The following is a 72,089-nucleotide window of genomic DNA, read 5'->3' as shown; positions in this document are numbered from 1 at the left end:
TTTCTTTTTGGTTTTTTTTTTGGGGGGTGTCAAACCTGGCGGCGCTCAGGGGTTACTCCTGGCTCTGTGCTCAGAAATCGCGCCTGGCAGGCACTAAGAGGTAATACAACCTGTAAGGAACTTACCTTGCACATCGCCAACATGGGTTTAAGTTATGTTATCCTGAGCCTGGCAGGAATGGTGCCTGAGCACAGAACCAGGAGTAAACCCTGAGCATTGTTGGGAGTGACCTAACCCAAACCCCCTCCCCAAATACCACAAATGAAAACCAAATAAAAGTAAAATTAACCCCAGAAGATAATTAAGTGTTCTAGAAAAGCAAAAGTAAAGAACACAAAGGAAGTGAGGACACCCGAGGAAACTTCACTTCTGAAACATCTCTGACTTCCTGTGAGGATTCTGAGAATCCCCATAAAATGTTCTTTTGGTGAGACTTGTCTCATACGCAGGGGCTCATACTCCCTCTCCCATTCGAGAGGAAATCATTAGTGCTACAGCAAGCAATACAAATCACATTCTCTCTCTTCGCCCCTTGAACTCCCAGACCTGCTCTCTTCGTTTTGGCCATCTGCCTAGCTGCCTGGACCCGGAGAACATTCTCCTTTGAATGTTACAGTTTTCAGCTGCCACCATGTGGCTGTCATGGGAATGTATTTTGTATGTGTTTTGTTTTGTTTATTAAGGCACTGTGACTGACTACAAAGTTATGCATAGTTGACGTTTGTTTTTTTTTTTTTTTTTCCTTTTTGGTTTTCTGGGTCAGCGCCCAGAGATTAATCCTGGCTCTATGCTCAGAAATCGCTCCTGGCAGGCTCGGGGGACCATATGGGATGCCGGGATTCACCATCCTTCTGCATGTAAGACAAAAGCCCTACCTCCATGATATCTCTCCGGCCCCGATAGTTGAGTTTCAAACACACGATGTTCCAACATCAATCCTACCACCTTCTTGACTTCAATATCCCCAGGTTCCCTCACACACACATACACACACACACACACACACACACACACAGCTTGCCTCCTGATAGGAAGTTTCATGTTAAGATGTTGTTGTTTGTCTCTCTGTCTTACAATGTCGTTGGCTCTGTGATTTAGATACATACATACATACATACATACATACATACATACATACATATATATATACTGCACCTCTACACCGCCAATGAGTCTGAGGCCCCTGACTCCTGCCCAATACCTCCAGGGTACCTCTTTTTACTCTCACCCTTGGTCTATTTCCTTCCCTGGTGGTTCTGCATTTAAAACAATCTTCAAAGTGCCTCTTGTTGTCCAGTGGCCTGTCGCGACATGCTTTCCTCACTCTTGCCTTTGCATCTCTTTACTCATGCTGCCTGGCATTCAGGTGGAATATCTTGTTCAAGTGACTAATAAAGAAGAAAAACATGAGCTTGCTTCTCGCAGCACCACCAGGTTTTGTTTTTTTTTTTTCTGTGTGTGCTTCTGGGTCACATCCAGCGGTCCTCAGTGGTTAATCCTGGCTCTGCACTCAGAAATCACTCCTATCGGCTTGTGGGACAATATGGGATGCCGGGACTGAACCCCGGTCAGCCACGTGCAAGGCAAATGTCCTACCAATTATTCCCACCAATTCCTCTGTTCCCACCAATTATTTTTTTCTCATCTCCTTTTGGTCACAGGATCATAAAAATAGATGACAATCCTTTATATACTGCAGCATAAAAAATACCTAAGATTTTAATTTCATGGCAATGTTGCACATTTATTTGCAGTTGAGACAATTCAAATTATCTTTCCTTCCTCTTGTCATCTTTTTTTTAAAGCCCCAGGATCCCACAAGCGACAACCACTTCAAGCCCTTTCAAACACCTATTAGGTTTTCAAAGCAATCTCCTCTGGGAGGATTTGGGCCACTAGTGTTCAGGGACTCTTCCTGACTCTACACTGTAAGGACCATATGTGGTGCCAGGGATCAAACAGGAATAGGTGGGATCAAACTGGAGCATCTTAGCCCCTGAAGTACATATACAACACTGCATTGAGTCTTGTAAGGATCCCCACAGGCTGCAGCTCCACTGTAGGGCTGCCATCAGATCTTAGTATATAAAGCACTGCTCAAGAACACTGGAGTTCCTGGGACTACATCAACCTAAAAGGTTTCTGCATGGCAAAAGTAACACAGGCTAAAACTAGGACAGCTAACAGTGGGATAAATTTTTGCATTCAACATATCAGATAAAGGCCGGGCGGTGGCGCTAGAGGTAAGGTGCCTGCCTTGCCTGCGCTAGCCTTGGACGGACCACAGTTCGATCCCCCGGCGTCCCATATGGTCCCCCAAGCCAGGAGCAACTTCTGAGCGCATAGCCAGGAGTAACCCCTGATCATTACCGGGTGTGGCCCCCAAAACAAAAAAAAAACAAAAAACCAACATATCAGATAAAGGGTTGATATCTAGGCTATACGAAGTACTCATAAAGATTAATTCCACAAAATCTAAAAACCTCACTAAAAAATGAAGAGAGATTGAGCCAGAGCCATAACACAGCAGATAGGGCATTTGCCTTGCATGAGGTCAGTTTGATCCCTGGCATCCCATACGGGATCCCATATAGGGCCACCAAGACTGCCAGGAGCAATATCTGAGCACAAAATTAACCTGTGGAGGAGTAACCCTGAGCTCCACTAGGTGTAGCCCAAAATTTGATAAAGAAACTCTCTTCCATTGCTGGTGGGAATGCTGTTTGGTTCAACCCCTATAAGAAACAGTAGGGAGGGTTCTCAGTAACTCAGAATCAAGCTCCCATAAGATCCAGCAATTTCATTTGGAGAATTCATTCTCAGGACAGAAAAACATCCATTCAAAAAGACATATGCACACCACCATTCATCACAGCACTCAATACAATAGCTAAGAGCTGGAATTAACCTACATGTCCAACAATAGACAAGTGGATCTTGAAAATGTAGTACATATATACAATGGAATAAGAAATGATGCAATTGTGCAATTTGCTGCAACATGAAGAGAATTGGATTATGTTAAATGAAGTATGCCAGAAGAAGGATAAATACAGGATATCACTTATATGTGATATATAGATAACTGCATGAAGGCATGCAGTAGTTTAAATGGGGATTGTCTAGAACATTCTTGGCTCCAGAAAATAGTGAGGAGAGGGGGAAAAAAGAGTGGAGGAGAAGAAAGACAGATATAAAATTACAAGAAATAGAAGCTAAGGGGTCTCAGGTGTATTGGTGGTGCTATGGAAGGATAGAACTTAATATCCAAACCATAGAGTCAACGCCAATGAAATCATGAGACCCAAACTTTAATAACCAAACTTAAAAAGGTGCCTGTTATGATGGCAAGCTGTGTCAGGGGGAGGTTGGGGATGGACTCTGGGAACATTGGTAGAGGTTGACATTGGTGGTGGGATTGGTGCCAAGAAATTTTGTCTTCCCAACCGGCAGGAGAGAACATCTGTAAAACAAGGTGCTGGTTCAACCACCTCTGCACCATTAGCTCTGCCTAACACGTTCCTTTCCCCTCAAATACTTGCTATTGGGGTTCGGGGTTCAGGAAATTGAGTATAACATATCATTGTATATATGTCCTTTACCTACTTTGAAAATGGAGCTATTTGGCTCTGTTTTCTGTTTTTAATAATTGAGTTTTGTTTCACTAAAAGAAAATAAAGCACTTTCCATGTATAAAAAATTATGTCTGGGGCCGGCGAGGTGGAGCTTGAGGTAAGGTGTCTGCCTTGCAAGCGCTAGCCAAGGAAGGACCGCGGTTCGATCCCCTGGCGTCCCATATGGTCCCCCCAAGCCAGGGGCAATTTCTGAGCGCTTAGCCAGGAGTAACCCCTGAGCATCAAATGGTGTGGCCCGAAAAACCAAAAAAAAAACCAAAAAAAAAAAAAACCAAACCTGTGTCTAAAACTTAACTATGAATAATTGTGTAAATCATAATGCTTTAAAAAGTAATTAGGCTGGAGCGATAGTACAACAGGGAAGGCATGTGCCTTGCATGTAGCCTACCCATATTTGATCCTCAGCATCCCATATAGTCCCCCCAAGCCTGCCAGGAGTAATTTTTTTGTTTTTGTTTTTGTGTCACACCCAGCGATACTCGGATTACTCCTAGCCCTGAGCTCAGAAATCGCTCCTGGCAGTCTCAGGGACCATATGGGATGCTGAGACTTAAACCGGGCTCTATCTTGTGTTAGCCACATGCAAGGCAAACGCCCGATCGCTGTGCTATTGCTCCAGTCCCCCAGGAGTAATTTCTGAGCACAGAGCCAGGTATAACTCCAGATGGGGCCCCAAAACAAAACAAAATGAAAAAGAAGTTACTATCTAGGCCAGAGCAATATCACAGCAGTAAGGTGTTTGCCTTGCATGTGGCCAGCCCAGGTTCAATCCCCAGCATGGATTAATTTCTGAGCATAGAGCTAAAAGTAACCCCCGAATATGCCAGATGTGGCTTCCCGAAAGTAAATAAATTCAAATTTAAAATAAAACATTGGGGTTCTCTCAGGGGAAAGTGATGTCTTCCCAGAAGCATCTAGAAGATCCAGGACAAATGCTATGATTAGACATCACAGAAGAAAGATCAATACTATTCTAGTGGGACACATCTCCAAGCCTGATGGCTGGGACTTCATTCCAGGTTTGCCAGACCAAGCAGCCCTTCAGGATCTTCCTTTGACCAGATTTATTAAAACGTTTATCCATGGGGGCCAGAGCGGTGGTGCAAGCAGTAGGACATTTGCCTTGCATGCGCTAAGCTAAGAGGAACGTTGGTTTGATCCCCCAGCGTCCCATATGGTCCCCCAAGCCAGGAGCAATTTATTTTTTTATTTTCAGGAGCGATTTCTGATTGCATAGCCAGGAGTAACCCCTGAGCATCACCAGGTGTAGCCAAAAACAAACAAACAAACAAACAAAAAACCCAAAACCAAAAAACTCATTTAGCCATTTCTGCTTCCCTTTCTTTTGTGATTGTTGTGGGGATGACCAGCCTCATACATGCTTGGCACTGAAATTGGCACATATGCTATGGGGGTTCTCCTATACCTGGTTATGGAGTACTTTGTGCACTATTGCTAGACCCAGAGTGCACCTGGCATGTCCACTACACCACTGAGTGTATAAGCTCACCATCTCTCTTGTAGCCACAAAGCTTGCCTCTGGGCCCTCTCTTTAGTCTTTAGGGGGTTGGGGGGGGGATACACACAACTGGTAGTGCTCAGGGCTTACTCCTGGCCCTGCACTCAGGTCATGGCACACTTAGGGGAACTATGAGGTGCCTTATGTAAGGCAAAAGCCCTACCCACTACTAACTCCCTGGTCCATAAACATTCTTAAAAGGATCTTTCTTGTTTCAAACAAAATTCTGCTAGGGGAATGTTGGGAGGGCACGATGCAGAAACAGTACTGAGGTTTAGGCGCTTCCCTTGCATGCAGCCTCCACATGGCTCAATCCCCGGCAACAAGTGACTCAGCATTAAAGTAGCCAAGCACCATGTGTGGTCCAAAATCAAACCAAAACTTACAGGCAAGTCTGAGATAGTTGGCCAACAAATGATTACTGAGTGTTTGCCTCCTTTCATTAGTATTTTCCCATTTGTATTTCTCACCTTTCCCTTTTTCTACTCCACCCCTTCCTCCTCCTTCCAGTGCTATTGATGGAGTTTCAAGAACTGAGGGTTGCACTCACAACTGGTTTGTAGACTGCAGTGTCAACTCAGGTTGTGGTACACACACACTTAGCTACTGGCGCCGACTCTGCTCCTTCTTCACTGTGTTGCTCACGAGAAGTAGTACTTCCAGGCCTTGGCACTTGAACGTCTTTTTAGTTCACACATTTTTGGTATATTTGCTTGGGGGCCCCATCCAACACTGCTCAAGACTTCCTGCTTTGAGCTTCAGATCTCTATTGGTGATGCTCTGCAGACCATGTGATCTTAGGGATCAAACCTGGATCTTTGCATACAAGGTAAGTGCCTTACCCACTGTAGTCTCTCTGCAGCCCTTCACACAACGTTTTAGTTTTGGGACACACCAGGACCACAGTCCTTTCTGTAGTGTTCACACACACCTGTTGCCAGGAATCTTAGCTGCCAAGAGACACTTGTGGTCTCCTGAGCCCCATTAGGAGTGATTCCCTAAGCAGAGCAGGAAAGAAATCCTAAGTTTAGCTGGATATGCTGCTTCCTGCCTTAGAAATGTGGGGTGTACAGAGATCCTTAAGGCAAAGGCCTTGAAGCCAAACCCAATTCACCTTTTGTTAGTAGATAGGATCTTGGAATGAATATATGATGATTTTGGGAACAGGTATACTAATCTAATAAATGCACCTATATACTAAGCTTGGCACAAAACTTAAAATTACTCATCTAACTTCATCTACTGTATCTTGGATTTCTTCTCATCTGAAAACAGATGTTTTCCTGGCTGATATCAGCATTGTAAAACAAAGTACATCTGGTCCCAAAGTATATTAAAGTTATCATTTTGGGGGTTTAGAACTACTTAATGCCCAGGGACTACTCTGGGCTGTGTGCTTTGAGGTTGCACTTGGTAGTGCTCAGGGGGTCATGTAGTGTCAGATCAAACCTAGGTCTCACGCATTCAAGGGCTCTATTGCTAAATGAGCTTTATCTCTGGTCCAATATATTTCATTACCTAAAAATGAGCCCAATTATATAATCTTTTCCACTTAAAAATTATATATTTACTTGTGTTCCATCCTGATAGCCTTTATTACTTTATATTACTTTATATTTATATATATACTTTATATTACTTTATTACTTTATATATTTACTTGTGTTCCATCCTGATAGCCTTTATTACCTCCCTCCTTTCCTTATTGCTGCAGTGACCAGAGATCATAGTCATGCCTGGCTGTGGTGCTCACCAACCATCTTTAATTATGGCTTGCAAGAATTCTGGTAGTACTTCTAGGTGGGTCACTCTGAAATGTATTTTATATATAACTGCCAGCATTATACTTTCTAACTCTGTGCTCAGTGCCCCATGGCACTGCTGGTGACACTGTACACTGTGCCAGGGATTGGTTCAAACCAAGGCCATTGGATGGAAGGCAAACACTTTAATCTGTGTACTCTCTCCAACCCTCAGTAATATTTTTTTGGGGGGAGTCACACCCGGCAGCGCTCAGGGGTTACTCCTGGCTCCACGCTCAGAAATCGCTCCTGGCAGGTTCAGGGGACCATATGGGATGCCGGGATTCGAACCACCGTCCTTCTGCACGCAAGGCAAACGTCCTTCCTCCATGCTATCTCTCAGGCTCCCTATTGCAATATGTTAGCAGCTTGGTGAAGGGATACCATTAATTTCACTTCTGCACAAAATAATATGGACACTAGATACTTGCATTTATATTTTGTGCTGGATAAAACCAATAATTTCGGGGCCGAAGAGATAGCATGGAGGTAGGGCGTTTGCCTTTCATACAGGTCACTGGTTCGAATCCCATCATCCCATATGGTCCCCTGAGCCTGCCAGTAGCGATTTCTGAGCATGGAGCCAGGAGTAACCCCTGAGCGCTGCTGGGTGAAACCCAAAACTCAAAATCAAAACAAACAAACAAAAAAATCATTAGTTTCAAGTCCAGTGGGGAGATAGTCCATCTCAAGGAGTGGCATGCATACTCATGAGTTGCCAAGAACAGTAGCCCTTGAACAAAATGTGTGGGGGGAAATTATTAATCTTTATAAAGAAAATTTATTTATAATGTAAATAAAGCCCCCCAAACAAGTTTCTAGTCCAACATAAATCTTCCATTAATTTAATATTCCAAAACCTATTGGTATGTTAGCATCATAGAGGAACTACCCCTAGGCTAAAATAAAATGTTAGTCTTTGAATCTGGACTTGGGCATGCTTGTTTCTCCAAAATTGCTATTTCCATGACTGCCTTTTTTTTTTTTGTTTTTTTTTGATTTTTGGTTTTTGGATCACACCCGGCAATGCTCAGGGGTTACTCTTGGCTCCAGACTCAGAAATCGCCCCTGGCAGTCTTGGAGGACCATAGGTAATATAATGACCTTTTGCATGAAAGCCTTACCTCCGGGCTATATCTCTGGCCCTGGAGACTGCCTTTATAATGCGAAAGATCAACTGATAAAATGAAGGAAATGAACCTGTCACTTCAAGGAAATAGCTATTTATTTGTGGGGAGCCTAGCTGATGGAACCTAGAACAAAAGTCACCTCAGAAATCCCTGACCTTGTCACCCACGTGACCAGAGGCGCCCATGCCCTGAGAACAAAGGAAATAGACAAATACTAAAGTAATTCAAAGCAGCACAATACATCCAGCCAGAAAGAAAAATATAGAGCAACTTGCCTTTGTGTTAGCAAAAGATTAATATGTTTACAGCTGGTTTTTTATTTATGCTTGCTGAGTAAAATTTATAGAACTCTGGTTGAATCTTGTGCTTTCAGTATAAACATGTGCTCAGGTCTACCTTTTTACCCCTCCCTATTACCTGCCCCCAGCTTATGCTAATGAGTGCTTGCAATTGTAATTGGTGGAAAAACTGTAACACCTCTATGACGTATCCTGCCTTTAAAAGCTGATCTCCCCAACAATAAATCCCTTTTGAACAGCATGTGTTGTCTTGAGGACTTTTCTTACTAACTTCTCAAGTTTTTCTTCACAGATCGGTTCTGCTCGGGCAAACCCACGAATTACTAGCAACCTTCATTTCCACACCCCCGCGGGTCGGGGGTCCCCCACGGAAGGTTGCATTTATTAAAGTGTAAAATTTAATATTTTAAGCAAAATTTTCAATTTTGGAGAAGTTGTAATTTTGGCTTGCCAAGTTTTAGACTCATGAGCTCAATGCTGCTATCAACAAAAATGATGATATATAAAAGTCAACATCTAGAATATCTACATAATTCAATCTATCTTCCAATATGACCATGTATGAGTTTAAATGATCCACAGTGGGAGTTGTCAATTTGTGTTAATAATATAAAAGTTTTAGATGCAAGGTAATTTTGAGGCTCCAAGTTGTTCCATTTTAGTATATTATCACATACCCAGTTATCTCTTTTAAAAAGCTATGAAATACCACCTTCAGGGTGGGCAGATAGCTCAAAACTCTAGTTGGAGTTCAATACTCCAGCACTATATAATATATATAATATATATATATAAACTATATAATATAATATATATAATATATATATAAACTATATAATATATAAAGTACTATCATTGATGACCCTAAAAGCCACAATCTTAACATCCTTCAATGAGGACATCCTATCACAAGAGATTGAACACAAAAAAAATAATTTGAGTTCTAGAAAGTCAGATTATTTGGAGATGGTAACAGAGCCAACTCCAGGCATGCACAGGGCATGTGTGGTCCCTTGAGTTATTCTCCTGGCTCTGCCTGAAATCACATATTTTAAATACTAACACATGCTGTAATTCTTAAACTTATTTGAAGTTCAATTAAATAACATGAATGCTAATTTATTTAAGGAAGGGGTTGGGGAATCACAGCCAGCAGTACTGGGCTGTTTTAATTTTCTAATGATCTAAATTTTGTCAAATATGACAAAGTGCAAATATTTTTTGGGTCACATCCAGCAGCGCTCAGGGGTTACTCCTGGCTCTATGCTCAGATATCGCTCCAGGCAGGCTCGGGGGAACCACGGTAATGGCTCAATAGTAGAGCATATTCCTGCAATGGAAGGCCCTAACACCTTCCATTTCTAGCACCGCCATTTTTTTTTAAAGATAAAAATTATCTGAAATTCCTCAAGCCAACAAATAACCTCATCACATAAGAGACAATTTGATCTACTAATATTGCAAAAAGACATTGAGTTTTGGATGTTAACTGGCTAAGTGGTCAACTATGTTGATGTCTGAAACATCTGGTCAAATGCTATTGAGATTGGGGATATGCAAGTTGTCATACCGTTTCAAGGGCTTATTTGCATTCCATTTTCCAAAATTATTCTAATTGGAAAATTGTGGGGGCAGGAGTAGTGGCGCAAGTGGCAGGGCATTTGCCTTGCATGCCACTAACCTAGGGTTCCATCCCCCGGCATTCTATATGGCCCCCCAAGCCAGGAGCTATTTCTGAGTACTAGCTAGTAGAAACCCGAGCGTCACCAGGTGTGGCCCAAAAACCAGAAGAAAAAAAAAAGATATTTTTTTCAACCCAGGTTTGAAAAAAATTAAGTGGCATTGTGGGCTGGAGAGATAGCACAGCGGTATGGCATTTGCCTTGCATGCATCCACCCGGGAGGGACCTAATCAGATTAGGTCGCCAGGGGTGATTTATGAGTAACCCGAGCACCGCGGGGTGTGGCCCTAAAACCAATCAATCATTAATAAAGTTTTTTTTCATTAATGAAGTTTTAAAAAAGTATATTATATACTAATTGGTATCACAGAATGCTTCGTTCATATTACAAGTTTTAGACCAGATGTACTTACATGTTTCATGAGTCACAACTTTTCTAAAGAGGCTAAAATGTCACCAGTCCATGAGGATTCTTTATAAAGCAACTTTAAGAGCTTCCTAAATTTCCCTATACATGGATGTACGTGGAATCTATTATGGAATCTATTATGCTGAGTGAAATAAGTCAAAGAGAGAAAGACGCAGAATGGTCTCATCTATGGGTTTTAAGAAAAATGAAAGACATTCTTGCAATAATAACTTTCAGACACAAAAAAGAAAAAGAGCTGGAAGTTACAGCTCACCTCAGGAAGCTCACCACAAACAGGGATGAGTTTAGAGGAATAACTATGTTCTGAACTATCCTAATAATGAGAATGTACGCGGGAAATAGAAAGCCTGTCTAGAGTACAGGAGGGAGATTTGGGACATTGGTGATGGGAATGTTGCACTGGTGATGGGTGGTATTCTTTACATGACTGAAACCCAAACACAATCACGTATGTAATAAAGTTGGTTAAAAAAAAAAAAAAGCTTACTTAAAAAGTAAGATTCATTGGGGGCCTGAGTGGTGGCTCAAGCAGTCGGGCATTTGCCTTACTCATGCTAACCTAGAATGGTCCCCGGTTCGATCCCCCAGCTTCCCATATGGTCCCCCAAGCCAAGGAGTGATTTCTGAGCGCATAGCCAGGAGTAACCCCTGAGCATCACCAGGTGTGGTCCAAAAACTAAACAAAAATAAGGTTCATTGAAGATGGGCGTTTATACTTAGAAAACACCCAACAGGTATGACACTATATTTGACAGTATGTACTTATAGCCCTGACCTTATAGGTAAAATTTTTTAGTTTATATTTTTATTAGGGAGTAAGGAAATAACCTAGTGGTAAATCACTTCCCTTGCATATTTGAGGCCATAGCCTCAATCCCCCACACTACAAAAATAAAGAAAATCATTTGATTATCTAGCTAAAAATTCAACTTGAAAACAGTGCTATTATAAACACTATTATAAACATCTGACAAGGGCCAGAGAGATAGCGTGGAGGTAGGGCATTTGCCCTGCATGCAGAAGGACGGTGGTTCAAATCCCGGCATCCCATATGGTCCCCCGAGCCTGCCAGGAGCGATTTCTGAGCGTAGAGCCAGGAGTAAACCCCTGAACGCTGCTAAGAGAACATTTGACAAACAGCCTTTAAATTGATTATAACAATTTGTAATTGTAATTACAAATTGTTATAATCTTTATAGCCTAAAGGATATTAATCTTTTTTTTTTTTTTTTTTTTGGTTTTTGGGCCAGACCCGGTAACGCTCAGGGGTTACTCCTGGCTATGCGCTCAGAAGTCGCTCCTGGCTTGGGGGACCACATGGGACGCCGGGGGATCGAACCGCTGTCCGTCCTAGGCTAGCGCAGGCAAGGCAGGCACCTTACCTCTAGCGCCACCGCCCGGCCCCAAGGATATTAATCTTTAAGCCTAAAGATAATATTGGGGTTATCAAGTTAAATCCAATAGAGTGGCTAAATGAAATACTGGGTTTCTCCTATTAGAGTGAAAAATAATGGTTTATCTCCTACATATCTTTCAGTGTTCTTGAATTGAATGTTAACATTTCTGCACTTAAACAAATTTTTATTTACAGGCAAGTAGAAGAAAACCATCTTTAATGAAAAAAATAAAGTGTATAAAGCAATACATCTCAAGTAAGACTGTTTAACAACATAAACTGGTTCGTTGAAGGAAATAGCCTAAATAATATAGTAAAATTATTAGACTATCAATCATTCTCCCCGCTCCCCCTTATCCAGACTTGGCTGTAAGCATCTTAAAACTAAGTCCTTCTTGTGAATTTAACTGTAAATCTGGAAAGCCTTTCCCAATTATTCCTAATACACTGGCAGAAGGGGGAGAAACTTAAACCGTTCCATTCTGAGGTGTTTCCAAAAAGCAAGTAAAATTTTTTCTTTATGAAAAAGCTTATTTTGAAAGACATATGACTATTAATCATATCTGAGGAATTATAAAACTTCAAATCACAAGATGATATGGTATACAATTTTACCTCAAAGTAGTCCTCAAATTCCAGAATGGTTTAACTCTACATACTAGACGTATTAAACTTTCAAAGTATACTAAAGTTATTGCTTTTTTTTCAACTGGAAAAATGCCTGGTCATCTCTTTTTTAGAGCTCATTAAACAGCTATTCTTACAATTACAATAAGTAACTGCAGAAAAAGTTTAAGCATATAGTAAACAATCACTCTTTTAGATGACAGAATAACAAAGGCATATGCTCATTAAGATGTATGGCTTTTTTGGTGATTGTTATTACCCATAAAGGAAGTCATTACTGTTTGACTACAAAAAGGTCTTTACAAAACTCCACTTCAAAAATTAACATTATTTTATTAAATCAATTTTAAAAATGCTCACTGTATAAAAGTCACCAAGGGTTTTAACAAAGGCAAAATATAACTCTTTTACAATATTTATATATTAGCAGCAAATTTTTGTCTGAGATTAACTCTTTATGTTCCTAAAGAAAGCAAAATAAAAGTATATTAGTATTGGAATGTCAGTTAATCCAATCTCTGTGATTTGGGCCTTCCAGTACAATTGTAATTAATATTAAGAACCAGTTTGACTACAAAGTAGAGAAACAGTGGCAATTAGAATGTTTCACTACTTCACAGTCACACTTTAATAAGCACCATAGAGAGGTGTAGGGTGTGTGTATGTATACTAAATTTTTAGGGGTAATAGCAGTCAACTAGACCACTTAGCACTTTAATATCACTTCCTAAGTATGTGGGGGACATATACATTTTAATCAAATCAGATAGACATTCAATCCCCACTTGCTTATTCATTTAAAAAAAACCTTAATAGAAATTCGGTCCCATAACCTGACAAACTACATGCATACAAATGTGTGTCTCTACACAAAAGTATGTGTATATCAATATACATCTTTAAATTCTAATGAATTTCTAAAATAAAATGAGGCCAACTTTCTGATTTAAATATATAGAGAATACAATTTTTCCAATTGAAAGTTTCTAATATAAGTTTTGTATTAGCAAATCAGAAATGTTATCCATTGAAAATTCTGAGGACAAAGAACCCCTGCTATATTCAACTTAGAAACAAATATTTACCATATTGTAAGTTTCCTTTGGATTGTTTCACTTAGTATTTCAAGACTGTTTCTGTAATTCTAATAACTGGCTCAGATTTATCAGATCTATATCAATTACATGTTACAGGTTTGCTATTGTGAAATTGCACCAAAATTTAAAGATAAATAAAGGAAAAATTCAATGTGTATTGTAACAAAATAAGGTACAAAGATTCCCTTTTCACCACTAATAAAATACAATCCTTTAGTGCTTTTCAAGATGTCTTAATTCCTTTTAACTTTTCAAGGGAATGTTTTTAAAGGATCCACCTTTAATTTTTAATTAAACTAAAACAATAGAGGGAATTACTTTTATTAATATACAAATCAAGTTATCAAAAGATGACTTCATGTAGTCTTCCCCTTAAAGATGGCACTTGCAGGTACAAAGATGTGGAGATTTCTAGTTTTCAGATGTTTACTTGAAATGATTCTTCCACAGCAGTTTGATATTGGGTTTCCTCATCTAGCTCAAGATTCTAAAAACAGTAAACATGTCAATAGGAAAAACATACTCCTCTACTTAATTGCACATCTTAATACATACTATAAATGTGAACAATTTATCATAACATAATTAAATATCAAATTTAATTTTTAAAATTAAGTTCAGTCAGAATACTTTCAGAATAATTAATATAAACAGAAGTTCAAGAGAATATCTGGATGCAGGAAAGATAGCTTAGCGGACTGAGCACATGCTTGTAGGAAACCTGTTTTCATCCTGGCACCAATGGATCCCAAGAAAGGCAGGGAGCGACCCCAACACCAGACCAGGAGACAAACACCAAATATTACAGGTATATACCTCCTACCCATACAGAAAGCCAATACTTGAGTTACAGTGCCTATGGCTAAATCACTGACAGTAGAAATATGCTAAAGGTAAAGGCAACAAAGGCAGTAAAGGGAGTATTTTATATCTTCTCTAAAAACTGAATGCAAAGGTCTGATGATAAATTCATTTAAAATAAATTTTTTGTTATTGTTTTGAGTCCGTAACCAGTAGTGCTGAAGGCTACTCTCAACTTGGAGCTCAACTTAATGTTAATGTGGAGGTGGAAGGGTGCCATTCCCAGCTATGCTTCAGGAAAACGTAGTGCTAGGAACTAAACCTGGACCTCCTGTATGCAAAGAGTGTGGTCCACTACCTGCTCTTTCCTGCCTAAAATGCTTAAAAAACAAAAACTAAAACAACAACTACTACTTAGTGGTTTTAAGAATAGAATGGCAGGGGCCGGAGAGATAGCATGGAGGAAAGGCATTTGCCTTACATGCAGAAGGTCGGTGGTGCGAATCCTGGCACCCCATATGGTCCCCTGAGCCTACCAGGAGCAAATTCTGAGCATAGAGCCAGGAGTAACCCCTGAGCACTGCTGGGTGTGACCCAAAAACAAAACAAAACAAAACAAAGAATAGAATGGCAGGGCCAGAGCAGTGCCTTGCAAGCACTACCCTCAGAAGGACCACAGTTCGATCCCCCAGCGTCCCATATGGTCCCCCAAGTCAGGAGCAATTTCTGAGAGCCTAGTCAGGAGTAAATCCTGAGCGTCACCGGTGTGGTCCAAAAACCAAAAAAAAAGAAACATTTCTTATTCATAATATAAAATCAAGCATTGTGGCTGGGGAGAGGTTAATGTATTTGCCTTTCATCTGGTTGACCTTGCCCCTTTCACCATATAACCTAAGCATTGCCAGGAATACGACTGAACAGAGGGCCAGAAGTATGCCATGAGTATTGTTGGCTGTGGCCCCAAATCCAAAAGCATCGTTCACTTGATCTTAGTTTTACTAGGTCCTTAACTTTTTTGGGGGGAGGCTGGGGGGGATCACACCCGGCAGTGCTCAGGGATTACTCCTGGCTCTACGCTCAGAAATCGCTCCTGGCAGGCTCAGGGGACCATATGGGGTGCCGGGATTTGAACCACCGTCCTTCTGCATCTAAAGCAAACGCCTTACCGTTGTGCTATCCCTCCGGCCCCACTAGGTCCTTAACTTAAGAAATCTTTTTTTAATCACTTATGTCCTAATGGATTAGCTTTAAAATAGGCTTCTTGGCCCTCATTCATCAGTGGTAGGAATGTTGCATGCTTCAAGCTCTATGGAAATGGGCTGTAACAATAGTACAGTACGTAGGGTAAGGGCACTTGTCTTGTATGTGGCCAATCCAAGTCTGATCCCTGGCACCCCATATGGTTCCAAGCCCACTGAGGAGTAACCCCTGAGTAACATTAGGTATAGCCCAAAATCAAAAACAGCCTTCATGGAAAGTAATATAGGAATTTCTCAAAAAAGTAAGAACAGAACTTCCATATGACCCATACATACTTTCTGGCATCTTCCCCAAAACATTAATGTGAAAGGATTCTCAAATGAAGCAGTTGAGTAAAATAGAAAAAAATGAAGTGATCCAAGAGCCCAACCAAAGATAAAGGACTATAAAAAATATGTATGTTTGTGTATATACCTATATACAATAGAATGTGTGTGATATATATACACACACAATGTAATTATAAGGACAAAATACATAATAAAAAAAGTTAATGACACAATTATGCAATTTGCCCCTTACATAGATGGAACTAGAGGGTATAGTGCTGAGTGAAGTCAATCAGAAGAAAAATAAAACACAGAACACGCTCTCATAAGTGGGATATAAAGGTACAAAGGAAGAGAGCAACAGAAAGAGCCTTTGGGAAGTTGGTGAAGGGAAGTTGGTATCCTGGGGATGGATAGTGATATTGAAATAATGCATTCAAGAAACTATCATTAACTATTATAAATCACAATACCACAATGAATATTTTAAAAACAATAAAATAGGCTTCCTGGGTTAGTGAGATCATAGAGGGAGTATCAGGTGCTTGCCTTGCCTGAGGTTGATTCGAACCAATGACCTTCTGCATCAAAGGCAAATGCCTTACCTCCATGCTCTCTCTCCGGTCCCATGTGTTCTCTCTCTCTTAAACAAGTATTTCTCTCTTTCTCTCCCCTCACATCTTTCTAAGTAAATTTCAATAAGAACTTTCTTACTATGGAGCCAGAGCAATAGCACAGCAGGTAGGGCATTTGCCTTGCACACAGCTGATCGGGTGTGATCCCTGGCATCCCACACGTCCCAGAGCAACACCTGGAATGACCTCTAAGCATAAAGGCCTGAGTAAGCAGAGAACTGCTATGTGTTGCCTGTAAACAAAAACCAATTTTCTTACTCTACCCCTGACCCCCCAAAAAGAAGGAAAAATAATTGTGTTTTATTCTGGGGATTAATTTTTGCATTATATTTATTCCCCTTATTTATTTAAAAGTCAACCAAGGCCACTCTACCATTCAATGTGGATTTATTTCATAATTAAGCTCTGTAATTTCAAAATTCCAGTGTGTCAGGGCCACAGAAATAGTATAACAGGTAAAGCATATGCCTTGTATGCAACTGACCTGGGTTACATCTCTATATAATCTACATGGTTTCTTGAACACTGTCTGGAATAATTCCTGAGTGCAGAACCAGGAGTAACCCTAGTGCATTGCTGGGTGTGGCCTTCAAAATACAAGACTCAAAGAGCCTCAAATGTCAATTACACTTCATAGAAGAATCTATTACAGTGGGTTTAAAATGCAACTGACATACAAAAAAAATGTGTGGCAATTTTACTTCAGCAATTATTAATTCCTTTAAGTCTGGAATTTTCACATAAATTACCATTTATTAATCTATAGGTTTGCCTTCCTATATTATTTACTTCTCTTGTAGAAGATATGAACAGTAAATCCAACATTTTCGACTGTTACAAACCAAAGATCACTTGTATTATAAAAATACATTTGCTGGGGCTGTAGTGATAGCACAGCAGGTAGGGCTGTTTGCCTTGCACATAGCTGACCCAGATTAGATCCTTGGCATTTCATGGTACCCCAAGCCTGCCAGGAGTGATTTCTGAGTGAAGATCCAGGAGTAAACCCTGAGTGTCACTGGGTGTGGCAAAAACAAACAAACAAACAACAACAACAAAAATTATACAAGAAAACTACCACACACAAACACACACAAAACACAAAAATGGTTTTGGGTTCTGTGAAATGTCTCAAATAGAGGCTATTTTTCACAAGCCTACCCCCACCAAATTTTTTTTTATTCTATATTTAATTAACATGATACAACAGCTGTCCTCAAATTCAAATCTATACTGAAAAGGTTCCTTTTCCCCCTTTCCCACATAGCTGGCCATGCTCAGATTTTGCTTCTTTTGGTGCTTATAGGATCATGTGGTGATGGGAACTGAACAATATCTCTTCATATAAAGCATGTGCTCAACCCGTTGAGCTCCTTGTCCCGAGGTCACTTTTTGGGGAAGGCCTTTTTTGGGAGGAGATGTAATACTAGGCAGTACATAGGGCTGCTCTGCTTGGAGGTCACCTTCAGTAGTAATCAGGGAACCATATAGTGCCAAAGATCAAACCCAGGTCTTTAAGATTCAAAGCATGTCTCAGCCATTGAAATACAATCTCCCAGGGCCCTGAAAAGTTTAGTTCTTAACTTAAATATTTAAAACTCGATTTGTACATCTTAAGTTCACTTACCACAAATTCTCCATAATCAAATCGATGTCTCTGATTTAGATGACTAACAAAGTTTCTAGTAATCTGGCTAGGATCTCCCCAAGGAAGAGACACACAAATAGGACATGCCTATGGAAAACAGAATTTTTTAATTTTAAAAATAATAAAAGTAACTAAACAACGCTACTATTGAAGGCACTAAAACAACACAGACTTATATTACTGAAAATCAGTCATATGAAAAGCATTTCTAAGGAAAGGCCAAACTTTATGACTAGCTAGGTCACTTTCCAAAAAGATTTAACTAGCATAAATCTAACACAACAAAATAAAGAGGACTTATGTTCTCTACTACACTTAAAATATCAAATTATAATTACTTTCAGTAAACATTAACCCCAGTCTTTACTAGTGCCAACTATAATGACGTATCACTAATAAGTAATCATTTACCTGTCTGGAATCTCATTTGAGTATACAACTGTGATATAATCATCTAATTTTTATTCGTGATTAAATTTAAATTTTATTCTTAAATGCATCTTTATAAAAAATGAACAGATGACATTCATACTGAAAACAAAAGCTGCACTCAAGCCAATTTTTTCTGAATGTAATGTATAAATAAAAAATTTTACATATTGGCTCAGTCCCTGACAGGGCGGCCACCAGGAAGGACCTTCCCAAAGAGTCCCTTGAGGGGGAGGTGGGGGAGGGAGGGAAACAAACAAATAAAATTCTATGTATTAAATAAATGAAATATAGCTAAAAGTCTTTTCTTTTCTTTTCTTTTTTTTTTTTGGTTTTTGGTTTTTGGGCCACACCCGGCGGTGCTCAGGGGTTACTCCTGGCTGTCTGCTCAGAAATAACTCCTGGCAGGCATGGGGGACCATATGGGACACCGGGATTCGAACCAACCACCTTTGGTCCTGGATCGGCTGCTTGCAAGGCAAACGCCGCTGTGCTATCTCTCTGGGCCCCATAAAAAAATTCTTTGACAAGAATGTTTATTTTATTTTTGGGCAGAGGGACTGAGGTGTGTGTGTGGGGGGGGGGGCAGAGGACTGAGCAATACCTGGGAGTACTCAGGGCTAACTCCTGGCTCTATATTCAAAAACCATTCCTGGTGCTGCTAAGAGGGCCAGATGTAGTATCTGGGATTGAGCCAGCAGTGTGCAAACCTTACTCTATTAGGCCAAACATCTGTTCTTCTGGTTCAATTTGTTCATTAACAGTTTAAACAATCCTTTCATAATAAAATGCACAAGATTCCTTTTTTTTTTTGGGGGGGGGGGCGCTTCTATGTCTCACCTGGTGATGCTCAGAGTTTACTCCTGGCTCTGCAATCCACAATTACTCCCAATCCAGAGGACTGAACCCAGGTCAGCCACAGCAAGGCAAATGACTTCCTACTATACTATCTCTCTGTCCTAATACATGAAATTTTAAGTCAGTATTTCTTAACAAAGGGCTATATGCCCCCCCTGCTGTGAGGTCTCAAGATATTTCAAGGAATCACAGATAAAACTTATGTAAATGGTGGGGGAGTCGAAAAAGCACAAGACTATGGAACCAAATTGTAGGTCAAAGAAGCCCCAAGAGAAAAGTTGGAAGGGAGCCACACTGAAAAATAATGTTTTAGGGGCATTCTCTACTAAGATATAATCTTTCATGATATTTTTTTCTAGAAAATTTACATTAAAACTGCTCTGAAATATTTGTATCTTACTTATATTTTTCCCTTGTGTTTCTGAAAATACATCTATGTCAAAATGCCTATTTTCACCTGCTCCATACACAGTTGAAAAAAAAATCTCTTACCTTTAAGAGCATGTACCAAATGAGGAGCTGTAAAACCATGAACACAATGCTAGATATCCTACACTCTGCTCCATCTTTGCATCAAGTTTTGATTTTGGTTTTGGTTTTATAGGTCACACTCAACAGGTCTCAGGGGTTAATTACTCTTGGCTCTACTCTCAGAACTCACATGTGATAGGCTCGGGGGACCCTATGGGATGCAGGGGGCTGAACCCAGGTAGGTCACATGCAAGGCAAATGCTTTATCCACTCACTATGCTTTCACTCTGGCCCCAAAAAGTCTTCTATTTTAAACCTCAAACCTTAAAATAAAAGGTGAATTTCAGGGGCCGGAGAGATAGCATGGAGGTAATGCTTTTATCTTGCATGCAGAAGGACGGTGGTTCGAATCCCAGCATCCCATATGGTCCCCCAAGCCTGCCAGGAGCGATTTCTGAGCATAGAGCCAGGAGTAACTCCTGAACGCTTACCAGGTGTGACAGAAAAAAAAAAAAAAAAAAAAAGGTGAATTTCAGGCAAAGATATAATATGGTGATAAGGGCCTCGCCTTGCAGCCAATCCCAATTTTATCCCAGTACTCTCCTCGCACACAGAGTCAGGACTAAGTCCTAAGCATAGTCAGATGTGAGCCTGTGAGCCTATCCTAATCCTATCACCTATCATACAAGTGACTTATTGGGACTATAAAGATAACTCAAAGGACTGAGCACATGTTTTAAATACAAGAGGCCGGATTTGATCCTCAATACTGCATGGTCCTGAGCACCACCAGGAGCAACACCAGAAGTGGCCTAAAATCCAAAACAAGGTGATCTACTCAATGTCTTATTAAAATATCTTGTTTTTCCTTCAGTCATCATTTTTTGGGAGTTTTGTTTTTGTGGTTTGTTGTAGTTTTGTTTGTTTGTCTGCCATACCCAGCAATACTCAGAAGTTACTTCTGGGTCTGCGTTCAAGAATCACTCCTGGTGATGATCAGGGGACCATATGGGATGTTGGGGATCAAAGCTGAGTCCAAATCAAGTGCCCTACTCTCTATACTACAGGTCCATAATCACCATTTTCTGCTCACAAAATTCTCCTTATTAAGAATCTCATACAAGGGGCCGGGAAGGTGGCGCTAGAGGTAAGGTGTCTACCTTGCAAGCGCTAGCGTAGGACGGACCACGGTTCGATCCCCCGGTGTCCCATATGGTCCCCCCAAGCCAGGGGCGATTTCTGAGCACATAGCCAGGAGTAACCCCTGAGCGTCAAACGGGTGTGGCCCAAAAAAAAAAAAAAAAAAAAAAGAATCTCATACAAGTTTAAATCTTCCCTTATTCTAAAGTGAAAAGTAAAAAGAAGACCATCTTCACTTACCACAGGAACTATCTGAAATAGGTGATGATTGTTGCAGTGATCCAATAAACGCTGTCTGGTTAAATTTGATTCCTGACATAAGGGACACTTAAAGGTTGGATGTCCAGAACTATAAAACAATTTAAAACAAGTTTGTTTAATTCGAAACACAATGCTCTCTTCCAGGCTTTGGCTAATGACTATTTTTTTAAATTGTGTTATTCTAAGATTCTCTCATTTTTAAAAATGAATTTTCAATAAATGACCTTATTACATGTTTCAAAATTTATTACCTTCAACCCTAGTTTGTTTGTGGCACATCTAGGCCAGGAGTGGGAAATATACTGTCTTATGTAGTCTGACTTCAGTAAGTAATGGGAGAGAAATCTGCTGGCAGCCTGTTAGCTTGTACATTGAGTATGGTCCACAAATTATGTTGTAAATATCCAAATTTGCAGGGAAAAGGTTCCCCACCCCACACATCAGCTCTAGATCAACATTAAACAAAAACAGACCTATCTTGTTCCACTTATTAACTGATAGCTTTAAGTTTTTACACCACACTTAGAAGTGTTCAGGGTTTACTTCCTGACTTTGAGCTTGGAGTCACTCCTGACAAATTCAAGGAACTTTATGGGGTGCCAGAGAACACTTTGGTAAGCCTCATGCAAGTCAAGCATGTTACCCACTGTAATCTCTATCGGGTCCCAGCTCAAAATAATTTCTCTTTAATCTAGCCAATCTCAAACTGCATACAACTTTCATAGGATATTGAAAGGGAAAATAATTGGTCATCAGAATGAACATTGCTTTAACATTTTTTTTTCTTTTTTGGTTTTTGGAACACATCTCACGACGATCAAAGATTACTCCCAGGAGTAACTACGCTCAGAAATCACTCCTGGCAGGCTCAGTGGACCATATGGGAGCCAGGGATAAATTCGGGTCCGTCCCGGGTGGTTCGCATGCCAAGACAAACGCACTACCACTGTGTTATCACTCCGGCCCCAATATTAACATTTTTTCAAAGAATATGAATCCCTGGATTTTAACACCATTATAAGTGAAGGATAGTTCAATACTGAAAACTATAAATTATACATAAAAAGAAACAAATCACATGTGCCTTATAGAAGCAACTGCATGTTTTTCTAAACTGCTGATTTCTAGCTTTACATCAAGTGATTAAATGAATTATTTTGTTTTTGAGCCACATTTAACTATGCTCAGAGTGCTTACGCCTGATGAGGCTCAGGTGATCACACAGGATGCTGGGAATCAATTTTGGGTCAGCCAGGTGCAAGGCAAACAAGTACCTTATTTACTGTACTATCCCTCTAAAGCTTTTTTTTTTTTTTTAAGGCCATAGCCAGCAGTACTCAGAAAGTACTCAGAATTACTCCAAGATCTGCTCTCAGGAACTACTCCTGACAGTGCTCAGGAATGCTTGGGAAAGAACCCTCATCAGCAGCATGCAAATGCCCTACCCATTACTCATTGCTTCAGCCCAAGAATTAAATTTTCTTAACTTTAAAATCTATTATACACAAATAAAACAGAACTTTCAAAAGCTTACCTTGTATTTTCTTGGTAAGTTTCTGTGTTATCAGATGTAGAAGTTTCACTCCTATTACTTAAAAAGCACAAAAAGGGGGGGAGTAAATACTCAAAGTAATAAATCCAAAGCATATTATGAATACATTAACTTGAATTACTAATGGAGACTAGTCAGAATCTGTTTTATTTTTTTTTAAATACTATAGAATTTGTTTTTGTTTTGTTTTTTTTGGTCACACCCAGCAGTGCTCAGGGGTTACTCCTGGCAGGCTCGGCTAATTCTCCAGCCATTTTAAAAGCCTAAATTTCAAATAGCTTTAGACTACTATATCATACTGTTCCTCAAATATATTCTGATAGAGTACTTACTTTACTCATTATTTAAAATAAATTTATGCAAAGTAACAGTCATAAAAGTATAAAATTCTGCATATTTTAATTTTTTAAACTTTATTGATTGATTGGTTCCTGAACCATACTCAGCAGCACTCAAGGGTTACTCCTGGCTCTGCACTCAGAAATTGGCCCCCTCTCAGCAGTCTGGGGGACCAAATGGGATGCCAGGAATACAACTGATTTTCCTCCCAGGTCGGACCTATTACTATGCTATCTCTCCAGCCCCATGTAGCACATATATAGTCATTTAGACTTTACAAATTAAGAGAGTCCAACAACCTCTACCTAGACTAGTGGGCTTTGGAACACTGGAGAAGATTCAGTAAATTGAAACTTTTAGTTTTTGTCTTTTGTTTTTTAGGTTTTTGGGCCACATCCGGTGACACTCAGAGGTTACTCCTGGCTATGCGCTCAGAAATCACTCCTAGCTTGGGGGACCATATGGGACGCCAGGGGATCAAACCTCTGTCCATCCTAGGCTAGCACAGGCAAGGCAGATGCCCTGCTGCTTGGTACCATTGCTCCGGCCCTGAACTTTTAGACTTCTAACTAGGATACGGTTTAACTTTAGAGCTTCCAAAATGCCTTAGGTTTAAGAAAATAACTCTTGGGGCCGGAGAGATAGCATGGAGTTAAGGTATTTGCCTGCGTGCAGAAGGTCGGTGATTCAAATCCCGGCATCCCATATGGTCCCCTGGGCTTGCCAGGAGCAATTTCTGAGCATAGAGCCAGGAGTATCCCTGAGCACTGCTGGGTGTGACCCAAAAACCAAAAAAAATAAAATAAAAAAGAAAAGAACTCTTAGGCCAAGCAACAGTACAGCAGATAGAGCATTTGCTATGTACCCATGTTTGAACCTGGCATCCAATATGTTCCTGAGCCTGCCAGGAGTGATTTCTGAGAGCAGAGCCAGGAGTAGCTCTCCCTAAGAGCTACTGGGCGTGGCCCTAAAACAATGAAAGAAAAAAAAAAACTAACATTCATTACGTCCCTATTCTCCACAAAGAAATCAGGCAGCTTCCAAACAGTTAAAAAAAATTGATAGTCCCCCTCAAACCACTGATCAGCAGCTTAATTGTCATATGCAATTCACATGGGTTTTATACATCAATGTGTTGGCCATAGTATATAGTGAGTAGAGTATTTGTCTTGTGCAGTTAAGCTGGGTTGATACCCAATACCCTATACAGTCCTCCGAGCCCACCAGAAATGATCCAGAGCAAAGAGCCAGTAGTAAACCCTGCAACCAGTAAGTGTGACTCCCCAAAACAAAACAAAACAAAACAAATCCACTAATGTGGTGAATGGGAGAATTATTAAATTAGAAATCAGAAAGGCAGTCAAAAAACCATCAGTTTTGGGACCAGAGCAATAATGCAGTTGTAATGTTTGCCTGGCACACGGCTGACCCAGAATGGATCCCAATTCAATCTTCTGCATCCCATATGGTCCCCCAAAGCCAGGAGCGATTTCTGAGGGCATAGCCAGGAGTAACCCCTGAGTGTCACCTACTGGGTGTGGCCCAAAAACCAAAAAAAAAAAAAAAAAAAAAAGCTTATCAGTTTTACTGTTCCATCTCTCTTATATTAAAAGAACTGTCAACTTTTGGTATGAATTATTCATTTTTCTTTTACAGAGACAAGTGGTATACCTAACAGTCATCTGTCTCTTTATTTGGGGGGGGGGAGTGGGTCCTAAAAAAGCTACATACAAGGTAAGTAAATGACAGTTCCTTCTTTGACCATAACAATGCTCTCTCTATATATATTCATTCTCAGACAGGAAAGCAAGCAAGTTCCCATTTCCAAATTCAAAAAGATAACTCAGAGGGATAAGCACAGGTTTTTCATACAGGAGGTTCAGATTTTTTGGTTTTTGGGTCACACTGGCAGTGCTCAGGGGTCACTCCTGGCTCTAGGCTCAGAAATCGCTCCTGGCAGGCTCAGAGGACCATATGGGATGCCGGGATTCGAACCACCGACCTTTTGTATGCAAGGCAAATGCCTTACCTCCATGCTATCTCTCTGGCCCCAGGATTTAATTCCTAGCATTGAATCCCAGAAACAACGGCCCCTGAAAAAGGGGTTTTGTTTGTTTTAAAAGAAAAGAAACATTTGGGGGCAGAAGCAACAGTACAGAAGGTAGGGCATTACCTTGCACGTGCCCAACCCAGGTTCAATATCTGGCATCCACAGATGGCCCCTGAAGCCTGCCAAGAGTAATTTCTGAGCTCAAAGCCAGGAGTAACCCTAGTCACTGCTGAGTGTGTCCCAAATAACAAAAAAAGAAAACAAAGTCCAAAAAAAAAAAAAAAAAGCCACCAAACATTGAGGTCTGAACGTTCAAATCCCAGCATCCCATATGGTCCCCCGTGCCTGCCAGAGGCGATTTCTGAGCATAAAGCCAGGAGTAATCCCTGAGCGCTGCCGGATGTGACCCAAAACCAAAAAAAAAAAAACCTAATTAAAAAATATAGAACAATTTGGGCTGGAGCGGTGGCGCTAGAAGGTGTCTGCCTTGCAAGTTCTAGCCTAGGGTGAACATAGTTCCAACCCCCAGCATCCCACATGGTCCCAAGCCAGGAGAGATTTCTGAGCACATAGCCAGGAGTAACCCCTGAGCGTCAACGGATGTGGCCGGAAAAATAAATAAAAATAAAACAACTGGGGCTGGAGAGGTAGCACAGTGGTAGGGCGTTTGCCTTGCATGCGGTTGATCCAGGAAGAACCTGGATTTGATTTCCGGCATCCCATATAGTCCCCTCAGCCTGCCAGGAGTGATATCCGAGCAGAGCCAGGAGTGACACCTGAGTGCCATCAGGTGTGACCCAAAAATAAAACAAAAAACAAAAAACTGGGGCCAGAGTAGTAGCATAGTGGTAGGGCATACAGCTGACCCAAAACGGACCGGGTTACAGGTGGGTTAGATCCCCGGGATCCCATACAGACCCCTACCCCCACCGAGCCAGGAGCAATTTCTGAGTGCAGTCAGGAGTAACCCCTAAGCACTGCCAGGTATGGCCCAACCACCCCTCCAAAACAAATAAAAATAAAACTGAGATTGGAAATATGACTAAATTGTAGTTACACGTACATGTGCATCAATGGTATCCACCATCACCCACTTTAAAATACTTTAAAAATCTGATTGATTTGAAAAAGTCACTATCTTATGATGTGAAGATTTCTATAGGAGTCTGGGAAGTGGTTCTATGATAAAATGAACACCTTGTATTGCATGAAATTACAAGCATTGCATAGTCGCTAAACAACACTTGGAAAGACTTGAGAGCACTGACTGAGATGCAAACTGCAGCCCTCACCCAACACTAGGTAGAGCCCCAAGAATAAAAAACTTCTCAACAAGTCCTTTACAATATTTAGTGAATTGGATCATTAAATTTAATAAGGCTGGAGATATAGGGGCCAGAGCGATGGCACAAGTGATAGGGTGTTTGTCTTGCATGCAGCTAGCCTAGGACGGACCATGGTTCGATCCCCATGCATCCCATATGGTCCCCCAAGCCAGGGGCGATTTCTGAGCCTGAGTGTCACCGGACATAGCCCAAAATCCAAAAAAAAAAAAAAAGGTTGGATTAGTTAAGGCCTTGCATACAGGTAACTCTGGCTCTATCTCTGGTATCATATGATCATATGTCCCCCAAGCACAGTCCCTCCTGTGTACAAAGCCAGGAGCAGTCTCTGAGCTTTGTTAAGCGAGGTGCAAAAGAGGCAAAAAGAAAAAGAAAATTTTAGTCATCTAGGCCAGACGCTTACATGCAGCAGGCTCCACACCACAAGTGATCCCTGGACAAGATAATGTGGTTCAACTCCCATTCAAAAAAGAATACATTCCATTGAACTTTTCTTTTGTTTGGAGTGCCATACCTGGTACTACTAAGACGCTACTTGGTCTTGGGACTTTGGGGATCATGCTGGAGTTTGAAAATGGGTCTCCCACATATACAGCTAAACCTTGGACTGAAAAACTACTTCATTTTTTTGTAGAAAGTGGGGGGTGGGGAACACCAGGAAGTGCTCCAGGCCTACCCCCAGCAATGCTCTGGGGACTACAGCTGGCTGAGCCAAGGTTTTGCTCCTAGCTCTGTGTTCAGGTCACTTCTAGTTTTGCTTGGAAAACAATGCAGTGCCAGTTTGCTGCTTTCATGTCATACACCATTTCTACAGACTCACTAGTTTTGTAAAAGATAGGAACTAGCCACAAAAATTCACTGGGACATGGGTCTTGAGGCTGAAAACTCTGAGCCAACCTCAGGAACAGGAAAGGCTGAGTCCCCACTCTGGCAAAGGCAGGTAGCTATATCCACAGCCCACAACCATTGCATTGCCATACACCCAACTTCACTGCTTCATGACTAATCTCTGCAGACAACTGACAAAGTTAGGCACCTAATAGTCTCCGGGTACACCAGTTTTGAGGCTGAAAATTTTGGCATCTTCTCAGCTTCCCTACAACTTCCATACTTCTGAAAGCCCCAGCACCCATATTCCACAGCCTCCCTCAATGAGCTTATAGGCCCATTTCTATAGATCCTGGGATAACACCTCCAAATTCCAAAATACTGACACCTCAGTAGAAACACACCAAATTAGATGGGAAAGTAGCATAGTCAACTAATTACAATAGACAAAAACAACACAGAATGTTCAACTAGTAACAAATAACTCAGTAAATCCTCAGACAACTTAATGACCCCATTCTTTAACAATTTCCACAAATTTTCTTTTATTGACATTTGTTTGTTTTTTTTTTTTGGTTTTTGGGCCACACCCGGTAACGCTCAGGGGTTACTCCTGGCTATGTGCTCAGAAGTTGCTCCTGGCTTGGGGGACCATATGGGACACCAGGGGATCGAAACCACGGTCCGTCCAAGGCTAGCGCAGGCAAGGCAGGCACCTTACCTTTAGCGCCACCGCCCGGCCCCTTATTGACATTTGTTAGCAATTTCACTAGCCATTTAGTCCTAACATGCAATATAAAATAAATTATTTTGTGCCTACCAAGTGGGCAGTCTTTTGGGGGAAGGTGGGAACTGGAACAATGATGGAATACTTGTATTATACCGATGGTGGAATTATTGATGTTGGAATACTAAATGGCAAAAAACTGATAGTGAACAACTTTGTAAACCACAGAGTTTAAACTTTTTTAAAATAAAAAAGCAAACAACAGGGCCCGGAAAGATAGCACAGCGGCATTTGCCTTGCAAGCAGCCGATCCAGGACCAAAGGTGGTTGGTTCGAATCCCGGTGTCCCATATGGTCCCCCGTGCCTGCCAGGAGTAGCCCCTGAGCACCGCCGGGTGTGCACCCCCCCCAAAAGCAAACAACACATGAAATTAAATACTATCAAAAAAAATCGTCTTTCCCTTTTTCTGGGGGGGGGGAGAGTATTTGGGCCACGTAGGCTATAATTTCTACTGGCTCAGCACTCAGGAATTACTCTTTATGGTGCTTATGGGGACCATATGTAGAATCAAACTAGGGACCAAACTATCGTATTTTCCGGCGTATAAGACGACTTTTGAAACAAAAAAGAGTCAACCGAAAATCGGAGGTCGTCTTATACGCCAAGTATATCCTGAAAAGTGTTTCAATCTGCCGCTAAACGAAAATAGTCTGAATATTGCCACAAAACGAATTTTCCAACTCGATCCTGCACCAATCACTGCCAGGCTGCTCGGTCCGCCTCTCTAGCTCAGCCAATCCAAGCAGGCTGTTGATGCATGCAAATTAGACAATGTTGCACCAATCACTGCCAGGCTGCTTAGACCGCCTCTCTAACGCAGCCAATCCAAGCAGGCTTTTGATGCATGCAAATTAGACAATGTTCTGGACCGAATCTACACTGTCAAATGCCTGCTCAAAGGGGCCAGAGTCAGAGAGGAAGTCTATTCCAGTAGAACCTTTGAACCTTTGCTTGTTGTGATTGGCTCACTGTGGTCCATACAGTTGCAGCACAAGAACATTCTGATACAGCGAATACAGGCCTAAACCAGGGGTCTCAAACGCAGTTTACCTGGGGGCCGCAGGAGGCAAAGTCGGGGTGAGGCAGGGCCGCATAAGGGATTTCGCTTACCGAATATCCGCAATAAAAAACCGCAAAAAATCGCATTAAACATTTGCAGAGCCCAAACGGAACTGCTCGGGGTACGCGAATGTTTAATGCGATTTTTTTCTTACTAATGCGATACTTGTTGCGATTTTTGGCAAGCGAATAATCGCGAATACTGCGATATTTGAAGGCCGGCACGGGCCACAAAATGTTGTGCGGAGGGCTGCAAATGGCCCGCGGGCCACGAGTTTGAGACCCCTGGCCTAAACCTATGTTTTAACTGCAAAATTAGGGGGTCGTCTTATACGCCGGCAAATACGGTAGGTTGGTGGCATGAGCAAGGTAAATGCTCTACATCTGTACTATGTCTCTAGGCTCGGAACAAATCTTTTTTCTTTTTGGTTTTTGGACCATACCTGGCAGCGCTCAGGGATTCCTCCTGGCTCTAAGCTCAGAAATCGCTCCTGGCAGGCTCAGGGGACCATATGGGATGCAGGGATTCAAACCACCGTCCTTCTGCATAAAAGGCAAATGCCCTACCTCCATGCTATCTCTCTGGCCCCGAAACAAAATCTTAAGACACTCTACTCAACATATTAATCCTAAAAGGCTTTCTATAAAACTACCAACACAGTTGTTCCTTACACAATCATACAATATGTGTACTTGCTACTGAGCTTTTTAAAATTCAACATATAAAGAATGAAGAGATAGCACAGAGGGCAGGGAGCTTGCCTTGCACGTGCTAACCTGGACTTTTTTTCCAGTACCACATATTGCCTCCAGAGCATGACATAGGGCCTAAGTACTTCTAGGTGGGGCTCACTAAATATTTTAAAGTTCAGAAAACAACATACATTTCTGATGTTAATTAATAGGTTATTGAGTGTTATGTCATAATTTTTATATTCTTCTTGGCCACATGTTAGGAAAGCCCTACCGCTGTCTTATCACTCCAGTCCCTATTTTTCTTGTTTTGGGGTCACACCTGGCTATGCTCAGAACTTGGGGACAATATGGAATGCCAGGCATCAAACTCAGGTCAGCTGTGTATAAGGCAAGTGCCTTACATCTTGTCCTATCACTCCAGTCCTATTATGTCTTTTTCTTGGGGGTGGGGGGATAATATGGGCCACACTCAGCAATGCTCAGAGTTTATTCATTAATCCTGTCTCTGCACTTCGAAATTATTCCTGCAGTGCTCAGGAAACCATAAAGAATGCCAGGGATGGAACCTGGGTCAGCCCTACTCACTGCATTATACCTGGTCCCTACATTACAATCTTTAAACATTCGCATTCTTGCCTTTCTTTTGCAAGATATACTTTTGTTTTTTTTTTTTTTGGCTTTTGGGTCACACCTGGCAGTGCTCAGGGGTTACCCCTGGTTCTATGCTCAGAAATCGCTCCTGGCAGGCTTAGGCTTAGAGGATCATATGGGATGCCGGGATTTGAACCACCGACCTTCTGCCTGAGAAGCAAACGCCTTATCTCCAAGCTATCTCTCCGGCCACCAAGATATACATTTTTAACTGAGACTAAAATAGAAACAAGTCTCACTTTCAATAATAAAAATTGTTTTAACTGAGACTAAAATAGAAACTAAATGCCACATTCAATAATAAAAAATGTTTTGACTGAAACTAAAAATATAAACCAAGTCTTATTTTCAATAATAAAATGTCATTATTTCTTTTAGGAGGTACTGGGGGTGCTACATCCAGCAATGCTCAGGGCTTATTCTTATTATTATCCTGACTCTGTGCTTAGGGATCACTCCTGGAAGGCCTGGGGGACCATATAAAGTGATGAGGATTGAGTCCAGGTGTGCTGCATGCCTTGCTGAAAGGCAAGTATTCACCCGCTGTACTACCTGCTGTACTATCTGAGGTCCTTAACTCATTTCTTAGTAAAGATTCTAGTTGGCAGATACAGTGAAAAAATTTTGCATTATTGGAAGTTTTCCCAGTTTTCAAATAACTGTTGTCCCCCGCCAAAACAAAAGCCTTCAATTTTTATCTATTTTTTGTTCAAAGATGTAGTTTAGGGGCCAAAGTGATAGCACAGTGGTAGGGCGTTTGCCTTGCACACTGCCAACCCAAGATGGACCCCGGTTCGATTCCTGGCATCCTATATGGTCCTCTGAGCCTGCCAGGGGAGATTTCTGAGCCCAGAGCCAGGAGTAATCCCTGAGCGCCGCTGGGTGTGGCCCCCCAAAAAAGATGTAGTAATTTTCTAAGTAAGTTTAATTTCTAATAAAGTTGATCTCCCAAATACAATATACATGAAACAAAAATCTGGCAACGTCGGAGGGCCGGAGAGATAGCATGGAGGTAAGGCATTTGCCTTTCATGCAGAGGGTCAGTGGTTCAAATCCCAGCATCCCATATATTTCCCCGAGCCTGCCAGGAGTGATTTCTGAGCATAGAGCCAGGAGTAAACCCTGAGCACTGCTGGCTGTGACCCAAAAACCAAAAAAATAAAAATAAAATTAAAAAAAAATCTGGTAACATAAACATATACAAAGAATTTACATGAAACAAAAATCTGGCAACATATACAACTACAAAAGGATGTGAGGGTGATCTGGCTGCGACATCTATCACCCCAATGATCGCCAGGGTTGATTCGGCTGATCTGAATGGCTAGGCAGATGTCCCTTTCCTCCCTTATGCTCCATGTGCGTCCCTCCTGAAGCTGCGCACTCGGTCGAAGAGGACAGCCTTCCCCGAATAGACCGTTCTTTGGTCGAGGGTATACGAGTAGCTGCGCTCCCCTGCTAGAACCTCCAAACAAGCTCTCACACAACTACAAAAGTCTAAAAATTGCTACTTGACCGTTAAACATTCTTTATTAAGAATAAATATTGGCTGGGGCTAGAGCGGTGACACTAGTGGTAGGACACCTGCCTTACAAGCACTAACCGAGGACGGACTGAGGTTAGATCTCCCGGAGTCCCATATGGTCCTCCAAGCCAGGAGCAATTTCTGAATGCATAGCCAGGAGTAACCCCTGAGCATCACCAGGTGTGGCCGCAAAACAAAAAAAAAGAATGAATATTGCAGGGCTGGAGCAATAGCACAGCAGCAGGGCATCTGCCTTGCACGAGGATGACCCAGGACGGACCCGGGTTCAAACCCCAGCATCCCATATGGTCCCCCAAACCTGCCAGGAGCAATTTCTGAGCGCAGAGCCAGAGTAACCTGAGCACAGCCAGTTGTGGCCCAAAAACCAAATATCAAAAAAAAAAAAAAAAAAAAAGTATTGCTTACCTGTTCCCTACTGAATCTTGAGAGATCCGAAAGTTTGGAATAATAGAAGAAGCACCATATTCATCTTGATACTTTTTACAAGATTTGTAATGATGTCTCATGCGATAGAATTTGATCTGCAAATTATTAAAATGTAAGAACTTTAAATCTTCTAAAGTTTACTATGATCAACAAAAGATAAACTAAACACTTAAACAAGATTTTAAAAATAAATGATTTCATTTTTAAGTAGAAGCTTCAACAGGTGATAACTTTCTATTCATTAGATGCAGAGTCCATCTGTCCAAAAATTCACTATAAAATTAATATTAAATAATCTTACATTTGAAGCAATGCTACTGACTGAAGAAAATAAAACTGAAGTACTAAGAAATTACTTCACGGTCTTGAACATTTTCCCCCTTTTTTTCTTTTGGTGGAGTCCAGTGCAATAGTCAGTTAATCTACCACTGAGTCCCCACCTCCAGCCCTTATACATTTATTCCAAAACCACTGCAGAATCAAAAGGAGTTAGAAAGCCCCCCCAGATTAGTACAAACATTTTTCACATTCTCACTGAATCATATTTAAGAAAGAATTATTGAAGTGTGTTTTTTCAGTTTCAAGTGTCCTGTCAGTTTACAACCTTTACAAAGATATGAAAAGCTGGTATAACTTAAATGAACGATATAGCAAGATTTTTCATTTATATTTATTAACTATTTGGAAAAATAGAAAGTCCATAAATATAGTTATACTGAACCCACTCCTCATTATTTCATACTTCTACCAAAGACAAAATGTTTTTTCAGAATGAATGTCACATATTACCATTACCTGATCCATTTATTCCTTAAAAATTAAAGTCTTTTGCCAAATATTTTTTGACATTTTTTAGATAAACACATAAAACATAACAGTGAGAAGCTACTTTCTTAAATATGTATCTATTTGGTTCATTTCTACATAAAAACCTGCAAGGATGTTACAATCAGATAAATCTTGATATAAGGAAATGAATCTGTACTGAGTGAGACTTAAATACATTAAATGTCACTTTGCTCATTTAGCTAATTTTAGTAATTAATGCAATCAAAGTAATCAATGAGTGATTACTTTGAGAAAGACACGTAAAAAGTTATAGCAAGAACAAATATTTTGATTTTTACTTTTTATCTTACATTAGTTCAATCTAAAACCATAGTTTTATATTTTTGTGGTGCTGGGGTAGAACTCAAGGCCAAATAAATGCAAGGTATGCATGCAGAACAGAGCTACTTCCCCAGTCCCTTGGCCTTTTTTTTCCCCCTTTCCATAAACAATTCCAAAACAAAATAATTCTCTACAAAACAACACCAAGAAAATGCAAGGAATTTCAGATTATTCTGAAACTTAACTTTCATAAAAGAGCTATATCATTTACTCTACCTGCTTTGCACAGCATCTGCAGCTACCAGAAAAGTTCCTCATGACATTTTCAAGGTCTAAGGCCCGTTCAGGACATGCTCTCTCTCTTCTAGTCACATTTCCACGACAGAGGGGACAATGTATTCCACTCTCTCTCATTGCAGTCAGGAAACATTTTCTACAAAAACTAAACCAAATATTTGTGACATATTAACTAGAAGAACTAGTTACAACAAAGAAAAAAATTACTCTCAATTTCTATGATTAAACACAAGTGGTTATGGTTAGTCATGCTAATGGATTAGGCTATTCTGAAACAGAATAAACTTCAGATCCAAAAAATGCATTTTTCTAAATGTCAAATTAAATGTACTAGATCAGAATACAACTATATATTGGAGTCTGTTCTACAATTTTTGGGGGACAGGGCTGTGGCCACCACAGTCAGTAGTGCTCAGGGGCTGTTACAGTAAGTGCTCAGGAACCATATGTGCAGGGGGCCAGAAATAAAACTTGACAGCTGCTGCAGCATACAAGCACATTACCTGTACTACCCTGTACTATATTTCCAGCCCTGTTTTATGATCCTTTTTTTTTGGGGGGGGGGGAGGCTTTTTGGGCCACGCCCAGTGGCACTCAAGGTTTAGTCCTGACAGGCTCAGGGGTCATATGGGACACTGGGGATTGGACCTGGGTCTGTCTCGGGTTGTCCGAGTCAAGGCAAGCACCCTACTGCTGTGCTATCACCCTGACCCTGATTCTTTTAATAATATTGCGGTTGGGAAGTGGGTGGCAGGGAAATAATACAGTGTACTGGTAAGGCACTTGCATTGCATGCAACTCACCCAGGTTTGAACCCCAGCATCCCATGATTCCCCAAAGTCCACTAGGAGTGATTTCTGGACACAAAGGCAAGAGAAATCCCTGAGCAGTGCAGGGTGTATTCCCATCCCCCCAAAATATATATATACTATATATAGCAGTGGTCCTCAAACTATGGCCTGTGAGCCACATAATGTATTTGTTCCAGTTTTGTTTCTTCACTTAAAAATAAGATCTATGGGCCCGGAGAGATAGCACAGCGGCGTTTGCCTTGCAAGCAGCCAATCCAGGACCAAAGGTGGTTGGTTCGAATCCCGGTGTCCCATATGGTCCCCCGTGCCTGCCAGGAGCTATTTCTGAGCAGACAGCCAGGAGTAACCCCTGAGCACTGCCGGGTGTGACCCAAAAACCAAAACCCTCCAAAAAAAAAAAAATAAGATCTATACAGTGTGCATAGGAATTTGTTCAGTTTTTGTTTTTACTATAGTCCAGTCCTCCAACGGTTTGAGGGACAGTGAACTGGCCCCATTTAAAAAGTTTGAGGACCACTATATAGGGTTAAAGCAGGGGTCTCAAACTCAATTTACCTGGGGGCCGCAGGAGGCAAAGTTGGGGTGAGGCAGGGCTGCATAAGGGATTTCACAAAAAAAAAAAAAAAAAAAGGCCTCAAACGTCATTATTAACAGTAGTTTTTTGTTTGTGTTTTTTTGGGGGGGCCACACCCGGCGGTGCCCAGGGGTTACTCCTGGCTGTCTGCTCAGAAATAGCTCCTGGCAGGCACGGGGGACCATATGGGACACCGGGATTCGAAACAACCACCTCAGGTCCTGGGTCAGCTGCTTGCAAGGCAAACACCGCTGTACTATCTCTCTGGGCCCTATTAACAGTTTTAATTATTTCTTCTGAACATGAATAGAACATTGAGTGAAGATCATGAACAGTTCTTCTGAACATGGCATCTTTTGCCTATTCCTTGCTGCCAGAGACTTCACAGCACTTCTCACAAATCTGAACCACATTTGGCTTTAGAGAGGAAGCAGTTGAGACCCTCAGTATGACTTGAAGATGATCATCATTAAGTCTAGACCTGTACTTTGACTTATTGAAGTTCAATGTGGAGAATAACTTTTCACACAAATATGTGCTCCCAAAAAGGCACATGGTGCGCTTGAACATACGGGAAAGCTCAGGGAAGCTGGGGGGGTGGGCAATTCTCTCAAATATTGCCCATGCATGTCTGCTTTTCCACTAATCTCCCTGAACTTGGCTTTGAGATCAGAGTTGCACTGCAGGTCAATGAGCTCCATTTGAAGCACATAGGGGTATCTTGCACATCAAAGGAATAGGGGTCCACAAAAATTTGAAGTCTGCAAATCTATGATCAAATTCCTTCTCTAGCTTAAAAGTAGCATCAACATATTTCTCACCACTGAATGGTATGCCTGCATCCACAAGTTCCTTGCATGCTGGGAAATGGCAATGGTTTGTCTAAGCTGGAATTTCCATAACACAAGTTTTATGGAGAATGCTCTCACATTGTCACAGGCAGCACTGATAAGCTGCCCCAGGTCTTGTAACATCTTGTTTAGTACATTCAGCTTATGTGTGATGTCAACAAGAAAAGCTAAGTCCATGAGCCATTTGTGATCACTCAACTCAGAAACAGCATTCCCATCCTTCTCCATGAAGGCTTTCACTTCTTCTCTCAACTCAAAATATCTTTTCAGGACATTTCCCCTGCTGAGCCAACGTACCTCGGTGAAATAGAGCACATCTCCATATTCTGACTCCATCACCTCTAAAAAAGCACGGAACCTCCTGTGCTTTAAGCCTCTGGATCTGATTTGGTTGATGCATTTCACAACAACAGACATCACATTGTCACACGGCAGGCATTTACTACAAAGGGCCTGCTGATGGATAATGCAGTGAAGAGCAATGGCCTTCTCTACACTCTCCTCTTGAAGTTTTTTTTTTTTTATTTAAACACCTTGATTACATACATGATTGTGTTTGGGTTTCAGTCATGTAAAGAACACCCCCCATCACCAGTGCAACATTCCCATCACCAATGTCCCAAGTTTCCCTCCTCCCCACCCGACCCCCGCCTGTACTCTAAACAGGTTCTCCATTTCCCTCATACATTCTCATTATTAGGACAGTTCAAAATGTAGTTATTTCTCTAACTAAACTCATCACTATTTGTGGTGAGTTTCCTGAGGTGAGCTGGAACTTCCAGCTCTTTTCTCTTTTGTGTCTGAAAGTTATTATTGCAAGAATGTCTTTCATTTTTCTTAAAACCCATAGATGAGTGAGACCATTCTGCGTTTTTCTCTCTCTCTCTCTGACTTATTTCACTCAGCATAATAGATTCCGTGTACATCCATGTATAGGAAAATTTCATGACTTCATCTCTACTGACAGCTGCATAATATTCCATTGTGTATATGTACCAGTTTCTTTAGCCATTCGTCTGTTGAAAGGCATCTTGGTTGTTTCCATAGTCTTGCTATGGTAAATAGTGCTGCAATGAATATAGGTGTAAGGAAGGGGTTTTTGTATTGTATCTTTATGTTCCTAGGGTATATTCCTAGGAGTGGTATAGCTGGATCGTATGGGAGCTCGATTTCCAGTTTTTGGAGGAATCTCCATATTGTTTTCCATAAAGGTTGAACTAGACGGCATTCTCACCAGCAGTGGATAAGAGTTCCTTTCTCTCCACATCCCCGCCAACACTGTTTATTCTCATTCTTTGTGATGTGTGCCATTCTCTGGGGTGTGAGGTGGTATCTCATCGTTGTTTTGATTTGCATCTCCTTGATGATTAGTGATGTGGAGCATTTTTTCATGTGTCTTTTGGCCATTTGAAGTTTTTTTTGAACAAGTGCCACCAGTCCATTTTCCTCCCTGTCATCAATGGCGCTCCATCGGTTATTATTACAACAAACCTCTTCCGTGGCAAACCTGCATTCTCAATGGCATCACACAGATGCTGAAATATCTCATTAGCGGTGGTCTGGCCATGCACTGGAATTGTGAGCAGCTCCTGTCAATTCAAAATTGCAATCAACACCATGGACATAAATTGTGAGCTGCGCAGTGTCTGTTATATCTGTGCCCTAGTCAAGAGCAACTGAGTATGCATCAAAACATTTGGCTGTCTCACACAGTTGATGATAAATGTCACTTGACATGTCAGAAATGCGCTCTGCCACAGTGTTGGCAGAAAGGCTGATTTTGCTAAACTGACCTTTCTTTTCCGGACAGATAATACTTGCAGCCTGTAACATGCATTTTTTTTTTAACAAACTCTCCTGTGAATGGTTTCCCTGCCTTAGCAATCATCTCACTAACCAGGTAACTATCTTCGTCTGTTGCAACATTCTCTTTGGTTGCTTTCTTGAAGAAATCTTGTTGCCTCATTAGACATGCTTTAAAACTGACAACCCGCTTGGCTCTCTCATTTCCTTGATATTTTGCACATTCCTCAGCATGTTTAGTTGAATAATGGCGTTTCAAGTTGTATTCCTTGTGCACTGCAACTTTCTCTGAGCAAATAAGACATGTGGGGATGCCCCTGTGCTCAACAAAGAAATACTGTGTTTCCCACTTTTCCTGAAATTGTGCTCGTCATCATTCTTTCTCTTCACTGCAGGCTTTGATGAAGTCATGATGAAGGTATGACAAAATCTAATTCTGTAATAAACTTCTCTCCCTTCTCTCCCTTAGGCCTCCAATAATGCAAGGGACAGCAGGCAGGAGCAGCGGAAATGACGTCTGCGCTAGGCACAAAATATTCGCGATTATTCGCAATAAAAAATCGCATTAGTAAGAAAAAAAATCGCATTAAACATTGTATACCCCGAACAGAACTGCTCGGGGTATGCGAATGTTTAATGAAATTTTTTCTTCCTAATGCGATTTTTATTGCGATTATTCGGTAAGCGAATAATTGCAAATACTGCGATAATTGAAGGCTGGCCGCGGGCCACAAAATGTTGTATGGAGGGCCACTGAGACCCCTGCTCTAAACATTTGTCACATCAAAAGCAACTTTTCCTCTAGCTTTGAGGTCACAGTCAGCTGTGTTAAGGGCTTAATGAAGGAGAGTGATGGGGACACAAGATATATACCGTGCCAGGAATCAAACCCGACTCAGATGTGTGCACTTTACCCATGTATAGCCCTCCAGTCCTAAAATGAACATTCTCATTAAAACCAAATTCACTAAATCTTCCTTTCCTCTTAATCTATTTTGCTTTCAGGAAAAAAAAAAAGACAGGTAATTCTTGCTCTTCATGCCCCTGTTCTCCCTTGATCATGTATATCTGGCTTGCTTGTCTCTGTTCCTTTGCTTGCCTATTGACACTCTGGAGAAGCCTTTATTCCTTCTTGAAGGCACACCTCCCTTTCTCTCCCTAATATCTTTCTTTTTTTTTTTTTTTTTTTTTTTGGTTTTTGGGCCACACCCGGCGTTGCTCAGGGGTTACTTCTGGCTATCTGCTCAGAAATAGCTCCTGGCAGGCGCGGGGGACCATATGGGACACCGGGATTCGAACCAACCACCTTTGGTCCTGGATTGGCTGCTTGCAAGGCAAACGCCGCTGTGCTATCTCTCCGGGCCCCTAATATCTTTCTAAATAAGTTTTTTTTCTCTTTTTTTTCTAAATAAGTTTTAACAAAAACTGCTTTGTTTTTGAGCGATAGCACAGTGGTAGAGTATTTGCCTTGCACATGGCTGACCCAGGTTCTATCCAGGCATCCCATATAGTCCCCTAAGCCTATGAGGAGCTATTTCTGAGCACAGAGCCAGGCGTAACCCCTGAGCACTGCCAGGTGTGACCCCCTCCCTCCCAAAAAAACCTAACTTACTTAGGAAAAAATGTTAAGAGGAGTGATAGTAGTAAAGAAGGTAGGGTGCTTGTCTTGCAAAAGGCTACCCCAGATTCAATCCCTGACATTCCATATGGTTCTGTGTCCCTTTTAAGAGCAGAGTCAGGGGCCGGAGTGGTGGCGCAAGGGTAAGGAGTCTGCCTTCCCTGCACTAGCCTAGGACGGACCAAGGTTTGATCCCCCAGCATCCCATATGGTCCCCCAAGCCAGGAGCTATTTCTGAGCGCAGAGCCAGGAGTAACCCCTGAGTGTCACTGGGTGTGGCCCAAAAAACAAAAAAAAAAAAAAAAAAGAGCAGAGTCAAAAGTAAAGCCTAAGGATTATTGAGTAAGGGCCCTACCCCTGCAACAACAACAATAACAACAGCAACAATAAAAAGGACTAAAATTACCTTCTAGCTCAAGGATAAAAAAGAAACAAAGTTTAAAGAACATTGCCCAAGAGTCCAAAACCACAAAAGAGAAAGCTCAGAAATGCTAAGACATCTTTGCATGAAGGAACCCAAGGTCTGGTTCCCTAAACAGTCACCAGAAGCACACTAGCTGAAAACTGAGTCGGGAGCATGGGCTCCCCAAGTACTGCTGGGGGCTGGTGCTGGGTGGGTGGCACAAGTGATAATGTCTGCCTTACACTGCCTTGCACCTAGGACAGACCGCAGTTCAAATCCCCCAGCGTCCCAAATGGTCCCCAAGCCAGGAGCAATTTCTGAGCACATAGCCAGGAATAACCCCTGATGATCACAGGGTGTGGCCTCAAAAAAGAAAAAAAAAATCTTCCCTCCCAAAGATTACATTTCACCCTAAAACACACACTATTCATTCAAATAATTGCTAAAAAAAAAAAAAAAAAAAAGTACTTTAATCTTTATGTCTTATATTCCTGGAGAAAATACTGAGCAAATATAACAAACTATTCACATTTTCAGTATGTATAATGTTACCATTTGTTTCAATGGGGGCAGGACCTGGAGTAATTGCAGTCAGTAGGGTGCTTGCCTTGCACATAGCCAACCCAAATTCAATTCCCAGCATCCCATAAAGGTAACCCAAGCACTGTCAGGAATGATTCATGAGTGTAATGCCAAGAGTAAGCCCAGAGAACAGCAGGATGTAGCCACCCAAAGCACAGCTCTGAAATTTTTTTAAACGTTGGGGACAAAGACAGTACAGTAGGTAGGAGCAACCTGGGTTCAATCCCTGGCACCACATATGATTTCCTGGGACCCCCCTGAGCACAGAACCAGGAGTATGTGCCCTTAGCACCAGAAACACACAGAAAAGATCAATAATAGTACTGGAGAGACAGCTCAACAGGCTTATGTACTTGTGCTTGCAGGATATCCAGCTTCAATTCCTGGCACAAAATTCCCACAGTACTGCTCGGTACACTAAAGAGGGTATAGTCTGAACATAGCTGGGTATGGCCTCCAAACCAAAAAAGTTAGAAGATGTATATATACCAACAAGCAGGTTGCTGAATGAAAATATAAGTCATGTAATGTTTATTGTATGATCTTATTTATACTTTCTATTTTCCAGTGCCCACAATTAAACACAAAACCTCACAAAGGCCAGTCATATGCTCTACCTTTAAGTAATAAACCCAGCCCTAAAAAGGTATAAATGCATGGAGGGTTGGAAGAAAATATGCCAACCTATTGGGGCTAGCAAGAGAACTCAAAGAGCTAGTATGCACACTTTTTGTACTCAAGTCTTTGCAGTACCAGGCACATATTCCAACCCGAAGTGTCACAGGGTATGACCCTAACAGTCCCCAAGATAGCAGTCAGTACTCTACCACCATTAGAGTCATACACAGTCCCTGTAAATTTTTTGGGGGGGACCCACACCCGGCAGTGCTCAGGGATTATTTTTGGCTCTATGCTCAGAAATTGCTCCTAGCAGGCTCAGGGGACCATTTGGGATGCCAGGATTCAAACCACTGTCCTTCTGCATGCAAGGCAAATGCCCTGCCTCCATGCTATCTCTCCGGTCCCCCCTGTAATTTTTTTTTATTTTTCACAGCATTATTTATGGTACATAGTGACAACGAATAAGGGGCACTCCCACCCCAGTGCTGTCCTCCCTCCACCCCCGTTTCCAGCATGCATCTCATATCTCCCTTCCTTCCCCCCAGCATACTAGTGCAACTGGTCTCCACTTTATAGCTTGTTGTAGATTGTCTATTCTGTTGTCGTTTGCAATAAAAAAGGATAAGAAGAAAAAAGAAGAAAAGAAAAAAAGAGAGAAAAAATTGGCTGTAACTACCAAAAAAAGAGAAAAAGAAGAAAAAAAAATGCACCTGGCTAATGAGAAAAGAAAAAAAATCACCAAATAATAATCACAGAATGAAAAGGGAAGAGAAAAGTGGAGGAAAGAAGGAAAATAAAGTCAAAAACAAACAAATCAAAAGAAAACAAGAAAAAGAAGGCGTGCTGCAGTGGTAGGATTTGGTGTTCCCTCCACTTTTTTTTTTTTTTTTTGTATAGGCACAGTAAGCATTGGGGGAGAATGGGAATTCCCGTGGCCTAGGAGATTCAGGGCTTCTCCATCCTTGAAGCATACCAACATGGGATCAACCCCTGTCTCCATAGGTGTTCATTACCTCATCCCAAGGGCTTTATATTATGGTGTCAGGAAACTTTCCTCTCAGTTGTGAGTTAGACAATGAGGCCACTGTATCCAGCGTTCTTGGCATTTGTACAGGTCCTAGGACAGGGTCTAGGTTGGAGTCTTTACGGTTCTAAAGGTTCTGTTCCACCATTGTTGTGTACAGTCTTCTGTATCCGATGCTCCCTGTTTTCATTCAGTCCCCAAGCCAAAGTATGGGATATTATGGATCTAAGGATTCTGCTCAGTCTCTGTTGTCCAAGTTGGGCTTCTGCGATAAGAAATTCTTTTTTTCTTTTTTATTTAATAAGAGTTCTGGTCCACAGTCTAGGGCAGGGTTTTCCTTATCGGTCCCAAGGATAGTTCTGCCCAGTCGCAGCCGTCAAAGTCAGTTTTCTGTACATGGTGCTCTTATTTTTCGCTATTCAAAAGACAGTACATCTTCTGGTTTCCATCCGGTGTTAGATGAGGTGATAAGACGACTTGGTCTTGGGTCAAGTTGTCATTTCCTCATTGTCATATCATAACTGGTACAATTAGTGCCAGAGCTGTGCTATCATTCTCCCAATGAAGTTGGTTCCTGGAGTTGTTGCCCACAGCTGTATCAGTTCTACATCTAGGATCTGGGGTTTGGAGTTGAACTGACACTGTCCAATCTCCTGGAGACTGGGTTGTATCCACATGACACATATCCGAGATGGGAGGCACCCTAGTGTTATAAAAAGTGTAAGGTCTTGTCCCTAGAAGACAAGATCTTATTTCTGTCTATGGTTTCCCTGTGCCCATACAAAAACATATGGTTTAATGTTGGATTGCTGGTGCTATTCTGGGTAAGGATGACTGTTTATAATCACACTTTTTGTGGTCCGTTTTTGATCTGCCATTTTATCCCAGGCAAGGCTTTAGTACCAAGCAGCACCGAAAATGATAATGATAGCAAAAATATGAATACATTAAAATAGAACAAATAAATAAACCTGTGTATAAAAAAAAGAAAGAAAACAAGGGTATTTGAAGACAACAGGTGATAGTTGAGTTTGCGGCATTACAGAACCCTATATTGTCCTTGAACTAGGGGTTTCGCTGAAGCTGATTCCGGTACCATGCAACAGTCCATAGTTTGATGTGGGCAAGAGGGGCCACCAAGCATGGGTCAGCAGGAGTGTTGGTTGTAGTTCTTTGTAGAGGCATGAGATGGGGACTGAGAGGGTCTTTCAATGAGGAGCTGGATGGTGGTCTGTTGGGGCAGAAGGTCTTGGTATCTACCCAGTTAGGAACTTAGGATAAAGAGGGTTGAATAAGGGGAAGATAATGGTTCAGGGTTGCGGGATGAGGGGGTAGGAGACACACAGGGGTGAGGGGAAAGCAATACATGATAGAGACTATATACAATATATAAATAGACTGTTTATGGTTTAGTCTTGGAGTCAATATGAAAAGTCACGTCCACACAAAGACTAGAGAATAAAGATCTATTTGAGTCTTTTATCCATATCTTGGGCATCCTGATTCCATTCCTAGGAACAGTCTAGGATCAGGAAAGTTTTTGGATAATGCTTAAAAAGTATATTTGTCGCACGGGCTTGTTTGTGCCCGCATGGTTTTGAAAAATAGTATTACTAGCAAATACAGGGGGACCAGTATACATAGGGGAGGGGTGTCCCTCCTCCACCTGCCCCCCAGGGCCGGCCATAAAGACCTGCCTGGCATGGGGGGAGAGGGTCTCAGTCTCCTGGACCAAGTGTTCAGTCCAGGAGGTCTGTGGCCCGCTGTCTGCCCAGAGACCCTGCCATACCAGAAAACAGAGGGACGGCTTTCCTGGCATGTGCGCTCTGCTGGGTCCAACTGCGAGCTCCCTCTCCAATTTGAAAATTGAAAGGGGAGGGGTTTCCCTCCTCCGCCCGCCCCCCAGGGCCCGAGTTGCCAGGGCCGGCCATGAAGACCCGCCTAGCGTACTCCCTGTAATTTTTTAAGTGTGTTATAAATAATATAAATAACTGTCAAGAGAATTTCAAGTCTTAAGTTTTCAGGAAAAAAAAACCCAGGTACTTAATAATAAATCAGCAAGAGTCCCTTTAAAAAAACGCATCTTTCAAAATGTTAACAAGGGTCCAGGAGATTACTCAAAGATCTGAAGTGCAAGCTTTACTTCTGGACCCCTATAGAGAGTGATCCCTGGCACCAAATGCTCCCCAAGCACCACCAATCCCTGAGCAGAGATCCAGGAGCACCATCAGGTGCAGAACAAAACCAAATATAAAATTAAAAAACCTAAGCAACCTATATGAAAGAATATTTTTTCTTTTTTTTTTTTCTTTTTGGTTTTGGGGTCACTCTCGGACAGGGTTATTTCTGGCTCTATGCTCAGAAATCGCTCCTGGCAGGCTCAGGGGGCCATATGGGATGCCGGGATTCAAACCACCGACCTTCTGCGTGCAAGGCAAACATCCTACCTCCATGCTATCTCTCCAGCCCCAGGAAAGAAAATTTTTTAAATACTTGAGCATAACTGCCCCAAAAGCTAAATTTCCAACAAAGGTGCTAAGAAATATAAAATGGATCAGAGAGATGATGGAAGAAGTTACACACATACTTTGCATGCACGTGGCATGTATTCAATCTTCCAGACAATAATCCCCTGAGCACTGTTGGGAGTGACTCCATGCAGAGAGTGGAAAATAGCCCTAAAGAAGGACAGGATAGGGAGAAATAAAACTAAAAAGGCTAGGCTGCGATGAAGCTCAGTGGTAAACGCTATGCATTGTAAAGCAATACAATGTTGGATCACCAGAACAAAAATATTAACTATTTTAAATTAAGCTGAAAAAGAGGGTCAATAAAAATTATATAAATCTGATTAGTACTGTAGCTACCAAATATACGAGTATAAGCCAATCCCCCAATTTTACCCTAAAAACTGGGAAAACTTAGTGACTTGATTATAAGCCGAGGTGGAAAATGCAGCAGCCACTGGTAAATTTCAAAAATAAAAATATATACCCAAAACAATTACAATAATTGAGGAATCAGTAGGCTAAATGTTTTTTCAACATTTATTGCTAAAGAAAAACTGTAAACTAGCAACAGTAACTTTTTTTTAATTATCTTTACTTAAACACCGTGATTACAAATATGACTGTAGTTGTATGATTTCAGTCATGTAAAGAGCACCCCCCCTTCACTAGTGCAACATTCCCACCACCAATATCCCAAATCTCCCTCCTCCCCACCCCCCTACACCTGTAACTCGAGACAGGCTTTCTACTTCCCTCATTCTTTCACATTGTTAGGATAGTTCTCAATGTAAGTTAGTTCTCTAACTGCACTCATCACTCTTTGTGGTGAGCTTCAGGTCATGACCTTCCAGCCAGGACTCCTCTTTTCTCTCTGAGAATTATTGTAAAAATGTCTTTCATTTTTCTTTTTTTTTTTTATTTTGGGCCACACCCGTTTGATGCTCAGGGGTTACTCTTGGCTAAGCGCTCAGAAATTGCCCCTGCCTTGGGGGAACCATGTGGGACACCAGGGGATCGAACCACGGTCCTCCTTGGCTAGCGCTTGCAAGGCAGGCACCTTACCTTTAGCGCCACCTCACCGGCCCCATCTTTCATTTGTCTTAAAACCCAAAGATGAGTGAGACTATTCTGCATCCATCTCTCTCCTTCTGACTTATTTCACTCAGCATAATGGATTCCATGTACATCCATGTATAGGAAAATTTCATGACTTCACCTCTCCTGACAGCTGTATAGTATTCCATTGTGTATATGTACCACAGTTTCTTTAGCCACTCATCTGTTGAAGGGCATCTTGGTTGTTTCTAAAGTCTGGCTATTGTAAATAGCGCTGCAATGAATATAGGTGTGAGGAAGGGATTTTTGTATTGTATTTTTGTGTTTTTAGGGTATATTCCCTAGGAGTGGTATAGCTGGATATGGGAGCTCAATTTCCAGTTTTTGGAGGAATCTCATATCGCTTTCCATAAAGGTTGGACTAGACGGCATTCCCACCAACAGTGAAAAAGAGTTCTAGGGGCCAGAGAGATAGCATGGAGGTAAGGCATTTGCCTTGCATGCAGAAGGATGGTGGTTCATCCCATATGGTCCCGGGAGCCTGCCAGGAGTGATTTCTGAGCGTAGAGCCAAGAGTAATCCCTAAGCACTGCCAGGTGTGACCCAAAAACCAAAAACCAAAAAAAAAAAAAAGAGTTCCTTTCTCTCCACATCCCCGCCAACACTGCTTGTTCTCATTCTCTGTGATGTGTGCCAATGTCTGTGGCGTGAGATAGTACCTCATAGTTGTTTTGATTTGCATCTCCCTGACGATTAGTGATGTGGAGCATCTTTTCATGTGCCTTTTGGCCATATGCATTTCTTCTTTGACAAAGTGTCTGTTCATTTCTCCCCATTTTTTGATGGGGTTAGATGTTTTTTTCTTGTAAAGTTCTGTCAGTACCTTGTATATTTTGGATATTAGTCCTTTATCTGATGGGGCAACAGTTATTCTAAAACTTTAAATAAAGTGCAGAAACCGTAGCTTTACAGGTAATCAAGCTAAATCACAAAGGTTAAAATCTTTCAAAACTGGATTCCTTCTCCTGATCATCTGTATGTCAAAACAGAGCTTCAGTTGTATCTGATGTGAGGGTATCAGCATAGACATAGCCATCATCACTGCTGTCGGTCTCATACAAAGTGAAGAATATTGTGGGTTAAATAGTTCAGTGGCCCACAGTTCAGTTCAGTGGCCTACCTCTTCAGTTCAGCTGCAACATGCGGACTGAGCTGAAACACCGCCCCCTCCAGCAGACAGGAGAGACTGGAGACTACGTGCATTTGACTTGGTGGCAACCTCTATGACACGAGTATAAGCCGAGTTCAGGTTTTTCAGCACAAATTTTTTGCCAAAAACTCAGCTTATACTCTAGTATATACGGTAAATAAAAACAAATAAATCTGTGATGAATGAGGGGCCTGAGCCAAGGTGCAGGCAATAGATTTGCCTTGCGCGTGCTAACCTTAGGACGGACCAAGGTTCGATCCCAGCATCCCATATGGTCCCCCAAGACAGGGACGATTTCTGAGCACATAGCCAGGAGTAGCCCCTGAGCATCACCAGGTGTTGCCCCAAAATACAAAGCAAAACAGGGGCCAGAATTTGCATGGAGGGTGTTTGCCTTGCATGCAGAAGGACGGTGGTACGAATCCCAGCAACCCTAAGGTCCCCTGAGTCTGCCAGGAGAGATTTCTGAGTGTAAAGCCAGGAGTAAGCCCTGAGTGCTGCCGGGTGTGACTCACCCCCCCCCACACACACACACCAAATTTTCATGCTGCTGCCCAGTTCAAAACTAGTGATGGTCTCTGGGTTTTAGAGAAAAGATCCTAGTGGTTTATCTAGTAAACTCTTTCGAGTTATCCTAAAACTCCATCCCCACTGCATTCCAGCACAACTCTTAACTCAAGTACATTCATCCTACCATGGGAATCCCACCCTTGCATCAGAAACCACAAACCCTAAGTACCAATTCTGCCATTAATGAACTATTTCATCTAGAAAATGCCACCTATTCATAAAGACTCATTCAGCATTGTATAAAGTTTTAATGCTCATGTAAATTCTCAATGTTCACATCTAGTGGGATGATGATGGGATTTTTTTTTTAAGGTTTTTTTGTTTTGTTTTGTTTTGGGTTCACACCCTGTGGTGCTCAGGGGTTTACTCCTGGGCTCTGTGTTCAGAAGATGCTCCTGGCAGACTCGGAGGACCATATGGGATTCGGGGATTCAAACCAGGGTCTGTCCTGTGTTGGTCATGTGCAAGGCAAACGCTTTACCTTACCGCTGTGCTATTACTCCAGCTCCAATCTTGAAACACCGATATACCCGAGAACTTGCGTAGTTCTCTGCACGTATTCAATAGCAAATCACTATAAACTATGATATCAATTAATTTTTTTTTTTTTTAGTTTTTGGGTTGCTCAGGGGTTACTACTAGCTCTGTGCTCAGAAATCACTCCTAGCAGACACGGGGGATCATATGGGATGCCAGAATTTGAACCACCAAATCCCTAGATAGGTTGCTTGCAAGGAAAATTGCCCTACTGCTGTGCTATCTCTCCAGCCCCTCAATTTTTTAATTTTTCTTACTCTTATCTTCTAAGTCAGTCATGAGGAAAAAGAACACTTCCTCATTCATACCTACTTAAAAAAGAAAAAATTCAACAACTGCTTTTTGGGAGGGGGAGGGGCAGAGTCCATACCTAGCAGTACTCAGGAGTTACTCTGAATACAATATTACTCCTGGCTCTGTACCCTCATAGGCTCAAGGAACCTTATGGGATGCTGAGGATCAAACCCTGGTAGGTTTCATGCAAGGCAAAGTGCCCTACCCACATTGCAATCACTTTGACCCCACAACAAATGCTTTTTTTTTTTTTTTTTTTTTTTTTTGGTTTTTGGGCCACACCCGGTGACGCTCAGGGGTTACTCCTGGCTATGCGCTCAGAAGTCGCTCCTGGCTTGGGGGACCATATGGGACGCCGGAGGATCGAACCGCGGTCTGTCTCCTAGGCTAGCGCAGGTAAGGCAGGCACCTTACCTCGAGCGCCACCGCCCGGCCCCAACAAATGCTTTTTGAATCAGTAAAGAGTAAGTGAGAATTTTTATTAGGTGAAGTTATCCTAATGAGAACGAACCAGCTTCTATAACTAGGATCAGCAATGGGTAAATGCTTGCTATCACTGAAATGACAAATGAAATTTAGCGGAATTGTAGCCATTTCACTACGAAACAGTGCAGTCAATAAAACACAAACATCCCTCTATCACCACCCCCACCCCCCCACAAATCCCTCCCCTACCAGACAAAATTTTTCTTCATTCTGCACTATTTGTTGTTGTTTTGGTTTTTGGGTCACACCCGGCAGCACTCAGGGGTTAGTCCTGGCTCAACGCGACATGGGGGACCATATAGGATGCCAGGATCCGAACCGCCGTCCTTCTGCATGCAAGGCAAACGCCTTTACCTCCATGCCATCTCTCCGGGCCCTACTCTGTACTCTTTAGTTCACAGTGGAACCAGAACTTTAGAAGTATATAATTATGTTGAAGAGAGTGGCAAAAGACAGATGGAAGAGGCTGATATAGAAGTCATCATTCCTCTCATCAATAAAACCTGAGTTTTGGCTTTTGAGTTACCTCCAGCAGGCTTAAGGGTCCACATAGTACCAAGGCCTTCTTGCTTTTATAGCAGTGAGCTCAGCCCAAAGATCAATAAATATCCCGGGCAGCGTTTCAAAACGTAGCCTGATCTACTCTTTCCAAATCTACTCAGACAATCCCCAAGCCCCCAGAGTTACCAGTAACTTGAAAAAGGTCTTGCCACCACCATTATTATTGCACTCTTTCACGACCTGAAGACAAACCAGTGTGATTTAAAGTGTCCCGTAGATTGGGCTACAGTGCCAGTGGGAAAGGTACACCATGGATGGCCTCCCGAGCACAGACCTGGGTGAGTCGTGAGCTCAAGCCAAGGGGGACCCAAAAGTCAAAGTAAGACAAATGAAATGCCTCGCAAGGAAGTAAACTGTAGGCCAACTGCTTGGAATTTGGGGGACATCTACGGATGACACCGTGCTCCTAGCTAGGAGGTCCATGATCCAAAGATCACTGAAATTCTTCTGTCCAGAAAACACTACTCTCGTTCACTTGAGCCTTTTGTCAGCGGACATGAGCACAGAAAAGGCGTCACGTTAAATAAATACTGACGGGCTGTGAGATTAAAAAATGTACAGTGTGCCCTAAATCAGGGGTCCTCCAACTGTTTCAACAGGGGGCCAGTTCCCTGTCCCTCAGACCACTGGAGGGTCTGACTCTAGTAAAAACAAAACTTAGGAACGAATTCTTAGGCACACTGCTTAGATCTTATTTTGCAACGAAGAAACGAAACAGATACAGATACAATATGTGGCCCGCGGGCCAGAGTTTGAGGACCACTGCGTGCTCCAAGTACTTTTTAGCAATCTGCGAGGACGGGTCTGGGTGCGAGTCGCGGCCTCGCAGAAGAGCGCCTGGAGCGCGGAGCCGGGAGGCCCGAGCGCGAGCCAGGAAAGCCAGGGTCGCTTTCCGTGCGTGTGCGTGTGCGCGCGCAAGCCCAAGGCCGGGCGGACACGCGGCGGCCGGCGGGGCTGGGCTGGGCTGGGCTGGGGCGCCGCGCCGCGCCGCGCCTTCCCCGGAGCCCCCGGCCCGTGCCCGCGAGACAAAGGCGCCTGGCGGGTCGGCGCCGCGTTGCCAGGACACCGGGGGCCCGGCCCGGGCGGCGCGGAAGAGGCGGCGGCGGCGGCGGCGGCAGAGGGCGCGGGCGGGCGGACTCACACGTGCTGGCAGGCCGCGGTGCGCACGGGCGTCTTGAGCACCTCCTGGCACACCGGGCAGTAGAAGTCGTCCTCGCTGTAGGCGGCGGCCGCCGACGCTTCCTCGGCCATGGCGCGCGGGGTGGGCGCGTCCGGCGGCGAGGCGAGAGGAGGCGCGGCGCGGCGAGGCGAGGCGACGGGAGGCGACGCGGCCCGACCCGACGGCCTGAGCGCAGCGCCCGGCCGGCTGGCTGGCTGCCTGGCGGCCCCGAGGGGGAGGCGACGCGGGCGCCTCAGGAAGCCGCTCCGCGCGCGCCGGGAAGGGGCGGGGCCGAGCGGCCGCACGCGCCCGGCCACGCCCACCACGTGCGCTCGCCGCCCCGGAGGCCCCGCCCCTCCACGGCACTTTCCCGTGCCATTGTAGGCCACGCCCCCATCCCCGCTCCGCCGCTCCGCCGGAAGAGGCGCCGCCGGGCAGGCTACATCCGGCCGAGACTAGTCCCAGGCTCCGCCGGAGGAGGCGCCGCCGAAACAACGACTTGACAGCGACACTAGTCCCGCACCTAGGCTCCGCCCCCAGCCCCGCCCCTCGGCTCCACCTGAGGAGGTGCCGCGGGGCAAGGCACTTCCGGTCCCAAGGAGTCCCGTGATCCTGATCACGTGATCCTCCCCCAGCCCCGCCCCTCGGCCGCATCACAGGACGCCGAGACTAGCTCCTCACCGTGGCTCCGTCCGCCAGAAGACCCACAGTAGCCCCGCCCCCAGGCCCCGCCTTCAGGCCCGGATCGCCCCTCCGCGCCGCCCTCCCTCCCCGGCCCTGCACAGCGCACCCCGGGGGCCTCTGGGCCGCTCCCTCCCCCGCACCAGCCGGCCCCGCCCACTCTCCGGCTCCCGCGACGCCCCGCCCCGCCCACTCGTGCGCCGCGCCCTCCCCTCGGCGCTCACTCGGCTCACTCGGGCCTCGGCGGCGGGACTGCGAGGCGCTCGTCGGCCCGGAGCTCCCGGCGCGCCGCGGTCCCGACGCCGCCCCTGGCCGCTCTTGTGCGGCATCGCGCCGCGGGCCTCGGAGCCCGAGCGGGCGGCCGGCGAGCGAGCGAGCGAGGGAGCGGGGGGTGGGGGGGGCGGTCTCCGCGGCAACCGGCGCCAGGCGCTGGCCCGCCTGTGACCTCCACGCCGACCCCCGCCCGCCCGCCTCGTCCTGCTGCTCCAGGAGGCGCTCGGGGGCGCTCGAGGGCGGCTCGTGGCTCTTCGCTCCCGGCCACTGCCTCGGGTCACCCGAGAACAAAACGAACGGAACCCCAACTCCTTGACGTGAGGGACGCGATTCTTGCCCGAGCGATGCCTGTTTGCGGAAGTTGGCCGTCGGGGCCACACCGGGCGATGCTCCGGCTCGGTTGCGCTGCCGCTGCCCTCAACAACTCCTGGGCCCGGAGACAGCGCAGCGGCGTTTGCCTCGCGAGCAGCCGATCCAGGACCCAAGGGGGTTGCTTCGAATCCCGGTGTCCCATACGGTCCCCCGTGCCTGCCGGGAGCTATTTCTGAGCAGACAGCCAGGAGAACCCCTGAGCACCGCCGGGTGTGGCCCAAAAACCAAAAAAAATTAAAAAAGAATTCCTGGCGGGGTTCGAGGGGCCCCTACGGGATGCCAGGGGTCGGATCTGGGCCAGCTGCTTGCAAAGCGCGGAGCCTGCCTGCTGTCTCTTTCCAGGCCCCGTGGGGGAATGTTGATCCTTGGAAGGAAGAAAACGGTTGTATTCACGAGTCTTCATGCTTCACAGACTTGAGCTGGAAAAGAAAAGCTTTAGGGTTGCAGCGATGTCTTGCCCATGCACTCAGCTGACCTGGGTTGCCCTGTCCCACAAGGGCCCCGAAGTCCGGCTAGGAGACATCGCTGACTGCAGAACCAAGACTAAACCTGAATCCCCACGGCTGTGCCCACCCCCGACAGCGCCGCCCCAAATAGAAAAGAAGCAAAAACATATTTTCCACCATTTTCCTCATTCTGACCACTTCAGAAGTAGTCTAAACTTACTCTAGAGCTCTAACAGAAGTCGCCCCCCGGCAGGCACAGGGACCATATGGGACATCGGGATTCCAACCACCGTCCTCCTGCATGGAAGGCAAACACCTGCCTCCATGCTATCTCGCCGGCCCCTCAGATGTTCTTCATAAAATATTCTTGGAAACCCAGATTTTCGACCAATGTCTCCAGGGACTTTGCAAGGAGCTATAAAATAAAATCCTCCTTGATTGTAGAATGACACCCAGCTATTAGCCCAAAACAAAGGCCTTTCTCCTTCCTTAAACTCTTCCTTTGATAAGTAAAAGCCCACTGGACAAGTGCTTCTGTCTGTCTGTCTGTGTTTCTTTTTGTCTGTCTCTGTCTCCCTTCCTCTTCTGGACAAGTACTGAGAGGGGGGAGAAAGAGACCCTCCTGAGAGGGGGGAGAGAGGGAGAGAGAGAGAGAGAGAGAGAGAGAGAGAGAGAGAGAGAGAGAGAGAGAGACAGAGAGAGAGAGAGACAGAGAGAGAGAGAGACAGAGAGAGAGAGAGACAGAGACAGAGAGAGACAGAGAGAGACAGAGAGAGAGAGACAGAGACAGAGAGAGACAGACAGAGAGAGAGAGAGAGAGAGAGAGAGAGAGAGAGAGAGAGAAGAGAGAGAGAGAGAGAAAGCCCCTCCTGGGATTTGGTAATGGTTTAATAAAGAAAGAACAACTCTGGCTTTTGGCTCAGGACGAGAGCATGAGGCAAAAAGCCATGGATGCTATGATCATCCTTTCCTGACTGGCTTGGTTTATTCTTTTTTCACTGCTACCCTGCTTCTTCAGATCCATCTGCCTAGCAGTGGTCCTCAAACTATGGCCCGCGGGTCACATACTGTATTTGTATGTTTTGTTTCTTCATTGCAAAATAAGATCTATGCAGTGTGCATAAGAACTCATTCATAAGTTTTGTTTTTACTATAGTCAGACCCTCCAATGGTCTGAGGGACAGTGAACTGGCCCCCTGTATAAAAAGTTTGAGGACCCCTGGAAGGGGTTAAAAACAAGGCATGTGGGGCCTGGAGCAATAGCACAGCAGTAAGGTGTTTGTTTGCCTTGCAGCCAACACAGGACGGACAGTGGTTCGAATCCCGACATCCCATATGGTCCCCCGAGCCTGCCAGGAGTGACTTCTGAGTGCAGAACCAGGAGTAACCCCAGAGCGCAGCCGGGTGTGAACCCTCCCCCCAAAAAAAGAAACTCAGCATGTGGGGTTAGCTCACAACTCATGGATTTTTATTTTACACTTGATATTCAAACAGGGCCAGCTCCAATGACTCACTTTTTCTCCAACAAGACGTAAATTCAGCCGTGAAAGATATGGCTGCACTGGCCCATGCAGCACAAAGCTGGCCATCTCAGGAGACAGTGATGCAAGCTCCCACCCTGTCAAAGCTACACGTGCCTCCATCAACCAGAATCACCGTTTTCCCCAATGGCCTGCCTCAGCACTGACCTTACAGTTCTCTGTGGGGATGCAAAGCTGATCACACTTCAGGTACGTTTGATGTTGGGCAGATCTCAAAGGGCTTTTATGTGTTTGTTTTTGTTCTCTTTTTTGTTTGTTTTTGTTTTGGGGCCACACCCGCTCAGGGGTTACTCCTGGCTATGCGCTCAGAAGTCGCTCCTGGCTTGGGGAACCATATGGGACAGTGGGGGATCGAACCGCGGTCCGTCCTAGGCTAGAGCTGGCAAGGCAGACACCTTACCTTTAGCGCCACCACACCGGCCCCCCCCCTTTTTTTTTTAACCATACCCTGACTTTGCCCTCAGAAATCACTCTTGGCATTCTCAGGGGACCATATGGGATACTGGGGTTTGAACCCTGGCCTGTCCAGAGTTTGCAGCGTGCAAGGGAAACACCCTACTGTTGTGATATCACTCACTCCAGATCCACCATGGCTTTTTCTGGAGCAAGTGCAGGAACCCTCTCCCCATACTGTATTAATGACTTCATTGGTGATATAATAATTTCCACAAATGAGCTTGCTACTGAACTTTACTTTTCTTCTTCTTCTTCTTCTTCTTCTTCTTCTTCTTCTTCTTCTTCTTCTTCTTCTTCTTCTTCTTCTTTTTTTTTTTTTTGGTTTTTGGGTCACACCGGCAGTGCTCAGGGGTTACTCCTGGCTCTATGCTCAGAAATTGCCCCTGGCAGGCACAGGGGACCATATGGGATGCCGGATTCGAGCCAATGACCTTCTGCATGAAAGGCAAACACCTTACCTCCATGCTATCTCTCCGGCCCCTTCTTTTTTTGTTTATAAAATATTTAAGCATCATGATTAAAAGCATGATTGTAGTTGGGTACTGTACTTTTTATTTTTTTCCCTTCCATTTTATTTTTTCCCCATTTTTCTATAACTTTGCTTTCACTTATCTGGAACAAATGTATTATAATCAACTATGTCAACTATGTGATGCAATTTCTTTTTTTATTTGTTTTGTTTTTTTGTTTTTGTTTGTTTGTTTTTCCGGGCTACACCCGTTTGATGCTCAGGGGTTACTCCTGGCTAAGCCTCCTGGCTAAGTGCTCAGAAATTGCCCCTGGCTTGGGGGGGGGGAACCATATGGGACACCGGGGGATCTAACCACGGTCCTTCCTTGGCTAGCGCTAGCAAGGCAGACACCTTACCTCTTGTGCCACCTCACCGACCCCTGTTTTTAGTTTTTTTGGGTCACACCCAGCAGTGCTCAGGGCTTACTCCTAGCTCCACGCTCAGAAATCGCTCCTGCTAGGCTCGGGGGACCATATGGGATGCTAGGATTCGAACCATTGTCCTTCTGCATCTAAGGCAAACGTCTTAATGCTGTGCTATCTCTCCGGCCCTATTTTGATTTTTTTGGGAGAGGGTACACACCTTTTAAGGAACCCCAGAGGGTTCTTTTGTGTCAAGACCAATTGGTCTGTGACATTTAATCCAGTTGTTTATCTTTTTTGTTGTTTTGGTTTGGTTTTTGGGTCACACTGGCTCCATGCCCAGAAATCGCTCCTGGCAGGCTCGGGGGACCATATGGGATGCCAGGATTCTAACCACGTCCTTTTGCGTCTAAGGCAAACGCCTTACCGCTGTGCTATCTCTCCAGCCCCATTCTCCAGTTATTTATATTTCACATGAGAGGAAGCATCCAATAATTCTCTCCTATTTCTTTTTTATTTCACTTAACATAATCACGTTAAATTCTTCATTCTATGTTATTTACAAAGATATTACCTCTTGTTTGGTTTGGTTTGGTTTTATTTTGGGCCACACCCAACAATACTTAGGGCTTACTCTTGACTCTATACTTAAGGATACACTTCTGGAGAGCTAAGGGTGAACCATAAAGGTTGTTAGGATCCACTGTACTATCTTTTCAGCCCCATGTTTTGAAATTTTTAAAAGTGAGAAATAGGGGGGCTGGAGAGAAAGCACAGTGGTAGGGCATCTGCCTTGCACATAGGTGATTCAGGACGGATGGTGGTTCAAATCCCAGCATTCCATATGGTCCCCCGTGCATATCAGGAGTGATTTTTTGAGCACAGAGCCAGGAGTAACCCCTAAGCACTGTTGGGTGTGACTCAAAACCAAAAACAAGCAATAAATAAAAGTGAGAAATATTATTTTTATTTTGTTGAATTAATCTCAATCTCTTCTTTTCCCTATTTTACTTCAATATGCACTAAGGTAGATGAATTTCTCAAATTTAGTAGGAAACAGTTTCTGTAAACAAGTCTGAGAAAGGGAAACTCTTCTCAGACACCATCTTTCTACACACCACTCTAATAAATTATGAGTTTTGCCTCAGCTATGTCCATTAAGAGGCAGCACACATTCACAATTTTAAAAGAAAAACCACAACAGGCCCATCTGGATGAGCCATTTCCATTTTTCATCAATAATACATGCATTAGCATATAAATCAATTACATTTAAGGAGGTGTTAGGCAAATTCTTCTGATGGGCTTCAGAAAGTGCTTTTCTTTGCTGTTCAAAAATCAGATAGGAGTTCAGAATTTCATGGATTGTTCTGTGTACATTTGGAGTCAGCTCAAACTTGAGCAGCTGCACAAGGATTTCCAAAACAATGACTAAGTATAAAACTTAGAGGATAAAAGTTTGAAACTGAATTCAGCAGTTAGTACAACAAGGCAAAACAAATACATTTTGTAGGTTAAGAACAAAACAAGTCACCACTAATCTTTTTTCGGGGTGAGAGGGGGTTGGGGCCACATCTGTCAATGCTCAAGGATTACTCCTGGCTCTGCACTCAGAAATCGATCCTGCCAGGCTCAGGGATATTGGATGCTGGAGATCAAATCAGGGTCAACCGCGGACAAGGCGGACAAGGCAAAAGCCCTACCCACTGTGCTATTGCTCCAGCCACTGTCGCCACTAATCTTCAGGAGATAAACATTTTAAATGGTAAGAATAAAGTGAATCAAACTTTCACATATTTACAAAAGAAAGTTGCACATTTCTCAAAAGACCTTTTCCTTGAGATTCTGCAGAAACAGCTGATTCCTCAGCAACATATAAAAACAAGTCAATTTGTTGATAAAAACTACAAAATTGGGCCCGGAGAGATAGCACAGTGGCGTTTGCCTTGCAAGCAGCCAATCCAGGACCAAAGGTGGTTGGTTTGAATCCCGGTGTCCCATATGGTCCCCCGTGCCTGCCAGGAGCTATTTCTGAGCAGACAGCCAGAAGTAACCCCTGAGCACTGCCAGGTGTGCCCCCCCCCCAAAAAAAAAACCTACAAAATTAATAGCTGACTTGTAATACACTGGTGATGTATTAATTTTTTCCCAAAGATCAATAAGTTAAATATTTTATACAATAGGAGATTAAAATAAGAGTTTCACAACCGGGGGCCAGAGATATTGCACAGTGGTTAGTGTTTGCCTTGCATGCAGCTGATCCCGGCATCCCATATGTTCCCCCGAGCCTGCCAGGAGCGATTTCTGAGCATAGAGCCAGGAGTAACGCCTGAGCGCTGCCCGGGTGTGACCCAAAAACAAAAACAAAACAAAACAAAAAGACAGGACTGAGGCTGAGGACCCTCAAGTTAAAGGGGCTTAGAATGTTGAGGGCCCACGGATCAGAGACTTGGAGTCCTTGGCTTAAGGTAGGCACACAATTTACACATTTTTTAGCCCTTCTATTTAAGGCACATATCCATATTCCTTCAAGGCAATTATAAGCAAAGCAGATATTAGATTAAGCCTTGTATCTTATTTACAGGCCCTCCAGAGACCCAGGGGGAATTTTCCTAATCTCATTCTGGACACTGGGTGGTTCTGATCTCTATTTTGTTTTCCTAAATTCAGGCTCCCACTGTGTAATGGCACCGCCCTGCTTCACAAGTGATCACTCCTGGTGGGGCTCTGGTTCCACTATATGGACTGCTGGGGATCAAATCCAGGTTGACTGCATACAAAACAAGCATCCTGCCAGCTTTGCTATCCCTGCAGCCCAGTGTTTGCATTTTACCCCCTTTTTGGTTGTGGTCACATCTGGCAGTGCTCAGGGTCTTTTCTTGGCTCTGTGTTCAAAAGGCACTCCGCAGTGCTTGGGGAAAATCAAGGAAACCAGGGTCTGCTGCATGCAAGATAAGAATTTTAGCCCATTTACTATCACTCTAGCTACTATTTTAAAGTAAATTAGACTCACTATTTACATCGCTATTTAATTTCCCTTGAAAAATCTTTTCTGTGAATACAACAAACCTAAAAAAAAAATCCTGGCTGGCTCCTTTTTTTTTTTTTGCAAAGAACATAATCTTGGGCCCGGAGAGATAGCACAGCGGCGTTTGCCTTGCAAGCAGCTGATCCAGGACCAAAGGTGGTTGGTTCGAATCCCGGTGTCCCATTTGGTCCCCCGTGCCTGCCAGGAGCTATTTCTGAGCAGACAGCCAGGAGGAACCCCTGAGCACCGCCGGGTGCTCAAAAAAGAAAAAAAAAGAAAAAAGAAAAAAAAAAAAAAACAAAAAAAAAAGAACATAATTTTGCCTCAACCTGTCAAGCGTGGCTCCCAGAAAATCCTTGCTCCAGAGATGCAACTTGATTCTGCCTACTTGAGACTGACAGGATCTTAATGTCCATTCCAGCAGGAGTTCAGAGTACATCCAGTTAGTCCCGACCTCTCCAATAAACCACTTCCTGGGCAATGTGGGCAGAAGAATTGTCACAGTCTTTTATGTCTTCCTGTCTGTGTTACATGGGATTGGATCTGCAGGAAAATAGAACCATTGAGGTTCCTTTAAGTGTGAAAGTGCAGTTCTTACTGTGTTCAAGGGCTATTCAGATGAGAGATACAGTAACTGGCTAAGAAAGGACTTAATTGAAAACAAATTAGCAGGTTTGAGGATGGAGGACCTAAATCCATATAAGTAGTTATCTAGTCTGCAAGGTCAAAATGGTTTTGAGAAAAACAAACAAAAATGGTTTTGAGAAATAGAACCAGGAGGAAGGGTGGGCTATCAACTAATTGGCATTAGAATGAGCAATCAAATACCTCATGGGCCCGCCCCTGATGCACATTTTATCTTATCTACAAACCTAAATAGGTAAGGTTGGGGGTGGTGGTGGAAGGGGAGCTGAGTTTTAGGCTTTGAGGCAAGGAAATTGTCCCCATCTAATGTTGATCTTTAGCCTGGTTTTACTAATAGAAATACTAATTCAAATGCTAGTTCTAAAGTACATGCTTTGCATACAGGGAATCCCAGTTTTGATCTCCTGTGACTGGTAGATGGGAGTGGGGGCTAGAATGTACCTACTTTGAGAACAAAATAAAACTTAAGAGATTTTCTAACCTAAAGGCCTGAATATCACATCACTTTAGTTGCCCTTGGTTCCATATAATGAGGAGCAAGAAAGGTTGACTCTAGAATGTTTCTACTTCTCTTTCAAGCCATTTTGGCCCATCATTGCTTGGAGAAATGCCTGGCCTACGTATCAGGTCAGTCTTAACCTCAGCACAGGCATGTGGGTCTGTTGCTATTTCCTCACAGAAAAGAATTTCAGGAGGAGGCAAAATAGTGAAGCAAGGTAGTTTTTATTGAAATAGGGAAGGGAAAGAGGAGTAGGTATTCAAGAGAGAACATAGGCTTCTCCAGAATGGAAACAGGCAAGAAAATAAACATAGAAATAAGCAAAAGTGAGAGATATGTTTTCAAGGGAGAACACGGGCTTGAAGAGTAAACATCGAATGTCTTTCAGGAGGAGTTCTTCCAAATCGAATCTTTACATGCTGGTAAAGGCAATGAAAATACCTAAAACTTCAGGTCCATTTTCACAAGGCAGATTTTTTTTTTTTTTTTTTTTGGTTTTTGGGCCACACCCGTTTGATGCTCAGGGGTTACTCCTGGCTATGTGCTCATAAATCGCCCCTGGCTTGGGGGGACCATATGGGACACCGGGGGATCGAACCGCGGTCCTTCCTTGGCTAGCGCTTGCAAGGCAGACACCTTACCTCCAGCGCCACCTACCCGGCCCCACAAGGCAGATTTTAAAAAGAGTACATATTGAACTAATCTATTTTGGGTTTTGATTTGGGGTCAAACCATGGGTGCCCAGGTGTTTTTCCTGGCTTAGTGCTCAGAAGTGATTCCTGGAGGTGTTCATGGGACCATATATGGTGACAGATATTTGAATTAGGATGTGCCAAATGCAAAGCAAGAGTCTTAACCCTTGTACTGTCCACCCCTTGCTATAGTGTTGTAGTTCGTTTCACGACCACTGGAGGGACAATCAAGAGACATGATGAAGGATTGAGAAAAAAACTTTATTGGCAACACACTGGCATTTTGGAACATGGTGGATTTGTGTCCTCAAAGTAACCATCTTCTTTTGCATAGTTACAAGAAAAGTTATGGCAGAGAAAGAACAGAAAACATGTTTTTAGAAAAAGTGAGTTTCCAAGAAGACCAGACCAATGAAATCCCCACATGGCTGTTTCCTTGAAGCATAATCTGTCTAGTCCGCAAACCTAACAAAAGTTACCTCCAGAGAGATAGCATGGAGGTAAGGCATTTATCTTGATTGCAGAAGAATGGTGGTTTGATTCCCAGCATCCCATATGGTCCCTGAGCCTGCCAGGAGCGATTTTTGAGCATAGAGCCAGGAGTAACCCTGAGTGCTGCTGGGTGTGACCCAAAAACCAAAAAAAAAAAAAAAGTAAGGATTAGACTTTTGGGAAAAAGGTAAATTGAGAATAAATTGCCCTTGTATTTGGGTTTGGGGGCAATAATAGTGACCCTGTTTAATATTGATCTCCGGGACAGTTTACTGAGATTTACTGTTTATAACTGGCATGTTGGATCATTAATATTTGCTTTTGTTTTGTTTTTAGAAGGTTATTCTAGTGTTTTGGGGCTATTCCCACTGTGCTTAGGGGGTTTATGAAGTGCCCAGAGAGAATCCAGGTTTCCAGTATGCAAATCATTAACTCAGTAGAGCAAGCTATATCTCCAGCTTGTTTTATATGTGATTTTGTTTGTTTGTCTTTTTTGGTTCATACCTTGCAGTGCTCAGGACTTACTTCTAGATCTGTGCTCAGGGATCACTGGATCATTGAAAACTTAGAGATGGAGGAAGTGTTAGGGATCAAACACAGATCAGCTGCAAGCAAGACAAGTATCTTACCTGTTGTACTGTCTCTCTAGGCTTAGGTATCACATAGAATTCTTACTGGGTTTATACATTAGAACATAATTCAAACTAGGTAAAGGAGGAAATGCATTTCAAGGCTGTAGGAATGTTTCCTGGAACCATATTAGTTCAGCTTCTTTAAATTTGCCAGGAATAAAAATTGGCGTTAAAACAATAAACAAATATCCCTGGATCACATGAGTCCAGTGGAATATCTGAGATAGTGAATGTTTGAAACCAAAGTCTCAAAAGTTAGCATCAGAATTTAGTTTCTCATTTGGTCTTGGCTCTGCTTTTCTTGGTTTAACAAAATTTTGCTTTCTGGGTGGTCCCCAAATGTTAAATTATTTAAGTTCAGGTTAGTTTGTGTCAAAAATGAAAGCTGCCTACTCTTCTAAGATTTCATGGCATAACTACATAATACCAACCAGCATTGGCAAATCAAAGCAATAAATATCTGGGGGCCGGGCGGTGGCGCTGGAGGTAAGGTGCCTGCCTTACCTGCGCTAGCCTAGGAGACGGACCGCGGTTCGATCCCCCGGCGTCCCATATGGTCCCCCAAGCCAGGAGCGACTTCTGAGCGCATAGCTAGGAGTAACCCCTGAGCGTCACCGGGTGTGGCCCAAAAACCAAAAAAAAAAAAAAAAAAAAAAAAAAGCAATAAATATCTGAGACACACAACTACTGCCAATGGCAGAGAGGAACAAGCCAACAAAGCTGAGTGCTTCTAGTTTCATCAGATGTCTGCAGGACCAGTGGGTGGAAAAAATAGTAGCAGGCAGGAGATCTGTTCTGTCTCTATATTTAAATACTTTGTTTTTGAAACTTTTAGAACATTGCCTGGGAGTTGATGCTTTTTCTGAAATTCCACTGATAATTATAATTTCCAAAGCTGAGTTGCACAGATCTATATTTACACTGTGGTATTTTACCCACATGCTTTACCCACAGTTGGTCTTATTTGCATAGTGTGGTAAATTATAAATAAAACATAAAACTTTTCATTTAATGTGTGGAGTACTATTAATTTGGTACCTTGTGCAGCAGGTGTTTAGAGCTCTTTCACCTTATAAAATGAAGACGTAGGCATTGGACAACCTCGTAGTGTTTATTCCAGCTGGCAGCGAGCAACCATCATTACATTTTCTGTTACCATGAATTAATTTGTGTTCTTTCTCCAGCACCACACAGTCTCTCAAGCACTATTGAGATCAAGTCAGTAATAGACTTCAAATGCTACCAGGTGTGCCCAAAAATAAAAAGAATTTGGGGCCGGAGAGATAGCACTGCGGTAGGGTGTTTGCCTTGCATGCGGCTGACCTGGGACAGACCCAGTTTCGATTCCTGTCTTTCCATGTGATCACCCAAGCCTGCCAGGAGTGAATAATGAGCACAGAGCCAGGGGTAACCCCTGAGTGCCGCCAAGTGTGGCCCAAAACCCACCAAAAAACCCCAAAACCAAAAAGAATTTTTTTGGGGCTGGAGAGTATGCCTTGCACATGACTGAGACCTGGTACAATTTGGCTGAAACATGGTTCAATTTTAGGTCCACTTAAGGTTCCCCAAATACTACCTAGGAGTGACTTCTCAACACAGAAGCTAGAGCAGAGGTCTCAAACTCAATTTACCTGGGGGCCGCAGGAGGCAAAGTCGGGGTGAGGCAGGACCGCATAAGGGATTTCGCTTACCGAATATTCGCAATAAAAAATTGCATTAGTAAGAAAAAAAATCGCATTAAACATTTGCATACCCCGAATGGAACTGCTCGGGGTATGCGAATGTTTAATGTGATTTTTTTTTCTTACTAATGAGATTTTTATTGCGATTATTCAGTAAGCGAATAATCGCGAATATTGCGATATTTGAAGGCCGGCTGTGGGCCACAAAATGTTGAACAGGGGGCCGCAAACGTCCCGAGGGCTGCGAGTTTGAGACCCCTGATCTATAGCATCTGTCTGGTCTGGCTTTTGGATAACAGTCCACAGTGCTAGTTGTCATCCCAACAGTGTTCCAGGGACCATGCAATGCTGAGAATCAAACCCAAGACTCCTGCGAGCAAAGTCTGTACTCTAGTGATATTTTAGCGATCTCCTCAGTTCTTTCCTTTTTTTTTTTTTTTGTTGGTTTTTGGGCCACACCCAGCGATGCTCAGGGGTTACTCCTGGCTGTCTGCTCAGAAATAGCTCCTGGCAGGCACAGGGGACCATATGGGACACCCGGATTCGAACCAACCACCTTTGGTCCTGGATTGGCTGCTTGCAAGGCAAACGCCACTGTGCTATCTCTCGGGGCCCAGTTCTTTCCTTTTTGAGAGGGAGAAGGACCACACACTCAGCAGTCTTCAGGGATTACTCCTGGCACTGCACTCATTCTCAGACGGAATGCTAGGACCGAACCCAGCAAATGTAAAAAAAAAACTGCTCTCCCTGCTGTACTGGAGTGATAACTCCAGCCCCTAAGTTCCTTCTTGAAGGCAGTTTAACCCAGCATATTATCAGGACCAAAATTTCTGGAAAACATGACCTTTGCAATACCATCAACGGGCAGTCAGATTTTACTTTGTAAAGCTTTAATTTTTTTTTTCTTTTTGGGTTTTGGGTCATACCCAGCAGTGCTCAGGGGTTACTCCTGGAGCTCAGAAATCACTCCTGGGATGGGATTCGAACCACCATCCTTCTGCATGCAATTCAAACACCCTACCTTCATGCTATCTCTCTGGCTCCAAGCTTTAATTATTTTTTTAAATTTTTTTTGGTTTTTGGGTCACACCCGGCAGTGCTCAGGGGCCACTCCTGGCTCTGCGCTCAGAAATCGCCCCTGGCAGGCACAGGGGACCATATGGGATGCAGGGATTCGAACCACCGTCCTTCTGCATGCAAGGCAAACACCTTATCTCCATACCTCAGGTCCCAAGCTTTAACTTTTAAGGGCTGTAATGATACTACAATAGGTAGGACAGTTGCCTTGCAAACGGCCAACCAGGGCTCAATCCCTAGCATCTTGTATGTTCTCCCAAGCACCATCAGTAGTAATTCCTGCTTGCAGTGAGTAGTAACCTGTAAGAATAACTGGATGTAGTTAGAAAACAAAAACAGGGGCCGGGCAGTGGCGCAAAGAGGTAAGATGCCTGCCTTGCCTGCGCTAGCCTTGGACGGACCGCGGTTCGATCCCCCGGCGTCCCATATGGTCCCCCAAGCCAGGAGCGACTTCTGAGCGCATAGCCAGGAGTAACCCCTGAGCGTTACCGGGTGTGGCCCAAAAAACAAAAAAAAAAAAAAAAAAAAGAAAAAAAAAGAAAACAAAAACAAACAAAAAAGACATTAATCTTTGTGCATACATTATTTGGGTTGTGTCAGAGTGAAATACACTTAGTAGTATATTGAAATATTGTGGATATAGAACTTAAACATTAGGGGCCAGAGAGCACAGTGGTAGGGCATTTGCCTTGCCTGCGGCTAACCCAGGACAAATTCTGGGTTCAATTCTCAGCATCCCTTATGGTCCCCTGACACTGTCAGGAGCAATTTTGAGTGCAGAACCAGGAGTAACCCCTGAGTGCTGCCAGGTTTGGCCCAACCCCCCCAAATACCCCCAAAACTTAAACACTATATTGTTTCATGTATCAAATCTAAGGTACAAATATGCAAACCACTTTACTACTGAATTTTCTAGACTCAAGAAATAATAAAACATTTTATCTAATTACCTGGTCTAGCTAGATTGATTATCTCAGTAGAAGAAGATCCCAAACATATTTGTTTTATTTCCTCACCTCCATTTTTTTTGGAGGGGGCATACCCAGACATGCTGAGGGGGTTATTCCTGGCTCTTTGCTTAGGAGTAACTACTGGGAATGCTCAGGGGACCATATGATTAAACTGGAGTCAGCAACATGCAAGTCAAGTGCCTTAACCCTTGTCCTCTTTCTGTCCCCTCTTTTACTTCCCTTTTCAGAAAACATGAAAATACACTTAGAACCTCCCTGGAAACCTATCTTAAGTGAACACACAGAAAATACCCCAAATTTTATCCAAAGCTATTACTCCCCTCCTGGAAGGTGAAGGACAGTTTTACCCAATTTTGGAAAGGCTGATCTAGGTTAACTATGGTAAACTACTACAGTGTATAATCTTGAGAAAATTAAACTCAGCAACTAAAATGCATACTATTCCTTTTTGCTTAAATAGCTGTATGTAAATTGCCTAAATAACTGTATGCAAGGCAAAACCCTACATTTGCTTTATTTATTTATTGTTTTGGGGGGCCACACCTGGCAGTGCTCAGGGGTTACTCCTATCTTTGCACTCAGAAATCGCTCCTGGCAGGTTTAGGGGGCCATATGGGATGCTGGGAATTGAACCCAGGTCTGTCCTGGGTCGGCTGCATGCAAGGCAAATGACTTGCCACTGTGCTATCACTCTGGCCCCTCCACTTGCTTTATTATCTCCAGCTCCACTGCTGTTGTTTAACACAGTTGTGGTAGCTGTGACACTAACATACATGGCATGGTATATTAGTTTTTGCATTTTCAGTTGTGGTGCTTTCTGGGTGTTGGATACCAGTTGAGGTACTTAATTTTGTGTTTTTGTTTTTGGGTCAAACCTGTTGGTGCTCACAGATTACTCCTGGATCTACACTTAGGAATCATTCCTGGAGGACTCAGGAGACCCTATGGGATGTCAGGGATCAAAACAGCCATATGCAAGGCAAGCACCCTACCAACTATACTATTACTCTGGCTCCCAAGAATCTCTAGTTATTTGAGTTTGACAAGTTTATTACTCTTTTAGTAAAGACATTATCTCAGTAATTTCTTTCCCATTTTGACTTTAGGCTAATATATCATTTGAGTTAAAAAAAAAAAAGTAGGGGCCAGAGAGGTAGCATGGAGGTAAAACATTTGCCTTTCATGCAGGAGGTCATCGGTTGGAATACCGGCGTCCCATTAGGTCCCCTGTGCCTGCCAGGAGCAATTTCTTTTTTTTTTTTTTTTTTTTTTTTTTTTTGTTTTTGGGCCACACCGATAACGCTCAGGGGTTACTCCTGGCTATGCGCTCAGAAGTTGCTCCTGGCTTGGGGGACCATATGGGACACCGGGGGATCGAACTGTGGTCCGTCCAAGGCTAGCGCAGGCAAGGCAGGCACCTTACCTCTTGCGCCACCACCCGGCCCCAGGAGCAATTTCTGAGCCTGGAGCCAGGAATAACCCCTGAGCACTGCCCAGTGTGAACCAAAAACAAAAGAAGGAAGGAAGGAAGGAAGGAAGGAAGGAAGGAAGGAAGGAAGGAAGGAAGGAAGGAAGGAAGGAAGGAAGGAAGGAAGGGGGAGGGAGGGAGGGGGAGGGAGGGAGGGAGAAAGAGAGAGGAAAGAAGGAAGAGAGAGAGAAAGAAGGAAGGAAGGAAGGAAGGAGGAAAGGAAGGAGGAAGAGAAGGAAGAAAGAAGAAAGAAGGGAAAGAAAGAAAGAAAGAAAGAAAGAAGAAGAAGAAGAGAAAGAAAGAAAGAAGAAAGAAAGAAAGAAAGAAAGAAAGAAGAAAGAGAAAGAAAGAAAGAAAGAAGAAAGAGAAAGAAAGAAAGAAAGAAAGAAAGAAAGAAAGAAAGAAAGAAAGAGAAAGAAAGAAAGAGAGAGAGAGAAAGAAAGAAAGAAAGAAAGAAAGAAAGAAAGGAGAGAGAAAGAAAGGAGAGAGAGAGAAAGAAAAGTATGAAGAAGAGTGATGTCATTTGCACATAAACAGTAAAATAGAAAAAAAACAGTAAGTTAATACACTTTCAGTGTTTTTTTTTTGTTTTTTGTTTTTTTTGTTTTTTTTTTAGATTTCTTACACTTTCAGTGTTTTACTTGAGGCTACTCTGAACTTACATGCAGAAGCATGACATTACTAAAATCTGGAAAATAATAAATTTAGTCATTTATGTTAATGGTATGTTAATCTTCCCCTTTATCAACTTTATTAATGAGCCAAAATATGCTGAAAAGATAACATGAATTTTTTTTCTTTTTGGTTTTTGGGCCAAACCTGGCAATGCCCAGAGGTTACTCTTGGCTTTGCACTCAGAAATTATTCCTGGTGGCGCTTGAGGGACCTTATGGAATGCCAGAAATCAAACCCATGTCAGCCATATATATGCAAGAGCCCTACCCACTATACAATCTTTCTCAGGATGCCCCACCCTGTGGTGTACCCATCGTTAATTATTTCATTCTACACCACCCCATGAATTTTTTTGTGGGGGGGGAACTAAACCTGGGCCTGTCCAGGTTGGCTACATGCAAGGCAAATGTCCTACTGTGCTATTGCTTAGACCCACCCTATGAATTTCTAATTTATTTGGCAATCATTCATCTTTTCATTGAACAAATATTGTTATAGATTGAAAGGCCTCAACTCTGCCCCCAGCTCCTATGTTGAACCTAATACAAAATGGTGGTATTTGAAGATGATTTTAAGAAGTAACTGGGATGGATATGGTTACCATAGGAGTTTTTGTAATAGGACTAGTGCCCTTATAAAGAGTTCTCTCTCTTCTATGTCTCTATTCTAACTCTCTCCTCTCTCTCTCTCTCTCTCTCTCTCTCTCTCTCTCTCTCTTCCCCACGCCCTTCTCGCTGATAGTAACCTTTGGTGGACCTTGAATACCAGCTTCAGGGCTGGGTATGAGATAGTACATGCTTGCTATGCAAAGACTCTAACTTTGATCCCCAGCACTGCAGTCTCCTGAGCACAAGGTGACTGGGTCTGTTAGCTACTGACTTCAGATTCAAAAAGCAAATTGAGGAGCCGAGTGGTGGTGCAAGTGATAAGGCATCTGCCTTGAGCGTGCTAGCCTAGGACGGACCTTGGTGCAATCCCCTGGGGTCCCATACGGTCCCCTAAACCAGGAGCAATTTCTGAGTGCATAGCCAGGAGTAACCCCTGAGCATCACTGAGTGTGCCCCCCCAAATAAAACGAAAAAGGCAAATTGATGTTAGTGGTGTTTTTTTTGTTTTTGCCATACCCAGAAAACTCCTTACCTGCTGTGCCATCACTTTGCCTTGAAGAAAACAAATTGATAATAAAAAGATCTTGAGAAAATAGATTTCTGTTTATCACCCAAGCCTATGGTTTATTTGTCTGTTGGTTCTTATAATACCAGAAATAGACCAGGACACAACTACCAAATTTCTTATAAGGTCTGTGAAGGTAAAGATAAACTTCAATTTCTGGCCTCAAGAACTCCCAGTTTATTTATTTATCTATCTATCTATTTATTTATTTATTTATTTATTTATTTATTTATTTATTTAGGTTTTTGGGTCACACCCGGCAGCACTCAGGGGTTACTCCTGGCTCTATGCTCAGAAATCGCCTCCCCCCTATGGGGCCCGGAGAGATAGCACTGCGGCGTTTGCCTTGCAAGCAGCCGATCCAGGACCAAAGGTGGTTGGTTCGAATCCGGGTGTCCCATATGGTCCCCCGTGCCTGCCAGGAGCTATTTCTGAACAGACAGCCAGGAGTAACCCCTGAGCATCGCCAGGTGTGGCCCCCCCAAAAAAAAATCGCCCCTGGCAGGCACAGGGGACCATATGGGATGCCGAGATTCGAACCACCATCCTTCTGCATGAAAGGCAAACACCTTACCTCCATGCTATCTTTCCAGCCCCAAGAACTCCCAGTTTAAAGCAAAAAAGAACTCCTATTTTTGGGTTGGAGCAATAGTATAATCCCTGGTACTACAACTCTTGGTGTTCAATAACAGCTTGATTGTTTTTGTTTTGGGGGTCACAGTCAGCAATGCTCAGGGTTTATTCCTAGCTCTGCACTCAGGGATCACACTCTTGGAGGGTTCAGGGGACCATATGTGGTATCAGGAATCAAACCTGGGTCAGATGCACACAAAGTAAGTGCCCTAATGACTGTTCTATCTCTCCAGTTCCACATTTGTTTTGTTTTGTTTTGTTTTGTTTGGCCACACCTGGTGGTGCTCAGGGGTTACTCCAGGCTCTGCACTCAGGAATCACTCCTGGAAAGCTCATGGGACCATATGGGATGCTGAGGATAAAATCTGGTTCAGCTGTGTGCAAGGCAAGCATCCTATCCACTGTACTATAGCCCTGGCCCCTCTAGCTCCACTTGTACATATGTATTTTTATGACATATACCATTGAATGATGGCAAATTTAAGTGCATAGTGTTGTGTAGAAGATGATGATCAATTGCTGAGAACAGACACAGTAGGTATTTTAATTAAAGCAATGGTCCTGCCATTTTTTATTTCTCACAATAATACATGTTTACAAAAAAATGCACATTTAAAATCTTGATCATGATACATATTAGTGTGTCAGTTTTCAATAAAATAATGCATATTTATTTGAAAATAACTTCAATGTTTGAAAGTAAAATAGGATGTGATAAATGTAATTTATAACATATCATGTCATAACCTAATGTAATTGGAATAACTCACTTTTTTTTTTTTTTCAGTTTTTGGGCCACACCCATTTGACGCTCAGGGGTTACTCCTGGCTATGCGCTCAGAAATTGCCTCTGGCTTGGGGGGGACCATCTGGGATGCCGGAGGATCGAACCGCGGTCTGTCCTACGCTAGCGCTTGCAAGGCAGACACCTTACCTCTAGCGCCATCTTCCCGTACCTGGAATAACTCACTTTTAAATCACAGACACTTAGCACCCAGGAACAGAAATACCATTCGTTATTAGAGATGGGATCTCTTACGGGACCTGACCTGAAACTATCTTTATCATAGATTAACAAGTCAGCTTTTGACTTATCTTTTAGAATTCTGTAATTGAAAAATTACATGAAAGGAAAATATTCTTTGCTTTTTTTTTTAAAGTTAGAAGCATTTATCTTTGAAAGATAACATGGAAATCATTCTTTTTCTTATAAGACCTTGAAAAGGTTGTATCACAGGCGTCATGAAGAGTGAAACATTTTGTAGTTAATAGCTACAAATATTGGTTTGCACATTTTAAAACAATGAATTACAAATTCCTTAGTATGAAAGGTTAAAGGCACAGTGAAACAATGAACATTTGCACTTCACTATTTTAAAACAAAATAATTCAGAAGGCAAAAAATTAAGGTGACCGGCACCTAATTTGTTTCATAGGTGATAAAATTATGGGGACAAGCTGCAGAATTACTACATCGAGGTTAATAGTGGCAGATGACTTATTTAAAATACGTTGTTTTAATGTTTGATCGCCCCCCAAGACTTAAAGATATTTTTATATTGTTTAATATGTGGAAAGATTTTATAAGTTGTCATTCTCAAATATGTATTCTAATTTTTTTTTTTTTGGTTTTTGGGCCACACCCTGTGACGCTCAGGGGTTACTCCTGGCTATGCGCTCAGAAGTTGCTCCTGGCTTCTTGGGGGACCATATGGGACGCCGGGGGATCGAACCGAGGTCCGTCCTAGGCTAGCGCAGGCAAGGCAGGCACCTTACCTCCAGCGCCACCGCCTGGCCCTGTATTCTACTTTTTGAAACTATTATTCCCATTCTGATACATTATCTCTTAAAAACAATTCTCTCTTTATGCTCTTGTCCAATAATTTTTTTTGTTTGTTTATTTTGTTTTTGTTTTGGCAGTGCTGGGAACTCCCAGCTCTAAACTTTTTTTTTTTTTTTTTTGGTTTTTCGGGCCACACCATTTGATGCTCAGGGGTTACTCCTGGCTAAGCGCTCAGAAATTGCCCCTGGCTTGGGGGGACCATATGGGACGCCGGAGGATCGAACCGCGGTCCTGATCCTTGGCTAGCGCTTGCAGGGCAGACACCTTACCTCTAGCATCACCTTGCCGGCCCCAGCTCTAAACTTTTGTTCCCAGCTATGCTCAGGAGATCTTGATTTGCCAAAGATTGAACTGGTATTTGCTACAGGCAAAACATGAGTTCCATCTTTTGAGCTAACTCCAGCCTCCATGAAAGTTTTCTATTTGTTTGATTTTTGGGCCACACTTGGCAAAGCTCCAGGATTGCCAGAGATTGATCCTGGGTTGACTTCATGCAAGGCAAATGCCCTTACCTCCTTTTTTTTTTTTTTTTCTTTTCTGGTTTCTTTTTTGGTTTTTGGGTTACTCCTGGCTCTGCACTCAGAAATCACTCCTGGCAGGCTTGGGGACCTTGCAAGAGTCTCAAACTCAATTTACCTGGGGGCCGCAGGAGGCAAAGTCGGGGTGATCTTTGAGTGCAAAGTCAGTAGTAAGCCTTGAACATTGGGGGGTGTGACCCAAACAACTAAAACAAAACAAAAAAAGATTCCTCTAGGGCAGGGCCACAAAATGTTGTACGAAGGGCCGCAAATGGGCCCTCGGGCCGAGCGTTTGAGACCCCTGCTGGATGCCAGGATTCGAACCACTGTCCTGTATGAAAGGCAAACACCCTACCTCCATGCTATCTCTCCGGCACCCTAAAGCTTTGTAACCTTGTCTTATATTTTTTCCTTTTTTTTGGGGGGGGGTCACACCCAGCAGCGCACACTACTCATGGCTCTACGCTCAGAAATCACACCTAACAGGCTCAGGGGACCATATGGGACGCCGGGATTCGAACCACCATCCTCCTCCATGCAAGACAAATGCCTTACCTTTATGCTGTCTCTCCAGCCCCTTTCCTTCTTTCTTATCTTCCTAGCCCCTAGGTTTTATTTATGTATGATGACCCCTATAGGAGTGATTTGAAAGATCCTGCCAGGAGCAATTTCTGA

At 43.1% G+C, this 72,089-nt stretch overlaps 1 protein-coding gene across 1 annotated transcript; it reads right to left on the bottom strand.

The window, feature by feature from the left end:
* Nucleotides 1–13,728: 13,728 nt before the first annotated feature.
* Nucleotides 13,729–50,836, bottom strand: RNF138 (ring finger protein 138). Its single transcript, XM_049770220.1, has 7 exons — nucleotides 50,727–50,836; nucleotides 34,053–34,218; nucleotides 32,646–32,761; nucleotides 22,923–22,979; nucleotides 21,368–21,476; nucleotides 18,209–18,316; nucleotides 13,729–14,103 (listed from the first exon to the last, which is right to left on the bottom strand). The coding sequence occupies exons 1-7, from the start codon at nucleotides 50,834–50,836 to the stop codon at nucleotides 14,035–14,037; spliced, it is 735 nt and encodes a 244-aa protein (XP_049626177.1). The 3' UTR covers nucleotides 13,729–14,034.
* Between the last annotated feature and the right edge of the window lie 21,253 nt (nucleotides 50,837–72,089).

This window comes from Suncus etruscus, chromosome 3, assembly GCF_024139225.1.
Source record: "Suncus etruscus isolate mSunEtr1 chromosome 3, mSunEtr1.pri.cur, whole genome shotgun sequence".
Lineage (NCBI taxonomy): Eukaryota > Metazoa > Chordata > Mammalia > Eulipotyphla > Soricidae > Suncus > Suncus etruscus.
The sequence above is the reverse complement of the archived record's forward strand: the minus strand, read 5'-3'. Positions and strand labels throughout refer to the sequence as shown.

Bases quoted from the DNA above. Each gene is read 5' to 3' on its own strand.
- RNF138 (XM_049770220.1), bottom strand. From the start codon at position 50,836: ATGGCCGAGGAAGCGTCGGCGGCCGCCGCCTACAGCGAGGACGACTTC. The intron at 21,477-22,922 runs GTAAGCTTTTGA...ATTGTTTTATAG, and splicing joins ACTTACCAAGAAAATACAAG to TTCTGGACATCCAACCTTTA. The intron at 18,317-21,367 runs GTAAGTGAAGAT...TGTTTTCCATAG, and splicing joins TATTTCAGATAGTTCCTGTG to GCATGTCCTATTTGTGTGTC.